Raw genomic sequence first — 60,948 nt, 5'->3', positions numbered from 1 at the left:
ATAACATTTACTCTGTGCTATGTCCTCTCCTCTTCCCCTCTTTCCCTCTCCCCCCTCTCTCTCTCTCTTTCTCTCTCTTGCAAAGTCAGTCTCTCTTTATCTCCCCCTTTCCAATCTCCAAGATTTAACTTCTCTCTCTCTCCCTCTCTGGTCCTACCCTCCATGTAGACTCCATTGGGGGGGTGGGTTCATGGTTGGTGGTGTTTCCAGAGTGATGTTAGGGCAGTAAACCTCCAGGGTCAGAGCCTCTTCCCTCCACCAAAATCTTTCAGGCCCCTTTTGACGCAGATCCGCTTCCTGGACAAGTGAGTTTTTTATTGTTCCTTGGGACCACACTCTAGAATCTCCCTCCCTCAGCCACGTCCTGCTTCCTGTCTGACAGGAAGTAACGCCACTGTGGGGTTTTTTCTGAGCTTCAGCCTGGAATACAAAACTTTTGCTTAAGTCGACCGAGCCTTGATTTCAAAGAAAGAGTGTTTCCTTTAATGATGTGGTGCCCCTTTCGTTTTGACCATGCACACACTACGCATAGCAACACTCCCTGTGTCTCCTGCACACCCTCCCTGTCCCAGGCTCAGCGTTCCTTCACCCCTGACAGTGTGTGCTGGTGTGCGTTGATGTGTGTTGGTGTGTGACCCCTGACTGAACAGTCCCATCGTGCTCAAACACATAGACCGTTTGTTATTGCAGAGAAAACTGTGTGTGTGTGTGTGTGTGAAAGGTCAGACGCCAGGCTTTAATATACTGTAGGATCACAAGGGTCACTGGAAAGACACATGTCATGAGATAAAGCCCCAATTCAGCACAATTCACAGACTCTTTGATATACTGTTTTGGGGACTACTGTGTGTGGGCCTTACTGCTGTTGTGCGTGCGTTCCTGCAAGTCTGGGAGCTCTCCAGCCTGCATGCTCACACACGTGTGTGTGTGTGTGTGGTCCGGTTCTGTTCTTAACAAGACAAATGGGCACCAGGCGTCCCTCTGACTAATCTCAGTAAAGTTCTGCTCTGAGTGAGTGGATGTGCCCCCACCCCCCACCCACATACACATACACACACACTCCAGAACAGCACGTTACACACACTCATCCCAAACATTCTCCATTGTGTCCATCAGACACACATCTATCTTCATGAATCACTCTGAAATGCAGCCAATCCTCTTGAACTTATCATCACCTGGTCATGGTAATCAATTTTAAATCACGAGAAACTGTTCTATCATGTTGACAACTTTAACAAGTTCCATGTCTTTTGGAAACGGAAAACCCACACTCCTTCCACAGAATTCTGGCCATACATAGTAAGGATGCTCTCGGAAATTGTACCAAAAGAATTGTCATTGTTATCCTAACTGGATGTTTATCCTAAATTTGCCCACTTTTCATGAACAATTGTTCTACTTATCAGTCTCTGGTTAATTCGCCATGTAAGTTCACACAAACAAGGATTTTACTGTGGCAAGATGGTGCATACAATAAACATATATGGATGGAAGTGCAATATTCGAACTAATTCAACTAAACAACTACAAAAATATGTACAATATTTCATATAAAAATGTATATAAAATAGGATAACATGCAAGTGAAATATGAAAACAAGATGGCTTGTGCACTGTGCAAATAAGCAGGGCTACTCCACTACATGAAGAGGTCCAAATGAATGAGGGTAAACTGGGTTCCACTGCAGCACCCCCTCAAGGAGAGGAGGGCACATGTGTTATGGCTACCGAGGAGTCAGATGGCAGAGCGGTTAGGGAAGCGGCTAGTAATCTGGAGGTTGCTACATCGATTCCTGGCTGTGCCAAATGACGTTGTGTCCTTGGGCAAGGCACTTCACCCTACTTGCCTCCGGGGGGAATGTCCCTGTACTTACTGTAAGTCCTCTGGATAAGAGCGTCTGCTAAACGACGAAATGTAAATGTACCCCATACTGTAAAGCAGGTGGGCTCAAATGCCCGACTCTAAGCTGTTTTTGTAATCAAAGGTCTTTACTTGCAATGGTTCGGTACACGGCCATCTCCTTAGCTGTCGCTGGGTTAGGTGGCGGGGGGATCTGCTGAAAGTAGATAAGCAGAGGATGCAGGGGTGAAAAAGAAAAAGGGTTATTGTGTGTTATTTCAGACAATCAGTGCTGGGTGTTATTTCAGACAATCAGTGCCGAGGAGCAGGGCCAGAGGAGAGGAAACAGACTGGAGATATTCCTGCCAGTGTCCTTTAGGAGACCTGCTCCCACATGCACCAACACTCAAAGGTCTTGGGTGTGGGGGGGAGAGAAAATGGCCAACTTAGCCAACCTTGATTGCTATCTACTCTCAATTTAGCTTCATGGCAGCCAGGCAGGCAGCCATTTAGATGTAATTTCCCTGATGGTATCAGATGTCCTCTTCAAACATTGGGAGGCCTACATTTTAGTTGAAGGTTAACCCCTATTGAACTCTAAATAGCAGGAGTGTATACTATTTTTTGCGCAATTCAATAGTGTGTTGAAAACGATTTTCAAATTAAAACGCAACCTGTAGAACCAATGCAAAACAAAGTTGACAAATCATTGCCCCCTTCGAGATGTCTTGCATGGTCTATAATGAGGTCAAGATAATGCTTCAAAAAAATGATTCACAAAGCGGTTTGAGCAGGATGAAACGTGTTTGTGCGTTAGAACGGTTTTATCAGCGCGAAACACTCACAGGAATTCCGGTTTGGGATTGTCCATCCAATTCCTGCGTTCCACAGGAAGTTTAGCATAAAAAGCAACTGAAAAACGCCCAAAGGCATTTCATTGCTCGCCAGTCGGTTCTCGTGGAGCACAGAGATTTAACCGTAGAGATTTTATTTCAATAAATAGCGTGGGATGACTTTAAAAGTAATGGTTAGCATGGAAGGGTCCTCTAGACAGTTAACGAAGAGGTCGCGGCTTGATCCCATGGCCTCCATACAGCACGCGCTTGGAGACGCACTGCATGACATCAAATTTAAGGGGTAAGCGTTAACTGAAGTTTTCACATAGTGAAAATGTTCATATTGTTGACAAATCATTTCAAGTTTGACTTTAAAATGTTGCTTTTTTTTGTAAACACATACTGTTTATCCCTTTTATCCTGTTGGCCTATAATATGCCTACTATGAATGCCCATGGATCTGATTAATTTATATCAAAACAATTGAACACATTTCTCAAATGCGTTTGCCATTGCCCAGGTGGAACAATTATGGCGTGTTGTGATTGGATACAATCATTCATAGATCTTTTATAAACGCGATCTATATTCCACAGGGGTACCATTGGCTATAATTGTGAAACAGGCCTTTATGTGGAAATCAATCAATCCACCTCACCAATTATGACGATCAGGCTAGTGATTGAGTATTCATTGGCAGTGATAAATTAATGATGACCAACACAAAACTGTACACTAAACAGTTTTGAATTAAAAAGTGAATTGTTCGCAGTATGGACAATTACGCGAGACCTACGGAGGAAAGACCACCACGGTTCACGTCAAATTCAGACAAAACCACTTTTTCCCCCAATTTTGTTCAATGACGTCAGCCTCAGGGTCCCCCCACTTGCGCTTGCAGGACTTGTAGCTGGCTCGAGCTGGAGGAGGTACTACGGCGGGTACCCCCATGAGCGCACTGACAGTTCGAACTGACCGAGTTTGAACCTGTGAACGGTGGTGGTACTTGGATACACGGAATTTGAATTCACTTTGGACATTCAGTGTTCGCGTGTTATCGAGTGGGATATACAGGGGCTATAACAGTTTGGAGGATTTTTCATAGTGTATTGTCTTCCATACAATTGCGCAAAGCCTATCACTTGGGCCAGTTATAGGATTAAACACATTTACGCTCTGGAGTTACCTACTTGTAAGTTGCAATTTTTATCATTCACAATCTCTGTTGACTTTTACGAGTAATTGTGGAGCGGGCGGATGGCTCATTCATTCTGCATGTGTGTGTGCACGCGTTTGTTTGTTTGTGTGCGTGCGCGTTTGTTTTGTGTGTCAGAGCAAGAGATGGAAAGTAAAAGAGCATCTCTTGTTCATTTTAGTTATGTGTTCTTGTGAAACAGTGCCCTCTATTGGCTACAGTAGAAATGTTTCATGTTTTTAAGCTCCCAGCCTCACTCAACTAGAGGCCGTTGTAATTCTAACTTTGTTTAGTAAATGAAGGCTTAGCTTTTCATGGAAACCTTATTTCTCACGTCGCTGCTTCGATTTTGTTCAACAACCCCACAACTGCACATAGTCAGCTAAACTTTGCTGAGCTGGCTTTGTGTGGTGGTGAGTGGGGAGAGGGGTCCCAAGGGGAAAGAGAGGAGGGGGGCTTGAAATGATGGTTGGTGAGGGGCTGAGCCGTCATTCAGAGAAATCAATGTTGAATTCACCGGGCAGATCTCTGGTTGGCTTGCAGACAGTTTAATGCGGATTCCAATGGTGACACCCCATTCACACATAGAGATCACCAAGTTCACCCTGTCGCTAGTTGTTCTGTGATGTCATACACACCCTCAGGCATCAGAACTCAGATTATTGGCAGCAGTAGCCTGTTTGACAGTCAGCCATGACACGACAATTGAATTACTGGCAACGTGGGCAGCCGCGGGCTACGGTCTTTAAGTCACATCAGTGGCTGTGGCAAGCTGGCCCTGAGGTTCCACACCCAAACGTCGCTTAGCGGCTCACGGAATGAATCGGCTTGTCATGTTGGAGAGGTGAATTCGTGGAGGAGGGGGAAAGGAACACATGGCCAGGACAGGGCCCTGTCTTTCTCTGCTCCCCTGCAGGGTTGAGAGAAGGCTCTCAACGTCGATTTGGCTGTTTGTGAATGGACCCGGACTAAGCCATGCGTGTCTACTCTCTGGGAGCAGGGCCAGCGGGGAGATCAGAGAAACATGCTGACATCCACAGCTTAGCATCATCGCCAGGCTAACTCTGGTATACTAGCCACCTAGCTTAGCTCTACGCTTAGTATTACACCCGGGAAAACAATAGGGTTTTAAAGCCAGCTAGGGTAAATTCTCTCCCATATGAATTCCATAACAGCCCTAGGGAAAATGTTTTAACCAATAGGCACACTTTATCCAGTCTAGCCCGGACCTAGCTTCTCCCATGAGTTATCCCTTGTTTGACAGTCTGTATGGAAGCCATTTACAGGATTCTTACTTCATCTCTCTATCACGGAGCAGACGGAGCCCAGACGTATTAGCTTTGTGGTGGACACAACTTCCAATTCTTCAGGTTGAGCTTGTGGAATAAAGAGGAAGTCATCTGGCTAGCTGACAGTCTATTGGACGTGCTAACTGATGGGCAAACGGACTCGTCTCCACTGACTCTAAGCCTCCTCGCCTCAGTCCCTGGTGCTCTGATGTGGTCTTTACTATCCTGTAGAGTGAGGGAGCAAGGCAGGGGCCCGCCGTGCTCTCTTACATTTACATTACATTTAGTCATTTTAGCAGATGCTCTTATCCAGAGTGACTTACAGTTAGTACAGGGACATTCCCCCCGAGGTGAGTAGGGTGAAATGCCTTGCCCTAAGACACAACGTCATTCGGCACAGCCGGGAATCGAACCAGCCACCTTCTGATTACTAGCCCGATTCCCTAACCGCTCAGCCATCTGACTCCGATCTTAGCGTCTCCTTCCGTCGTGTCAGGTAGTCACTGCAGGATGGGTCAGTGGGAGTTCACTAGCATGTCTAATGAGAGATAGAGACACACACACACAGAGAGAGAGAGAGAGAGAGAGAGAGAGAGAGAGAGAGAGAGAGAGAGAGAGAGAGAAAGAGAGAAAGAGACAGACAGACAGAGAGAGAGAGAGCACATGAGGCTGTTTCAGTGTGTATTCCTGTGCAACTCATCTGCAGGTCAACGTGGATCTGTCTGTCTGTTTGTGTGTGTGTGTGTGTGTGTGTGTGTGTGGTAGTTGCGGGGAGGGGGGGTAAACAGCCGTGTAATACCATGTCATCATTCCACACCGGCAGGGGACCAGGCCAGACGTCGCCATACTCTACGTGATGCTGGCTGGGACAGAACATTAACCTATCAGTGAGCTAGCCAGGTTGCCCTCTGAGTTCCCTTTACAGGCACACACTAACACACAGCTCACCTACACACACACACACACAGCTCACCGACACACGCACACACACACGCTCATGCACACACATTTACACATGCACAGTCATTAACATGAATACACACATAGGCTGCTGACAAATTATCAGTCCGATACAGAGTATAAAGTGTTAACTGTAAGTGTAGCGTATTTACTGCTGGTTGTAAAATGGGGGGTGGGGGGTGGGATGGGGTAAGGTACCTGGTTAAATGGACCCCCTGTTGCTGCGTACCCTCTCTATCCATTCTCTTTTATGGCTGCCATCTTTGAAAGTGCTCACCGGGGAAGCGCTCTGAAATCTATTTGAACCTCCGGACGCTCATTAAATTAGCGTTGTTATAAATGAATAAAAGAGTGGAGAGCTTTAAGCTTTTCAAGATGGCATTGCCCTCGCTCTCCCTAACGGCCGTACAGTCTGGAGTTATGTCAGGAATAGATAGAACAACATGAACTTTTCCAGAAGAAGTACCTTTGTGAATGCACCCAAATGTCGAACGACTCAGTTTGCGGTGACGTGAAATTGATATGAGTGCTTTTGGCATGATAATCATTGCCACATTTTTTAATAATGGCAGGGTGGAACGGCGCAGGAACGTTTATATCTCTCAGACCTCCCACCTTTAACACTGTACATAGATCAACTCCAGACCTTTAAATACCTGACTCTCTAGACTGTTACACTGTTACATCTCTAAATATTACACTGTGACTCAGTTACATATACAAATGTTACACTGTTAAACTGTTATATCTTTAAATGTCACATTTACTGGTACATCTCTAAAGGTTACACTGGTACATCTGCAAATGTTACACTGGAACATCTGTAGAGGTTTACGTTAGACAGATCCCAGTTCTCCACTCAAAAAAAAACATCCAGTTAACGTAACCTCTGTCTAGAGTTTTGTAGCGCCTTTATTTGAGTGCTGTTTAAATCTATTTCTGTCCCTCTCAGAACATCACTTTCGAAATTCTTGGCCGGTTTAAACATAAAACCTGTAGCTCCTCCGCAGGTCCCCCTCCCCTGCCCCAGCGTTAATGGTCCCCCTGTGAGTAGTGGAGATGAGGGGTTGGCGGCTGCGACACTGTTTAATGTTCTCAATCCAGACCTCTCACCACCTCTCTCCACGTAATAGCCGCTAATGCTTCCCCACACTCTCTGAAAGCGCTCTGACTCCATCAGGCGGAGGGAGGGCGTGGGGGGGGGGGGGAGAGGTGACGGGATTGGGGAGGGTGGGATCCTCTTCTAAGGTTCTACTTGACACATCCCAGCTGAGGCTCTGACAGCATTGGCCAGAACACGTCAATCTCCGAGGCGGTTCATGTCCTTGAATGAAATGGCCCCCGACTGTCGTTGACGGCTTTCGGAGCAGAGACTGACGGCTCGTGTGGTCAGGCGGGTGTTTATAGGGGCAGGCTTTCTCCGTTTCCAGGAATCTACAGTTGTGTGAAGAGTGTGTTCACGGTGAGCAATACAAGTAGCAGGAGCAGTGTCAAGACATGATAAAAGGGATTAAAAACCCCTTTTCAGTCTTTTTGCTGTTTATCTAGAGTTCAATATTTGTTCTTGCTGTCTTTTAGCCTTTCACTTCCTGACATGTTCACCTATTCACTCATCCCCCGTTTCTTGTTTTTTTTCTCCACCAGGTAGCTGGAGTCATCCTCGTGGAGGTCTGTACAAACACCCGCTACCCAGTGTGAAGAGGGACTCACAGCCACAGCCTTCATCCCCTCCCCCTTATCCTCCCATCCTCCCTCACCAGACCAAGAAAGAGAGCAATTGAGAGAGAGAGAGAGAGAGAGAGAGAGAGAGAGAGAGAGAGAGAGAGCGAGAGAAGAGAGGGAACGTGGGAAAGAAGGAGACATGTACCAAACGCTCCTCCTCTCCTCCTCTCTCTTCATCCTTCACGTGGCAGGCACTCCCCAGTTCCTCGGTCACCACGGGTAACGGCTCCCTGTTTACCCTTCCTGTGTTTATTATGGTGTGTCAGTCTGTCAGCTTTGGTCCCAGGACGACCTGGCTTCACGGGCCGTCTGCTTCTGTAACACTCCAGCACTTAAGTGGTTAATGAGGGTTATTTGTTGCTGTTTGTTTCACTTGACATTCTCGCCCTGAGTAAATGCAAACCGATTGTCCGGATAACATGTTAAACATTTACCAGTGTGTTGACTTGAGCTCTCAAACACCCGTCCCAGACTGTTAAAGGGAAGTCAAGTTCTCAGTTGACTTCCAGCAGGTTCTTTAGTCCCAGCTGATGTGCTCGCAGACCAAAAATAATCGGTGACACCTTTCAGACGTTAGGGTGGGAACAAGGCCGGCTCAAGCCTTTATGGGGCCTTAAGCAAAACAGATTTGGGGGCTCCTCGGCGTCGCTTACCGTTGCCGAAAAAAAAAAAGAATATATTTATTTTTACATAATACATTCAACTGTAATTTCATTTGCTCTTGGGGGCCCTCTGGTAGCCACGGGGGCCCTAAGCAGCCGCTTAGTTCGCTTATGCCTTGGGCCGGCCCTGGGTGGGAGGAAGGGGGAAGGAGGGGGGGGACAAAAGATCAAAGGTTATACTCGACTTGACACATTCGCAGGGCGATTATATCAGCCAATCCAACCCAATTACACGTCATATTCCAGCGAGACAGAGGTCAAGTCTAGATCCAGTCTCCTGAGAGGACTGTGCATAACTGGTGTGCTGGGAGCGGGAGGTGGGAGTTGATTTAGGATCCCAGCCTGTCCCGGGACACAGTGGGTCCAGCCCTGGCAACGCTTCCGAGCTAATGGAGGACTGAGTGCCTTCATTTTCCGTCTTTAGTCATGAAGATTCCTGTCAGTTTTGCTCTTCAAACCGGAGAGCTTTTAGTGGTTAAACGGTAAAGTTGTTTCGTATTTTCTCTTGGATCAGGTTCAGTTCCATGATGGGGCAGGTCTTAAGACCCACCACACGGATCATGCTACAGGACAGTTCAGATGGAATACATTAGTCACCATGGAGATGTCCTTAGATGGTTTTTTATTTTTGCATCTCAATAACCCAGTTCGTGCGTGGGAGTGTTTGTGTGTGTCTGTGTGTGAGTGTCTGTCTGTAGTGATATAAGTGTAGTAGGTGGTTCTTACTTGTCGGTGCTACCGAGTCTGTCAGGATCTCCGTGGTGATCCATGCGCCGTCTCACCTCTGTACTTCCTACTCGTGTGTGCAGGAGGAGGGTGTGCAGCAGAGATGTCCGTCACAGCCGCGTCGTCACGGCGACCGAATCCTACATCCAGCCCGTCCACAAGCCTTACATCACCCTGTGTCAGGGTCACAGACTGTGCAGTACCTACAAGTAAGGAGCACGTATTTACTAGGAACACTGGCACACAGACTAAACAGCACACAAACACAAACAAAATAATAATTTAGTATGCACAGACCCAGCGAGAGCTGCATCTTCTGCAGCACTCCTTACACAAACACAGCAGAGGCACAAGCCCTGCAGTCCTGCTTCATGCAATACTACCGGAAGACTGCGAGAAGCACGCAGCAACCTGCCCACCAGCCTGTGGACCAGACGTGGGGCTGTGTCCTGTCGCAGCAAACCTGGTTCATTTACAGAGATCGGTTACCTCCTAGATGCCTTTCGAGGTTTCAAAAGATGTTGAGGTGCATTTGCTACGCCTCTCAGTTGGCTATTACAGGATGGATCCCTTGATTTCATTGCAGTGGGTAAAGCGAATCAAGTGTACCCCAAAGTACTGGCAGAATAGCAGACCCAAGTTGGCAGCCCGTAGGCCAAATAGCAGTCTGTGAGACAGACACGAGACTGGTGTTATGATGGACCAATCACAAGAAGTTTGTTTGTGAGATAGACTAGACTGCACTCTCACACAAAATACAGATGCATAATTGGGTCGTGGCGGTACAGTTTTGGGTGGAATCTAAATATCGGTACTTTGTGTAACTACGGGAAATGAACTTCCAGCCCGCAGAGACCGCGACCCTGTTTGTCTTGGACAAGCTCTCCCTTCATGCGGAGGCCTTCTCTCCCTCCCTCCCTCCTTCCGTGTCTCTCTTTCTGTTACTCTCTCACATTCTCTCGTTTTTCCACTCTGTATCTCTCTTGCTCTTTTTTGATCGGTTCCTCCGTTTCTTCCTCCCCCTCTCTTTTTCACTCTATTTTCTCTCTGACTCTCCTTTTCCTCTTTTCCTTCCAGATTTCCCCCTTTCCCTCTCTTTCTCTTGCTGTGCTATGCAACCGGGCACCACAGTCGCACATTATAATCATAGGATTTCCTGTGTGGAACTGTTTGTATTGATTCGGTCGTTTCTCTCATCCGTTCATCTGTTCATCATTGTTTTTCTCCTTTTGTTTCCCAATGCCCCACGTTATCTGTCTCTTCTTTGCTTCCTTTCTCTCTTTCCCTGTCTTTCTCGGTTTCTAGCTCTCTGTCTCTTTCTTTCTGCCTGTTTCCTGAGGACTAACAGGTAACGTCAGAGATCTTGCATGGCCTCATCATCCCCTCATCACTTCATCCATCCCTCCTCCCTTCCCTTCCTCTCTTCCGTCACACGCGCTTGGCTCTCAGTGGGCCATGGCTCAATGAGACATTGCATTCTCTCATCAGCATGTTTGTCTGCTTGCGTGGACAAAACCTCAACTGCTCAACACACACACACACACACTGTGACACTGGCATCAACGACCAACGTTAACAATCCTTTTTGGTGTTTTTTTGCAGGACGGTTTACAGGCTGTCGTACCGGCAGGTGACCAAAGCCACGCCCCTCGCCCACATCTACCCAGAATGCTGTCCCGGCTGGCGACGCCTCCACTCTCACAACTGTAACCAAGGTAACCGGGACTTGCGTCATCCTCCCAATGCTGTGTATTGCACGGGCTTTTGAGCTTGCGTTTCATTTTCTATTCAGAGTCACTACCCCATGTCAGGCTGATGGAAAACCTGCTCCCAGATAGCCCCTGCCTTCATATGAAATAGGTCCTCAGGTGACCTGTGAAAAAAAAAAAGGAAAAACATGGTTTCCTGCCTTGTCATCGTGTATGTGACGCCGTCTCTCTGTCTGTCACTCAGCGGTGTGCGGCGAGGCCTGTGTGAACGGAGGAACCTGCCTGCGACCGAACCACTGTGCCTGTCCTCTGGGATGGACGGGCCGTCTGTGTCAAACAGGTAAACACTAAGGGTGTAACAATACACTCAGCTCACGATACGATACGTATCACGATACTGGGTGTACGATACAATACGTATCACGATACTGGGTGTACGATACGATACGTATCACAATACTGGGTTTACGATACCATACGTATCACGATACTGGGTGTACGATACAATACGTATCACGATATTTTGAAAAAACATTTAAAATGAAACCAAAGTTCAATTAACAGATTTATTTCCAAAACGTGAAACATTTTTAAGAATTCTTTGTTGTACGTGCAATTTTGCGAACTCAGTTCAAGCGATTTCTGTGAATGCATTAAATGCAGGCATGATGCAGGTGCAGGGTAGGTCGCTCGCTGGTAGCTCAACCAATAGGATCAAACGGACGTCATATTGTGAAAACATTGCCAAAACTCTACGATACACATTGCAAATGTCTGTGTATCGCGATATATTGTTCCACGATATATTGTTACGCAACTAGTAAACACACGCGCACGTATACATACAGATATGCACACAGCCGTCCACACACGCACCCTCATGGACACACACACACACACACACACACACACAAGACCCCCCCCAAGATGATCATGTTTCTCCCCCCCTCTCTCCGACCCCCCTGTCAGACGTGGACGAGTGCAGTGAGCAGCACCCGTGCCCCCAGACGTGCGTGAACACGGCCGGCAGCTACCGATGCGCGTGCCGGGAGGGCTCCAGCCTGGCGGCGGACGGACGCTCCTGCCGGAGCCACCCCCCCACCCCTCCTCCTCCTCCTCTTCCCCCTGCCCCAACCACCCAGAGAAGTCAGGCCAAAGCAGAGGATTCCGGAGCTTCTTCCAATGATTCAGGTATGTGTCGTTTGTGTCGGTGTGCGTGTGTGAGTGTTTGTGTGTGGGTTCCAGGGAGAGAATACTGAGGAGCGGACCTTAGCCAGTCTCGCGGTCCATTATTACTTTTGGTACGCGCTATGCCACTCTCAACTCGTACCGTGAGTAATAATGCATCGCGGCTGGTACCCACGACGAACCTGACCGCAACCCGGATATCTGCGGTTCTGTTGTGGTGCTGACTAGATCGATGACTGGTTGATTCTAGCCTGAGTACGTTGCCTAAGCGTGTATCTGTCTTCAGTTAAACAAACACACCACAGTAGCAGATTAGTGAGAACGCCATCCCTCTCTCTCTCTCTCTCTCTCTCTCTCTCTCTCTCTCTCTCTCTCTCTCTCTTCTCTCTCTCTCTTCTCTCTCTCTATCTCTCTCTCTCTCCCCTTCACCTACACACTCAAATCGCTCCTCTAAACCTCTCCTGCCCGTGAGTTGCTCTGGCTGAAAGAAGAGAAAGGGCAATTCGTCCGTTCCCAAAGATATGGCTGTGTTTGGCGTATCCTAGCAACGTGCTAAAATAATCTCCCCGTCTGAGCCGAAGATGTTGGAGGGAGACCAAGAAAATTCCCCTCCCCCTTCTCCTCTCCTCTCCTCTCAGACTGTCAGCCTTACAGTCCTCAGAGGAAAACTCTAGACACATAAAATGATAGAACATCAACCATATTTTCATCAGTGTTATTTCCCCCTTCGTGTCTCTCTGTCTTCCGATGTCCATCCGGAGTGTATTACGATGTATAGATCAGGGCGAATGTACAGCGTAGAAAAAAGCAAAGGTGGAACACAAGTAAGGGAAGAGATTCACCGATGAGTTACCACCCAATCGACAACAAGATGAACCCGCTCGGCGAAAGTGAGACAGGCGTTTCACCTCCCAGAGCATGCGTGTGGACGGATGAAGCTTCCGGAACTATGGAACTGTTGCCTAATCAGCAGCAAGAAAGAAAAACAGAGCCAGGGAAAAGAACGTAGACGTCTGACCGATCTCTACTTTCGGAAAGTGACGAAAGGGGTCAGGGTGGGGGGGAGGGGGGGTGGGGGGGGGGCGTATGCATGTGTGTGTTGTAGAGCAGGGGTATCAGGGTGGCCTGCTGGGAGGGAGGGAGGGGGGCGGGGGGCTTTGTGTAAAACATCAAGGCCAGAAGCTCTGTTTGGTTTCAGGGTGCATACCATTAGCGATTCATATCCATGTGCAAGTCTGATGTTGACAAAGATTTGGAAAGTTAAACCGGGGAAGAAGGGCTGTGCACGGACCAAGCTGTACACAGTCTCTCACTGACCCCCCCCACCCCTTCTGCTCTCGGAGGGGTTTGGCAAGTTTCACTTCTTTAAATCTCCCTTTCCCTTTCTTCTCTCTGTATTTCTCTCTGTTGCGGTCTCTCTCTCTCTATCTCTTTCTCTCTCTCTCTTTTCCTCCCACTCCCTGGCTCTATTCTTGGCCGGGACTTGGGTTCCCATTCCAGCTCCATCAACCCTGTCTGCTGGGGGTCATCCCCCCCCCCCCCCCCCCCCACACACACACACCCCCCCTCCTCCCTCTCCCTTCATCCCTCCCCAATCCTTGTCTCCGTAACGGCCCACATCTGGGAGAGATTGAGCAGCTCTCAGCCTGGCTCTCCTGGGCCAGGATCCTGGGGCTGCTCTCCCCCCCCCCCTCTGGTCCATGCTCTGGGGACAGGCTTAGGGGCAGTGGGGGGGGGGGGGGGTGGAGGGGGACATGGTGACACGTTGGAGCCCGCCCCCTCGTACCTATCACTGATCCAGTACGAGCACATGTTGGAAAGGGGGATGATGGACAGCCGGTGTATTTATAGTGCACTGTTTGGACACGTGCTTTTCCCACGTATTCTCATATTCCCTCTGGGCTCTCACTGCAAGCTGGGTTATGGATGTTGCCCTCCCTCCTTCCGCCTCCCTTCCCTCCCTCCCCCTCCCTCAGGGCTGTGTCCCCTCAGCCTGCCCGTGGATTGGTGGTTCTCTCTTCCTGGTCCTCTCGGCCCTCGCCCTAACGGTGAATGACCTAGAGGGCAGGAGGCATGACGCTCTGTCTCACGAGCCATCAATATCTGATTGAAAATTGAAAACCACATGAACCCCCCTCCCACGCCACCCTCTCTTCCTTGATAGCCCTTTTCTCAAGCTGTTGGTTAAAGACATCTTGGTGTGTGTGTGTCTGTTGTGTAGGGTTTGGCCTAGCAGAGAACGTGACCGAGGAGGTGCAGATCTTGAAGAACCGAGTAGAGCTGCTGGAGCAGGTAGGATAGTCACGCACGCACACACACACACACATGCAGAAAGACACATGATAACATCAGCAGGAACACAAGCACTGATACAGTATGCAAAAAAAAGAAATGACTCAATATCGACACTGAATCACCAACTGCATCACAGGCACAGTGCACTAGTGATTCAAACCTTAGAAGAGAAAACATAATCAATCTCAAACTGAGCACCGTTTCAAAATGCCAGGCTTGTGTAGTGACCTTTTAAAACTCTTTATGAGTTTCATTATAAGCCTATAATACAAGAAACCATCAAAGTGAAGGGTTTTAGGGGTTATGGCTGAGGGTGGGATGTCCTTAGCTACTGTATGTTGGAACATCTTTAAGTAATCAATGGGCTGGCTAGTTCACTCAGAGATATATCTGCAGATAGATGGATGCCTTCTGTATTTGTATACAGAAGGCTGTACTTTTCTTTCTCGTTCTCGTTCTCTTGCTCTCCATCTCTCTCTCCCTATCCATCTTACCGTCTTCATCTCTCCCTCAATACCTCCTTCTCTCCGTTTCCGTCTCTCTCCCCAGAAGCTTCAGTTGGTGCTAGCCCCCTTCAACAGCCTGTTCCCCCTGTCGCTGGACGAGGGCATGTCAGAGAAGACCACCTTCCTGTCTCACTCCTTCCAGCAGCTGGACCGCATCGACTCCCTCAGCGAACAGATTGGCTTCCTGGAGGAACGTCTTGGCACCTGTGAGTTGGCCGGAGCATGGGCGGAGCGAGGTGGGGGGGGGGGGGGGGGGGGGGGGGGGGGGGGGGGGGGGTGGCCTCTGGGGTTTGAGCCCCGAATGTTTTTTCTCAAAAGCCCCGAATCATTTAGGTTCAAATTTGGGTTGTAATTTTGGGCCAATATACATGGCCGCGGGAAGTAGGGGTGCTGAGGGTGCTGCAGCACCCCCTGACAGCACGAGAATTTAAAATGATTTGACTTCACAGGGAGAAAAATAACGATGGAAAACCAGGCTAAGAAACGTAAGGGTGGGGCTGAAAATAAAAGGTTTTACCAATGGAAAAATGCCTATGTTTAATGTACATAAAGCTCAACTATTTTGCGCTCAAATAAAGGCCCAAAAATTGGGCGCTCTCGCATTAAGGATAGAACTCCCAAACTTGCGTCTCATCGAACACAGAATATGCTTGCAGGGCAGCTGTGGTGGCGTATACGGGGGCCGGTTCTGGTGGGCCTATTTTTACTCCCAGTCCGTCCCTGCCGCCCCGCAACATTAAGCCCCCCCCAGCACCCCCCTGATAAAATATGTTACCGCGGCTATGCCAATATAACAATGTGAGTTCAATGTCATGTTTATATTACATAAACTTGTTAGAGCTAGGATTATTTTGTTCAGATGAGCTGATGTATACAGGCTAGATGTTAAGGTGAATGTGATGGCTGTGATGTAAGATCTTAACCACTGTCACATTGTCCCGTGTCCTCTTTAGGTTCCTGCCAGGAGAATTAGCCAGAGAAACAAGACAAGAACACATACAAACACACACAGTAAAGCTACGCCTGGACTTATCAGCAGCTTCAATGGAAACTCATTTTAGGATCTAGGAAGCTTTTTAGGATTTTAATATCCTGGTCAAACCCCTCCAACATAGTGTTTTTGTGTTGAGACACACTTTGTGTACATCTTTGAATATACTACAGACAGCCCCTAACACTACAGTGGCCACATTTATCATGTTTCCAGTAAGTGATCCCATGCACCCCACCTGTGACTGTTTCAACTCACCAGCTGCATCCTCCTGTTAACCGAAACCACATTACTTGAGTCCGACCAGGGTTCCGCCATTTTGGTTCCATGTGTGCCATCTAGTTTCACAGTTTTAGGTTCATATCATTGCAGGTAGGCCATCTGCTGGTGTCTCCCAACTGTCCCTAAAGTGGCTCAATTGGATCTATATTTATCTATTTATGATTTATTTTGTGGGCATGTTTCCGTGATATCATTAACACATTTTGTAGTTTTGTAACTTTTTTTGTAATAAAATTGTTTAATCAAAAAAGTGTTAATGTATTGTAAGCCATGCCTTTTGGAAGATAGCAGACCACAAATCAAAGCACCCCACAACGATGACATAAGAAAAAAAGAATTCAATGTATTTATTCTTTTCCAAGGCATTCGTCAAAACATATATCCATATTGTGTGAAAATGAATGAACACTACATTATTGATATTAACCGTATACTACAACGGGCCGCTCCACGTGTGTGTATGTAAACACACGCTCACACACGGCTCTGCAGGATGCTGACACACAATGCTTCAGCCAGCTCAGTTTTCCACACAGTATTGTATACCTAAAGCTACCATCAGGTTACACTTCAATAGCTTTGGTGAACATAGAGAATATATATATATATATTTATTTTTTCCAAATATACCACCAACATTTTAACATAACAGCTTTATAATTATTTCTTATTTTTTCTTTTTAATCTTTTCCAATATTTTATATATAATTCATCTCAACAACTGCCAATTCAACATTGCATGGCTTAGGTTTGGACAAGCCTGTTCACCTAAGGTCATTTCAAATCCATGAAATGCACTAACATACAGGAATCTTGAGCTGCAAAAGAAAAAGAGCATTCAAATCATAAAACAACATCATTTGCCATCTCTAAATCAATGACAGTTGTACATTTTGGCTGAAACCAATTTGGTAGTGATTGTGTTAGACATTCAAACCTGCATTTGAAAGACAAGCAGAAAGAAACTGCAGATTACAAAAAATAAATCCACCTCGGAGATTAAAGAGGTGTCACTGATTTTGGTGAGCTGGAATTACCGTAGGGGTCATCGTAAGCATATGCAGCGTGACTGACCTTTGACAACAACATAGACAGAGGACACTCGGGCCCTGTAGGTATGCTATAGATCTGCTGCCTGATGCTGAGAACAAAATAATACTGTGGCAGCCACTTGACTACAGAGCTGGACTCACTGGCTCAGGATCAGACACACAATTCATGTTTTCATTCCTGCCGTGTACTAGTTCTTCAAGAAGTTCAGGGAAGCAGAATGTTGCAGCAAATTCTATGTACAATTTGTAGAATTGTTGTCAAATAAATAGGTGTGGTAGTGTCCAAATACACATTTATATAGCAAGCAAAACAACATCTCATTGTAATCATGTTTACTTGAAAATCATGAAATGGTAATGCAAGTATTATAACACAGAGCTTGTATATAATTAAATACACTTTTCAGAATGGTGTTAAATGGGAAGAAAGTTGCAAGCTACTTCATTTTGCAAACTTTTAACAAAACAACTGTCAAGAACCAGAGGCAAATTCAAAAAGGAAAAGCTGTAATACCGTAAACAAACAATCAGTTGTTTAGTCTTCCTCATATTATTTGTCTTTATAAATGACAAAATATAAAACTCGCTATATTACTTACTTCACAATTCAAACTGAAATAATAACCATCTATAATATAAGGCCAAAAACCTACCCACCAAAATCCAGTTGAGTTTTGTCACAATATTGTCAATTAATGTATTTAGCCATCGTCACTGAAATAAACAAACCTTGAATAAGGCTTCTCCAACAACTTCCAAGTCATTGACAGGTTTGAGTTGATAATGATCAAACAGATTTAGAAGGTAACTAAATAATAAGTAGTTACTTTATGGAAAACATTCCCTTCTTGTTCAGGCTTTCCCTGTGAGATCTAATTCACACACTGGAGAGTTTCTTATCGGGGTTCAGGAACATGTAGGTTTGTTAGTAGTTAGTGAATTAGTGTTCAGGTCAGGGTAAACGTCAAAATAACCAGAATTAAATGAGGCGAGATTCGAGATCTTAACCTCCAATGCGACTCATTCACTGTCATGGCAATGGTCTCTATGGAAACATTTACCTCGACCGTAAAACCCATGGATGGCTAATTTATCCCAGATAGTCCAGTATAATCTATTACTATAACGGTCTAACACTTCCCTCATCGGAACACTCACACATGGCACAACAGGAAGCTCGCACTTTGGAACTGTAATGCTTAAACAGTTTGGTTGGACATTGCACTTTTTTCCCCACCTTTGACATCAGACAAACCTTCACGTCGGGAGAAAGACCCTTCGGAAGGAAGAAGAAACGCTGAGAAACCAAAAGAAGTCAAAAAATAAATAAAGAGCGCCAGAACAAAGAAAACGAAGAAGCACAGCCAAAAAGACACCCGTTACACATGCAGATTAAAGTCTTGACTGTCGGAAGATAAAACGACAAACCAAAGAGGGAAGAGAGTGGCGGAACACCAGCAATGCACAACATTGAAATCGATGAGGTCCCACTTTTCAGCCGATGAAGTCGGTCCAGATGCGTCGGCTGCAGCCGTGACGCTGCCGTTGATAAGGTGTGTCTGCTATTCTATTGATCCTTTCCGTCGGTGTGGTCCCGGGGCACCGCGGAGCAATCTTTGATCAGCGCATTGGTCAGGTGGCTGTGGAGCCAATTATGGATCTCAAAAAGTTGATGCCACCGAGTCCTGGGTCAACTCCAGTGTCTCGCCTCCTGAACCCTGACCCCCTGCCCTTAGGATAACCTGGTCCTCCTCTTGTGAGGAAGCAGAACACTGGAATGCAGAAAGGGGGGGAGATACACTTGAAGGGGAACAGCGGGGGAGGGGTTGTAGTGAGTGTGCGTTTGTTTACAGCAGGCAGAGTGGTTGGTGTTTAATTGGACCAGTCACTAGATCAGTCACTAGATCAGTCACTAGATCAGTCACTAGATCAGTTACTAAAACAGTCACTAGACCAGTTAAGGCAGAATGAGAGGAACACAGAAATGTCCACCAACATATAAGACCCCCCCCCCCCCCCCCCTCAAGAAAAAAATACGTATTGATTAAACATGAACATGCCACAGCCAAAAAAAAAAAAAAAAAAAAAACAACTCGGAGATGACTGAGGCAGAGATGAAAACAGCTAGTGGACCGTGGCGGGCTGAGCTATCTGAAAGGCATGCGGGATGAACACACTTCCGGAACGGTTCTGTGACCAGCCTCGTCTTCACCCTGCCTCGCCGCCGTCTCATCGCAGGGGGGGGCGTCTGCGGTTGTTCCGATATGGTGGAGGGGGGGGGCTCAGGGGGGCGAGGACTGGGACCAGGGTTGACTTGGACCACAACTCGGGGCCAGAAGCAGAAACGAGCGAGCACGTTTTACGACGGACAACTGTTGTACTTATGGGGTACCTGGGCAGGTAACCGTGGCAATGCAGAGGGGGTACGGGGGGGGGCTGGCCAGGGTGTTTGTCTGGAAGAAGGTCAGAGATGAAGCAGGTTTCAATGTTTTTCAATGTTCAGTGGCGTGTGGGCCCGTTGCTCTGGGTTACGGGGGCGGAAATGTCCAGGAAGGCGGAGCGCATCAGGTCGTAGGACTTGTCGCAGAGGGGCGACACGTCGTCCGACGTCATCCCCTTGGTCTCGATCTTGGGGAGGATCTTCAGGGTGATGGTGCCTGGGAGGAACAACGGGGTCGTCATGGTCGCCGGCACACTGGCACACAGACAACAGTTTACTGAACGCAAATGAACTTCGACAAGACGGGTTCACTACAAGGGCGCCGGCCCGTACCTGATTTGAACTGCTTCTCTTTCCGTAGGTAGAAGTTGCTGTACGACGAGAAGACTATCGGGATTACGGGAACCTGAGAGAGACAGAAAGGGAGAGAGAGATATTCAGTTCAAAGTGTCTATCATCCCCCCCCCCCCCCCCCCCCCCCCCCCCCCCCCCCCCCAATCCCTCAGCGACACCACGACAAAAACAGACACGCCAAGAGAAACGCCCGACTGACGTGGCCCCAGACAGACTTCACTTTAGCAGTGCACCGGCCCTCTCTCCAGGCGGCCCAGAGAGGCCCTTCGACGGGGGCCAAAGTGCCCCCCCCCCCCAGGGGCCTGGCCCGCTTCTGCTCAGCCGGCTTGCTTGCTAACTGGCTGGCTGCTCGGCTGGCTGGCTAGCATTCGGAGCATATGGTGTGGGTGTGGGGGTGTCCTACATGAAGCAGCGCAGGAAAATTGAAACAGCGTTGATGTTGACCAGGTGTTAACTCTTTTTTTTTTTTTCTTCCCTTTTCTCAATGCGCGTCTTAAAGACATGTGTGTGTGCGTGCGTGCGTGCGTGCACACTCGTCAATAGGGAGCAGCAGCTCTTCATGAAGCTGCCCCCCCCTTCATTCTCTCTGATGCTCTTCAGAGCTCGTCTGATATCCAACTAGACCAGCCAAGCAGTAGAGGGGGCACACACGCACACATTTATACACACACATATACACACACATACACACAAACGGGTGACCCAAATCAAAAGGATTACTGCTATGTCTCTTGTGACACCAGTGACCTACTGCACTTTGAACAGAACACACCACCATAGCCCCTACCGCCACACCGAGGCCTGAAGTGAACCTGCACAGTGTGTGTGTGTGTCTTCCATCTTCTGTTGAGCTTTAATGAGTTCCACCTGTGCTCTGTAGCACATAACTGGTGTTGGGAGACATGAGAGCCAAGCCAGACCTGAGCCTAAACAGGCTGGCAGACGAGACAGACGAGACAGACGAGCCCTGCAGAGCTTCCTGTGTAACGTGGCCCTCGGCTTCGCTTCCCTCCATCCGAGATTGCACTCCGGACCCCATCTCCCTCCTGCCTCCCTCCCTCCCTCGCTCTCTTCTCCCATCTCTCCTGGCCCTCCTCTATCTCTTGGCTGCATCCACGGGCTTTTCATCTGCGACAGATCCCAATAAGCCCGAGTCCGTGTGGGCTGTTCCCATAAATACACACTCAAATGTCAGCAGGGAACACGTTATTGCTGGGTCAGACCTCAGCCTATCCGTGCCCAGTCAGAATGCTAGCTCCCCCATGTGTCCTGAATAGGCACCGTTGACAACTACATTTCCCATGAGGGCAGTGCTCGACGCACAGAATGGAGACACTGGGAGACAAAAGCGGCACAGCAGACACACACTCAGGCACGCATGTACATTTAGTCATTTAGCAGACGCTCTTATCCAGAGCGACTTACAGTAAGTACAGGGACATTCCCCCCCCAGGCAAGTAGGGTGAAGTGCCTTGCCCAAGGACACAACGTCATTTGGCACGGTCGGGAATCAAACTGGCAACCTTCTGATTAATAGCCCGACTCCCTAACCGCTCAGCCACCTGACCCCCCTGTACACAGATATGCATATTTGTACACAGGCACACACGGGCAAATGCACACAGCTGGCCTGGTGACAAACCTGTGCCTGTATGGCCAGATGGAAAGCTCCCTTCTTGAATGGCAGGAGGTCTCCTCTCTGGTTTCTTGTGCCTTCGGGGAACACCCACAAGCGGATCTGCGGGGGTCAGAGGTCAGGGGTCAGAACACGCGCTGAATGACGAGGCGTGGGCGCATCGACCGACAGAAACGGATGTCCCGGTCTTATCTTTCGAACCTAAATCTGCCCGTCGCTGTTTATGTGCTGTGATGATGTGTTGCAAGCAGCAGCCTTTAAAACACACTTTCAACTCTATAAACTGGAATTTATGGTGCAGCTCCGTACCACCATCGTGACTCGAGGTCATAGTCCAGGTCATGAGCTGACGATCACCCAGACCAGAGGGCTAGTCCTGGAACTGGTGCTAGTGTGAGTTCTACCTAGACCAGAAGACTTGTCCTGGAACTGGTGCTAGTGTGAGTCCTACCTAGACCAGAAGGCTAGTCCTGGAACTGGTGCTAGTGTGAGTTCTACCTAGACCAGAGGGCTAGTCCTAGAACTGGTGCTAGTGTGAGTTCTACCTAGACCAGAGGGCTAGTCCTGGAACTGGTGCTAGTGTGAGTCCTACCTAAGCCAGAGGGCTAGTCCTGGTGCGAGCATGTGTCCCACCTAGACCTCGTGGGGGAATAGTGGGTTCCGACATACCTGGTCATCGAGCATGGTCTTGGCCGCGCCCGCCATGACAGTCTTGGCGTCGTGGGTTTTCTGCCGGTTGATGAAGACGATGCCGCCCAGCCAGCAGATGATCCCCACGGTGCCTGCATAGACCAGCTCCTTCTTGGCCACCATGGTGCAGCGGTCAGGGAGGATCTCCATCAGGCCTACCGGGGGGCGGAGCGGAGGATGACAGGGAACACGGGTGGGGGGGAGGAGATGGAGAGGTGGGAAAGAGGACGACAGGAAGGGGACAAGAGAAGGGGGAGGGAGGGAGGGAGGAAAAGAGGAGTGGAGGGGGGGACCCACACAAAAGGAACGGAGGGTGAGATATTCGGGATGGAGAGAAGCAGGGAAAGGAACAGAAAGAAAACAACAAAAAAGGCAGATAAAGAAGAGAGGGGAGGAAGGGGGGGAGAAGGTTTATTAACAACACAAATAAGGTACAGTATGTGCAAACATTGCAGTCTCTGGCGAGTTATCTTCCTCAAAGATCGCGATACGGGGAGAACTTTGACCCAGAGCTCTTCAGGAGGTCCTTTTCTCCAAACGGCCTTGTTAATAACATCCTCATAAAAAAAGAAAAAAACGACGACCAACGTTTGCTGTGGATGTGAGTTGAACCCCAACCCCAACACATCCAGGGTGACGGCCTGCAGGAACACACCACACCTGGGAGTCTGGGAGACACAGACGGAGCACCAGCAGGAGAGAGACCGGGAGAAAGAGGGAAGCCGCTGGGCTCAGGGGGGAAGAGATCGCGAGGGGTTCCCCTGTGAATCACGGGTCTGGGTTCAGCTGTTGCTCTCCGGAGTCTGGTGGAGGTTGGCATGGTAACTCGGACCCGGGACCAGCCTCATGCTGAGCTTGCTTTGGCTCTATTGAAACACCTGGCTCTGGCCCTGCTGTCACCATGCTGGCCCCTGGCCTGCCAGTGTCACTCAGCACTGTGCGTGCACACACACACACACACACAGCCTCAAGATAGGTTTAGGACCGTGGAGAGGGGTCAACACTTTGAAAGAGAGACACGCACAAACACACACTTTCATCTCCTCAGGCTCAAAGTCAAAGACCCACACGCAGAGAATAACCAGGAGGTAGAGTTCGACACACGAGTGAAGACAGCCCATTCTCCAGCCCATACAGTAGGATCACTGTGCTCACTCCAGCCAACGCGCCATAACACTGGGTTTATACAGAGGCTACAGGCTGGTCACCAGCAAAATCTCCCCCCCTCCCCCCCCTAGAGACTTGCATTTAATTCCACGTGACGCAACTCATAATATATTCTCCAGTCTCTCGACGGGTTTGCGTTCAATAATTCAACGTCTTCGTCACCCCGCTCTGTTGGGCGCGAGTCAACTGTTCTCCTGGGACTTGGCTAAGCAGTATCCCTATTGATCCTGGCCTTCCTCTTCCTCTCCTGTTGAACGCGGCTTGTCGACGCATCGCGCCGGAAAAATCCGTTTGACGAAATAGGCCCGTTTGGTTGGGCTCGACCTCGTGTGTTGCTCTGGCTTCATCTGGGCCAATCGTCATGGCAGCCGTGATGGGGAGCAGGGCCGTCCGCGACCTCGGCCCCAGTGACAGCGAGGCCGGGCCGGACACAAATGTCACGCCAATCAGTGTTCTATAGGTCAGAGTGGAGGGGTTGGAGGAGAGCTGGCAGAGGGCGTGGCCGTCCCCGTCTTTGTTAAGGTCTGTAGGCTTGCTGGGCAGAGGACACCCAGTATTGACATAGTTGGATATTTGCCTACAGAGATAATGGTCAGGGTGCCATGGATCTTATTCAAGGTATTACAACGAATATGTGTGTAAATGTGTCACTGATGTTTATCAGCGAGTCTGTTTGACTGTGTGTGTGTGTGTGTGTGTGTGTGTGTGTGCGTGTGTGTGTGTCCTACCCAGCACATCCAGGGAGCTCTGGTGGTTGGAGATGATGACATAGGGCCCCGCTGTCTGCAGGTGCTCCAAGCCGCTCACTTCAAACCTCAGACCCAGGAAGTACTTCACGTGGCGAACCAGGAAGCGGATCACCCTGGACAGGAAACGGGTAAACCGACCAGAACATGTTTAGGAAATGATTATTATTGCACACTGACGACAGTAGATTTGACAAGTTCTATGTATACTGTATATCATCAATATTATTATATTACCAGTCAAGCCTTTTCTGTTACAGTTGCTTACGATGGAAATGTAACTACATATTCCTCATTAGTTAAGTTTGTTTCTAAGGTGGCGGATAATCTGCCCTGAATGAGTTAAACGCTCCAATAAGCTTTGAGGAATTGCAATCCAACCATCTGTCTGTCAATGTTTCCTTGAGGCATTTGGGGCTCCTTCTGGCATCACACGTGTCATTTCCTGCGATAACAGGAAGATGACAGCGCTCCCTGCTTTCTGCGAGAGTCAGCCACGGGGGGCTGATACACCAGGGAAAATGGTTCCCATCAATGGGGTCATGTTTAAAATGACACAGAAACAAAGCCAAGCGTGTGATCCGTACACCCTAGAAGGCTTCTGATGTAATCGCTGCACATGTGTGGTCCTCCACACACATGCATACAGGCTAGGTTATGTGCAAAAGCCCTATGTCTGCATGCAGGTCCGTAAAGTAGGCGTGTATTATGGCCCTGTCTTCAAATAGGCTAGCTCAGTGGGAATGTGCAATAGCTCATGTCTTAATACCGGCTACGGCTAGCACAGTTGGCATGTGTTACCCCATGTCTCCATACAGGCTAGTCCAGGCCTAATTACGGACCTAAAAGGACTATCATCTGTGTACCAGGACGCTTCAGAGCTCTCGCGGTTTACTCATGTAAAAACGCTGGGGTTGTCTTGGATAACGTTGATCCCATGAAAGTCATTATCAATGTTCCTAATGGGCGAGAGAAGGTTGCAGCTGCTTCGGACCGCCACGCCGGAACAATGCTCACTTTGTGGGGCCTGGTCTTTCTAAGGCACACTGGCCTCCATGGGTGTGGCTGACCCATCCTGGCAAGGCTAGCCGAATGGGTGCGGCTTGTGACTCTGATCAAAATAATAATCACTGTAATCTGTAATCACTGAGGTGTGTGCATCGTGCCAGTTCAACACAGTGGCGTGATGTCAGATAACCTTTGAACAGGAACAACGTTCTATTCAAAGTTGGGCTTGCGTAGCTGCATGGTGAAGATAAAGCCGCGGTAAAGTTGTGCGGTAGACTTGTGCAAAAGGCTTTGGCCGTGATGCAAGACCTCTGTCGGCGTGACGATTGCAGCTCGGAATCCATTGCACACACACTTTAGGTCGATAACCTTGTCATTATCTCTGTCAAGGTTTCACATAACTTACTTCGCACAGTCCTAAACGTACCTAAGAAACATGATAAAAACCAAACTTATGGTCAAGGGAACAACACACACATTTGTGTTTAACAAACACAAATGGAATGACTTTCACCGAAAGGGAACATTTCTCTTTTAGTTCTTTCTGACCTTTTGTCCCCCCAGAATAACCAGAATCCTTCTTTTCTATCAACCTTCTTGGGTCACCATGGCCTGTTGCAATGGCAGGGACAAACAAACGGTTAGCCAACTGGACTTTACTGCAGCCATTGGGGGGAGGAGGGGGGAGGGTGAAAGATGGTTCCCAATCAGTGACCCTCATCTTTGTCAAACTTGTCATGATAACTCATCTAGACAGACTTACGTTGAGGCCAATTTATGCTGATGTTTACATGTTCTTCTATGTCATTGTTAACATGAATGTAGCCGAGAGAAGATAGACTGACTTTTAGAACTATTGTGTGGGAGGACCAGAGTCGAGCCCTCTCTTGTACGGACGATGACTGAAGGACAGTGCTGCCCAATCAGTCTGTCCCTCATTGGGGCTCCGTCCACATCAATGACTGTCTGTTTGTCCTTTTTCTCTACCACTCTATGCCACCCACGTACACAGCACAAGTTGTTAGTCACAGTGAATAGGTTCAGATCTTAATAACCTTTGGTTTAACGAGAGGGTGGTTCACTAGTTTGCAACATAATATATAATATATATACATATCTGAAATACTAAAAAAAACAAGCTTTGTTTGAGCTAAATCAACCTATTAAAACGACCTACTTGGTCCATAATTTGCTGGGGCACTAGGCATTTACATCTAGTCATTTTTAGGCATTACCTTTCTAGGTAAAGAATACCATGGCAGGGGAACCAACCCAATAACCAGTAACACAACCTGGGATGGACATCGAATCCAACCTCCTTATCTGAAACCCGGATACAATCACTTGGGGCGTCACTGACCCCAGTAATACTCTACAATCCTAGACTAATAACAGTGTTGTGAAGTGAACTGCAAGGGGGAAGTTCCCTTTAAATGTACATTGTGTGGACTGCAATACTAATACAATGGGGTTCATTATTACAACCAACGTTACTTTCTTCTAGTTAGACTAGAACACATCTGATTTGGCTAGATTACTGCTGTTTGGTACTATACACATCATGTGTTCCATGTTGGGTCCAAGATAGATCTTCTCACTTGTTGTGCAACAGAGCTATGTCTGAGGAATTACATATGTTTATCGTTTGCACAAATACTTGCTTTTTACAATAGTAATCAATGTTCACAAACTATTTTACAATACCAATGTTAGAAGAAAAAAATTGGGCCCCGAGGCTATCTCTGCATGCAAAGTGAGGTAATGTTAGCTAGCCGAAACATCTGGCAATTCATTGAGCCTTGCTGGCTGGCTATTTAGCTAGCAAACGTTTCAACCAACCAGCAGGCTTTAAATGTATGGAGTGTAATAAACACGGGATATCAACATATGACGTTATCCAAGTACCTTAAATTCAAATCTAATGATCTAGTCATCTCAGCGTTCTGCTGTTTAGCAAGTACCAAGCAGTCAGTCAGCTAACTGGCTACATCCATCAATTTGTTTTCAGAAGCGCAGTCACGCCGCGTTAAATGGAGCTACAACTGGATGTTGTCAAACCTGCTGGTGGGGTCGATTATTTAAAAGTGACAAGTCTGAACAAGACATATCAATGACGAACATGAAGTTAAATACTTGTAAAGTTAAAGACGGTCCGGTTTCAATATTATATACAGCTGTCACCAATATGTTTACAATACTCCGGCTGAAGGGGTTAGCCTACCAACATAATGTCACCTAGCCTACCCGGTGCAGTGAATCTAACGTCCCCAATAGTCCTTGCTATCTGTCTTTTTGCTTTGGTTAGACAAGGTACGGCTCGAGCTTCTTATGCAGACAACTCACCTCATATTCTCAATGTCTCTCCCGCCGCTTTTGAGAATGCTGAGTGGAATCCCGATCAGCCCCAAGCACATCATCCAGGCCACGTAGAAACACTTTTTGAAATAAAATACAAATGTGCTGCTGGTCCACAACAGAAGCGGGACCAGCAGCAGCGGCATCATCCACAGCACATCCATGCTGATCCCTTGAACTGAGATTCCTCCAGAAACTGCCAGCAAACAGCACGGTTCGATGATGGCTGGCTTACTAACTAGCTCTTAGCTATGCAAACAGGAGCGTGAACAGAGGCACTGTGGCCCCGACTGGCATTCCAGCCTCCAACGTCAACAGCTTGGGTCAACTTCAGCGGCGTACAACTTGTTCTCAAGCTAAAATAACGTGCTTCTTCCAAACGTCCAAACGTGTACGCTGAACATAACACTAACTAGGCAACACTTCCTATGTGATGGTACGGAAAGGCAGCCTCGTGAGACGGAGCCGAGGAACTCTGATATTTTGCTCTACATGTCAGTTTCCGGTTGTAAGCACCCTATTTCGTGGTTCACGCGATGAAATCTCAGATAATATTAAGGCCGCCTGATGTGCACATTAAACAAACAAACAAACATTACAACTCATGATAAATGTCAAGATTAGAGCTTTAAAATATGGTTCCTTTGTCTGTTTCTTTATTTCTATTTAATCTAGAAATACACAACTATTATTGCAATCAAAATATATAGGTCCAATTGTTTAGTTCATGTTCAAAACCAATATAAACCAGTAAATCGCATTGGCGGCATAGCCTGGAGATTATAGACATAGTTAATGGGATTAGATGTGATAATCCAGGAATTTAACACTAGAGCCAACCGATCTTCGTTAACTGCACATGTGCTCAGTGAAGACATTAATCCAATGAAATCAATGAAATCATGCAGAAAAGTTGTAATTGGTGCTATAGCTATAGGCCTATTAAGTAGAATGACAAAGAACACACACATACGGCTATATATAGCTATATTTATAGTTTGATTTTGTTTTCGTTTGAATAATTTAGCTAATTATAATTTGACAGAAGGCAGGAGAGTGTAAAATGTATCTTCTTACTACTTACTCCACCATCACATTACTCACCAGCACCATCTATGGGTTACAGCCTCCACACACACACACACACGCACACATACACACAAACACACACAAACACACACACACCACAAATCAAAACAAGAGGGACTTGTAGGAGAATTGCTGCACTCTTCAATCAGTTTGAGAAGGTGTGAAATTATGAATGTACTGCAATATGAAAGTAACAAATAAACAGATTTAAGTTATTATTAGATATTACGTTTATATCTGCAGAGGAAAGAGTCGAGATGCATTTACTGTAGGCTAATCTCTTCGCTAATGAGAGAGGCTATTGCTTTACTCCTACAGTTCATAAACAGTGATGCAAGTGGCAACAGGGCAATCACCCACCCCAGAAAGTCTTTCTTTTCAAAGCTTGGGAGTTTAGGTTTGTTAAATCTCAAATTCATCCCAGATCCAAGTGAGTTGGAGACATAAAGAACCATTGAAATGAAGATGGGCAAACCTGCTCGTGTCTTACAGACAGCAAGGGTCATCCTTAGCCTAGCCCATTACATTTAGTCATTTACATTTAGTCTTTACTCATTTGTAGTTATTAATGACTCCGTGCTGTCTAATATTACAAGATTTACACCAGATTCTTCGCCCTGATTAATAATAACAATAGCATGTAGCCTACTGAAATGTAGTAGGCCTAGAACCACCCAGGATTGTTAACCTTAAGGGTGTGAGGAAACATTAGGCCTATGTTAAATGGTCTAACTATACACCAGTATTTTAGAAGTGGGGAAAACTCATTTTTTCTATTGTACTGTCAATACACCTTAAGAGCAGGCCATCATTTAATACATTAATAACAGCAATGTTGTTATTTATTGATTATTGATGATGCTTATTTGATATTGGCGAGAAATAGCTTCCATTGTCCATGTTGTGCAAATTACTTTTATATTTTTGCATTTCTATTTTTCAGAACCGCATAATCAAATTGGGCCAAGTGGAAGACGAAAACACATTTGATCTGAATATTCAAAAATTGGCACAGGACAATAATTTCCAATTTATGTCGGTCTAAACGCATACGGATGAGACCTGCTTCCCCTTTAAAGAACCGTTCTGACGAATCACTGCAAAGAAGATTGTCTATTTACTGTATCGAAAATTCACTCAGGAGCCAGAGGGGAATCATTTATTCCACAAGGCTATAACGGTTGGGTAAATATTCTTTGTAACACATTATAATTTTTTTGACTAATGGACTTTTGAAGTCGGTAACACCGCGCAGTCACTTAGCCTACATAGGCTAGCCTACCTGCTCCATTTTTTTCTGGACAATCTGAACGATATCGGCGCAATACAATTATATGTTTATTTTTCCCCAAGGACGCGTACGGTTTGTTGCTGATCTTACCGAATGGCGAACTGTGAAATTAGATTGTGAAACATTTGCTCAGTCTTTTCAGCCGGACTGATGAGCTGTTGGCCGTATTTATCTTGACGTCGCGTAAAATGCGCTTTAATTTTCATATAGCCTACATTTTCAAGATGTGAAGGCTACAACATGCTTTATGTCAATATAGAGATTGCCTACAAACGTATTTGGTTCATTGAATGAAAGGATGAGGTTATACCGTTTATTTGTGCTCAAGCGATGGATTGTCCGAGAGATGCTATTCAATGGGAATACGGTTCGCTAATTTGACAGTCTAGCCCGACCGCGTCCTAACGGATCCGCTCATGATGCCCAGAGCTTTACGGAGATTCGTGCATTTAATGCTTTTCTGTCCTTTGTCGAAAGGACTTCAGGTATGCAAAGTAGGCAAAAATGCTCAACTCCCAGAGACTGCAGTATACATAATTGGGGCAAGGGATATACCTAATTTATTAAAGGCTGTGCACTGAATTCTTGCTCACCCACCCCCCACCCCTGTTCGCTCTGTCCTTTGTAGAGTCGCCTCCCAGCCATCAAGGTAAAGTACCTTCTGCTAGCATGGCTGGGCATCTTGGTAGCCAGCTGGGTGGTCTACATGCAGTACTCCTCCTACTCTGAGCTCTGCAGAGGGCATGTCTGCCACATGGTCATAGTAAGTGTTTACTCTTTCTCACATGTAACTGGCATGTGTGGTAGCCTGGCTGCTACTGCTTGGCCTAGTAGTTCTCCAACAAACTTGTTGGGACTCAATGATAAACACACATTGTACCAGACTGTCGTGATGTAGTGTTGTTTGCATCCACTTCATTTGTCACGTGCACATGCTCCAGTGCATGACTGTGCATGGTGCCACCGCTGCATGCTTCTCAATGTCCGTGCTACCCGAAGACAGCAAGTCAAATGTGGCTGCAGTCAAGCGGCGAAGGACATTCTCCGATTTCCCGTAATATCACAGTGAGTCAGATGAACGATGGTGCTGCCATAGAGATAGACACGGGTGGGGGTTGAGCAGGTAGGGGAAGAGAGAGGAGAGAGACGAAACAACTGGCAGCTCAATATATGTAACCAGCCACAAGTAAGAAAAGAGTACCAGAAAATGCAATGGGTAGACTAAAGGGATATAGGTAAACACAGGGCTGAGAGCCAATAAGAACCTCAGGTGGAAAGGTGGTAGGCAAGGTGTGAACCTGTGTTCTGTGCTGGTGGCTATTCAGAGCATGATGACTGTATCTCATAATAGGACCCAGGGTATTTACCAGAGTGGTTGATTACAGTAATTAACGCCTGACAAAGGATCAATAATGTAACGATCTCCTCTGGCTGCTGTGTCGGTGGGGCTTACAGTATTCTCGGAAACCAGAAATGGAATATAATTCTATCAGTACAAAGTCTGATTTGTGTGACTTGGGTTATAGGCAGCAACAGTGGAGGCTAGCCTAGAAAGGCTTCAATGTGGCCTTCGCTGTTGGGGCAGACTGTCGTGATGAACTGTTGTGGCCGCGGTCAAGCTGTGCAGTCGATTCTCAGATTACAATATCACACGTGGGAGGGTCCTCCGTACTGTTTTAAGGTCTTTCTCAGATCCTCATTCTCGTGAAATTGGAGCGCAGCTGGTGTTAAGACGCAAATAGTTGGATGGAGGAAGTTCGATCAGACTGAAGTCTTAACCCAAAGTGGTTACATGTTTAAGATGGCCTCGTATTCTGTAGTAACTTCTCCTCCTAGTGTCATCCAAAGGGCATATTCTGTCTCAGGGAGGAGACAAGAAAACATCGGGTTAGTTGATTTGTGGTTGCCCTCAGGCCAGTACGATCACTAAAGATACATTAAGGTCAAGAGTGTGGAAAACAAGAGGACCAGGCACTCTGACGAGACAGAGGAAGCCAAGTCTAGCAAAAGGATCAGCCAGGGGCCTTCTTTACAGTCAGAAACCAGCCCACGCCTGCACACGCATACAGACCAAGAAAGGCCATTTTTTCGACATTGCATTATCAGAGTGTAGAGGAACGCAGTCTGTATTGGCCGTAGCTGCCTGTCATGCAGCTTGGATGTTTCATTGGATGCCCGTGCAACGCACACGTGTTCGTTCGTACACCAGCAGATCCACTGCTTCTCCTGAGCACAGCCTTGGTGGGTGGAGAGTCCAGTTCCTTTTTCGTGAGGGCCATAGCTCAGTATAACCCAATTGATTGTATATTCACTGGAGGTTGATCATTTCATTTCTGCACACGTAACATATCTTCAGGCTGTGTATCATCCCAGAGAAAAGGTTGGGTTACGAATAGCAGCATTTAGGATTGGTGCCCCCCTTCAGGTTTATGGACAGAGTAGCCTGAGGATCTTGTGTCACTTCCTGTTGACGAGATTCATTTCCTGTTTCCCATGGCAGTGCGACCACTACAGGAGAGGCATCATCTCAGGGTCATCCTGCAAGGCACTGTGTGACCACCGGACCCTGACACTGCAGCGCTGCATGTCCAGCTCCTCCACTCACCAGGTAACGCACATGCATAGAAATAACGCAATTGTATTTGTCGCAAACCCCCTTTTTCTTGTTGCGTGTAATATGTGTTTTCACAGGTGCACGGCGGACCATATAGACCCAAATTGCGGATGCATATTTGCGACGTCTAGTCGTGATAGGATTTTGTTAACATGGCGAGTGTGTGTTTCGGTTGCAGGTGTACGGCGGGCTGTGGAAGGAGAAGCCTGTGGTGATCAAGTGTGGCATCGAGGAGCCCCTGAAGAGCGACGGAGGACCCGAGTCTGTGCTCCGTCAGGAGATGAGCCTGTTCGACAAGCCCTCCCGTGGGACCTCCATGGACGAGTTCCGAGAGATGCTGCACGGCTTCCTCAAGGTCCTCCTTTGTCGTCCGTCCGTCTCCCCCCCCCGTCCCCCCCATCTAGGGAGAGACCACAAGGATACTGCAGATCCCCGGAGAATTTCGAGACGCGTTCCTTTTGAATCGCGAGGCCAATCAGCTCATTCAAATCGAGACGGGAGGAGACAGAGGGGTGTCAGTGCTTGGTAGGAGCCGTGGAGGAGGGGGGGGGGGGGTTGAGAAAGAGAACAGGAAACTAGGGACAGAAGCTCCATACCAAATATAGACCAGCAGGACAAGGAATTTACCCCGAGGCCACTGTCAGCTCGGTGGCTGTGAGTGCCATTTGGAGCGAAAGTCCGATTGGGCGGGCTCCTGGCCAATCGTCTAATAGAGGTTTCACAGTGGCTCCATTGCATATTCCACACTGCCCTGCATTGAAATAGAATGGACTAGACAGGGCAGGACAGGGTGGGATGACTGTCATTTAGATTTGTCAATGGAGTCTCGTTATGTTTGACAATGTGGGATGTTTGGTCTCTATGGTAACACTAAACGTATAGGCCCAGTTTCCCAGACATGGATTATGCCTAGTCCTAAAGAGAAAAATGCAGTGAAGATCCTAATGGACACCCTGCAGCCAATCAGAATTGAGTATGTACCCAGACCATTGTATAACAGGAAATGATGGACTGCAGATGCAACCATCAGACACTCCTCGTCCCCCATTATCTCCTAATAATGGACATCTCGATGGGCATTATCCCTTACATAGTGCACATGGTGCATGTAACCCTCCATCTTGAGGCCTAATGTGTTGAATTTGTTTTGGTAGAAATACTAAATTGATCGGAGACAAGCACATGATACAGAAATGTGCTTTGTGCTTGTATGATTCACCTGATAGCAAGTTCTACATTGCCCTTTTTGATAGCATTTTCTCGCCCTTTCTTGTGCTGCTTCAATCTCTCTTTTCCCCTCATCCAGTCTAACTTGGGGGAGCAGCCCTCATTGGCCACCCTCGTGGGCCGTGTCATCACCCTGGCGGATGTCAACCAGGACGGGAAGGTATCCCTTGCAGAGGCCAAGTCTGTCTGGGCGCTTCTTCAGATCAACGAGTTCCTCCTCATGGTGGCCCTGCAGGAGAAGGAGCACACCCCCAAGCTGCTGGGCTTCTGCGGGGACCTGTACGTGACGGAGCGCGTGGCCCAGAGCTCCCTCTACCAGCTGGAGGTCCCCAGCTACTTGCAGGCACTGGTCCCCGAAGCCCTCAGCTCCAGCGTGAACCGCTGGCTGGCCCCAGCCTGGCCACGGCGAGCCCGCATCACCATAGGCCTGCTGGAGTTTGTGGAGGAGGTCTTCCACGGCTCCTACGGCAGCTTCCTGATGTGCGACGCCAGCCCGCGCCACGTGGGCTACAACGCCAAGTACGACTGCAAGATGGCCGACCTGCGCAGCGTGGCGTCCGAGGTGGCCGTGCGGGGCTTCCTGAGGGGGAGGCGGTGCGAGACCAACGCCGACTGCACGTACGGGAGAGACTGCACGGCTACCTGCGACCGCTTGGTCAAGCAGTGCAACACGGAGGTGGTGCAGCCTAACCTGGCCAAGGTGTGCGTGCTGCTCCAGGACTTCCTGCTGTTCGGGGCGCCGTCGGACCTGCGCGGCGACCTGGAGAAGCAGCTGCGCACCTGTGTGACGCTCAGCGGGCTGGCCAGCCAGATGGAGGTGCACCACTCGCTGGTCCTCAACAACCTCAAGACCCTGCTGTGGAAGAAGATCTCGAATACACAGTACTCCTGAGGTCCACCAGGAGGCAGCTGTCCTAGTTTGGGGTTGAGCACTGAGTAGGGACAAGTTTGACTAGTCATGATAGATAACCGCAAGGTTTGGATTAGAGAAAATTGCACCTTTAAAAGACAATCGTATTAGGGCCTACACCCTCCAGCCATTACCTAGCCACACACACCAGATTAGTGGTTTGTCCAAGGAAAGATTGAATACAGTGCTGTTGCAACAGCTAAAAATACAGTATTCTACTCACTTTGGCTAAAAGCTAGGCTCTCATCCTCCCCTGGTCAAAAGGAACTAGTGATGCAACTAAAAGTGGTCTTGTAAAAAGGCACTTGGAAACGAACACTGAAATTGAGCCTGAATGACTGCAGATTGGTTCTAACAGCCTACTCATTTCACTGAATCAGGATATCCCAATATACATTGTTCTCAGGGCCTGCCTGTTTTACTGTTTACTTAGATTCTCTGGATATGGTTCAGAGAAGTTTGATACGAAGGGACAGGTTTGTGTACACAAAGTACATGCAATCTCAGAAATTAAAAGTCTGGAAGTAATGAATTCTCAATAAAAAGGACTTCAACTGAACGCATTGTATTATTTTGATTTCCTGACTCGATCTATATAACCTTCCTTAGTGTACCGCATGCCTCACCTTAATCTGGGTTTTCATGCCAATTAAGTTATGCAATTAAAAAATACTGCTCGATGCTCTTAGCCTTTGTCATCCGAGACTTGTTCAGCAAACATTTGATGGAAAGAGAAATAGAACACATTTCCAATTGATGTACACATTTCCAATTGATGTACAATTCTGACCAAGAAGAACAGAAACATGCAGAGAAGGGTAACTCAAGTCTTTATTTCACAGGTTTACATCCACACAAGGTCTCATGATTGAGGCTCGGCACAAGGAGGGTCCATCATGAGCACGACAATAAATGAAACAATCTGTAATACTTACAGATCAGTGAGTCTAAAACTCAGACAAGGATTATGTTAAGAGCTCTGAATATAATACTCCTATACTTACCAAGTTGGGCTGCTGCTGCTTGACATCCCACCTGTCAAGACCTGGACAAAAAGATGACTACTGTCAGTTCAAATTACAAGCAAACCAGTTCCAACAACCTATGCAGACAGAATTTCTAAAAAGGCCTCCACTTGACCAGTTGTCGGAGCCATCAATCACTCCGAGAACCCACTGTTCTAAGTCCTCAGCGTAGACATGGCCCTGTTGATCTACGCCCCTTATGACACAGGCTCGACACTCGACAGTCGGACTGCAACGCCTCAAGGGGCAGATAGACATGAGTAAACGGGTGCATGCAACAGTTACGGCCATCTTTATATATAGGTCTATCTGGCTTGGTTGAACAGGGCAGTCATCTTGAGACAGTTTCTGTTTGCCCTCTCCACAACAGTGAGGCTTACTTTTGTTAAGGAGCATCAAGTTCGCTAACTGGAAGTGGGATCATGGTGGCTTCCGCCATTTCTTGGCACTCGGGGAAATCCGAGAAACACCTGGGAACCATTAATTGAAGTAATGAATGAACACGCAATATCTCCTTACAGCGTAACAAGAACCGCGAATGAAACAATGTAGCGACACATATCTCAGAATGCCCGATTGAATGCAAGGGCACTAGGAGACAAATGACACATCCATCTCCGCCATCTAATGACACAGACACGATACAAACAACCGCGCTGCAACGCCTCTAGTGGCAGTCATTATCCAACATAGTTGACTTATTTTACTTAACTAAACTTCGCTAAACTTCGCTGAGGAACTGAAGCAACACAATATCTCCAGCAGGCCTAACGTCACTGTGTCCAATCCCGACCGGTTATTAGCCAACATTCTGAGAAAATGCCACTTCAAATATTGATAAAAATGATTGTATCACGTTCAGCTGATTTACTGATTTCACGTTAAGCTTTAACTTCCTACCTTTCGAGCTAAATATTGTAAAAAAAAAAAAAAAAAAAGTTAGCTTATCCTTTACTAGAGCCGGTAGAAAGACGCTGGCGCTGGTAAATTAGCCGTGCGCTACCCTTGTCCAAACCCGACCACACTTATACTTGTAGTAAACACTCGCTGCTGCTGTTTTTACGGGGATATTAACTTGATCCAGGGTCACCAAACTGACCATAATGCTGTCAATATATCCGGGGACAATAAGATATCACGCTTCAACATCTCAAAACTATGCGATTAAATCTCAATTGGACTGTTTACCACCACCTGCTGGATGTTTTGTTTAACTCTTCTCATGTCAGAGTAGAGAACGTCGCCTGAGTGGTCTTTCGGCTTTCTCTCATCAATGTAACTTTCCTAAATTATTTAGATATGTAAACGTCCATATATGTTTATGAAATTTGACACGTAGATGTTTGGTATGCCTAAAATAATATTACTTACACTTTGTTAGCGATTGCAAAGGAAAATGGTGGCAAAAAGACAGGAAACTATGTCCAAACCCCGTTCGGGTTTGGACAATAGTAGTTTACAGCGGTCGGGATTGGACACAGTGACGCTAAGTAAATTAGCATCCATGTTACCCACGTGGCCACAAATGCTACCATAATTGTGTCGTATTGTGGCTAAATACACTAGCGGTAGTACATATCAGTAATAAGCAATATTGTTAACCAATGAATACGGTTGTAACAACTTGCCCAAAACATTGCTACATTTGAACACCGAGACACATCTCAAAATAGAAGCATTTGAAACAAAGCATGCATAAGACTTAGACGTTAAACCAACGTAATCTTTGATTCCAAACGTTAACTTCAATTACAACAAAACATTAATCACAATTTAGTCTTTTACTGGGACAAATTCAAGCATTGTACAACACTCACCATTAGCACAGAAATGAAGGACAGAAGAGGTGGTGTATCGAGAATTTATAGTAAGACCTACGGCAAACATTGAGGGACAATTTTAAAGACGCGCTCAGCAAGTTGTCGAACTAGCTCCCAGCACCAGTTGTCCAAGGCTCAGTTCAATATCATTAGATCCTTAAATCTGCTGTGCCCCAGTAAAATCTAAAGTTTAAGTTTTAACAATTTACTTTATTAGTCAGTGCATTCATTTAGATACGCAGTATCCCAGATACGCAGTATCCCAATCAACGCTTGAAAAATCAAAGCAGTTTAACCGAAAACACAAACCGATACCCGCAGAAGTCAATTTCAGGGCGCAGATGAGGAGTGTTCCCTGCACTACACTGGCGGGTCTCCCGCAGCCAGTGGCCCGGCGCTAAACCCCGGTGGTCGTTTGGCTTCTTAAGTTCTTTTAAATTCAACATTGAAGGCATACACGTTATGGTAGTGTTTGTCGGGGTTGTAGTTTTCGTTACAATCCTGGTCTGTGGGTTTAATGGTTGTTAGAGGTAGTAATGGAAGAGAGATGAATGTACTGTTGACATTAAAATCAATGGTCTTGTCTTCTATTATACGTATGAAGTTAAGGTCAATAATATTGTAGGTTAAGAACATCTCCAGTCAGTGATTTGTGTGGGTCAATGTTACAAGTCCCTCCAATCTTCTATAGATAGGGAAATGGAGAAGAGAAGGGAGGAGAGAAATTAGGGAGGAGAGAGAAGCGGGAGGGGGGGGGGGAGAGGAGAGAGGAGGAGACGTAAGAGGAGAAAAGACAGAGAAGACATAAGAAGAGAGGAGATATGTCAGGAGAGGAGAGAGGAGAAAAGGAAAGGAGGAAACTGAGAGGAGGTACCTCTGGTGGAGCTCTTGTTGTCCCCGAGGTAGTCAAAGGAGATGCCCAGCTCTCTGGCGTACTCCTCTCCGTACCAGACCAGCAGCTCCTCCCCCGGCGCCAGCGGCCAGCAGCAGCGGTACAGGATGGCTACTCGCTGCTGAAACGCCACCAAGTTCTGTTCCTCCTCATTACGGGCAAAGTTCACATACCTGGGGGGAGAAGGAGGAGGAGGGGATGGGAGGATGGGAAGAGGAGGGAGGGGTGGAGGGAGGGAGATGAGGAGGTAGAGGGGGATCAGAACATGAAAAGTTTAAACAAAGTTAAGAGTCAAGAGAAGTTGAAGGAGTTAGGAGAGTGAGAACAGTCAAACTGATTCAATTCAAACTCTCTATCTTACAAACATACTCTCTCTCTCTCTCTCTCTCTCTCTCTCTCTCTCTCTCTCTGTCTCTCTCTCTCTCTCTCTCTCTCTCTCTCTCTCTCTCTCTCTCTCTCTCTCTCTTACTCTCTCTCTCTGGAGAGTGAGAGTCCACAAACACTTGCAGCCCCTCATTGCTCTGAAACAGACACACTCATGGTCTGGCCTGATCCAGTGATGTCTTGGATATGGATGTTTGATGGCATGAACAGACTTACGAATGAGAGAGGGATACCGGGAGGACCCTGGAGAGGGTCGCACGTAACTTATACACACACCTAAAGTAAGGGATTTCCTCAAATCAACACAACAAAAGTACATGGACAGAACAACAAAGACAGTAGAGGACCTACTGGGGGTCCTGGAGGTCCGCGAGGTCCAGCAAGACCCTGTGGGACAAAACAAATATCTCTATCATGTTATCTTCCAGCTACACTATGATTGAACACCTGTTTTCAGAACAAAGGGAGCATCTTGACATTGTTAAATTGAACAATACATCAGACCGCACACATACCCTGGGGCCTTGTATCCCCTGTTCAGAGAAGACATAGAAATTCATGTCAGGTTCATCGTATGGAGATGGTAGATGCTTCTTCCATAGCTCATGTGAGGCTGGTTCTACAGGTCTGAAACACTCACCATCTCTCCACGGCTGCCCTTTAAGTCCCTGAGGAAAGGCACATTTACTGCTAGACAAGACAGGATTCAGGAATGAAGATGGGCTGAGAGGAGGAAACAGTAGGTCAAATACTCACTGTGCTGCCATCAGGTCCTATAATGCCCATGGGACCAGTCACTCCACTTCTGCCCTGTAGAAGAGAACAGGAGAATGTATTCACCCTCACATGGGTACATCCATCCACAGAGGGAGGGATAGACAGAGGGGATGGGGAGAGGAAGATAGGGAGAGAAAAGTCAAGAGGGGGTGATTGTGGGAAGGTGAGATATATTAGTAGTCGTCATATTTGAGTGATCTGTGCCCTAATTCTTCTTACTATGGTCCCCTGTGGCCCTTTGGGTCCCTGTTTGCTCTTGGGCCCAAAGTCCCCTGGAGACCCTTGTCAACATCATGTACGTCTTTTTCTCTTTCACACCCAACATGCTTCCTTCACACTTCAGACAGCGTCGCGTGTTGAAACTGCAACTCCATTTATTCTACATCATACACAGCACCCACCCCCACCCCCTACAGTTAACCCTCTAGGGGGCACATGTGGAAGTCCAAGCTTTGCAGGGGAAAACAAGGCTTTTGGCCGAAGCTTTCGCCCCTCTGAACTTTGGGGACAAGTCCCCGTCTGGTGTTGTGGCAGCGCCTCCAGGCATACGACCTTCGACCCACCTCATCACTGGATCCCTATCAGGCGTATCGATAGGGACAGGTCTAACACTTTATCTTAGCCAAAAGGCAGAGAAGCGATATACAAATAATGGACAAGCCGCAGCCATACGAAGGTAAGTTTTCTACCTAGTTGAGTGCGGCCTCAAATTATACATGGTTAAATGCCATCTACCAGCCAGAATCACTAGCAGCCGCTGGTGTTTTTTCCTTTGGATAAAACTTGAGCCCTTCAAGTACACTCGACCAGAGACGTAGAGAATGCTGTGCCAGAGCCATGTCTTTGTTTTACTGTTGAGTGTAACTATAGTACCCGTAATTCCTTGTCATATCTTTGTGCTTTATTGTTAGTTGTGACATTTTAAATGCCATGTTTCTAGACCAAGGCATGGTAAATGGTTTAGAAAATAATTTGACAAGGCCACACAAACAATAAATGTTAACAAAGTTTACTTGACATTTGTGAATGCACTGAAAAAAAAGATACTCTGCTTTGAACAAGATGCAAAAAGGGTATATTTATGAATGATCAATATAACAATGATGGACAAAACGTAAAATGACAAACATCTCAAGCAATCTGTACAGTTACACCAAGGTTGTTGCTGAAGGTCGTAACAGTTCTGTATCTATATTTTCTCTTGGATTTCCTTCCCTCTCATTCATGTCCTGAGAGACAACACGTGGAGTGACCACCTTTCACAAAAGCAGTTATATGAACGGAGGCCAATATAAGAGCATCTTTCAACCGAAAAGATAGAAATTCATTTTTTTATAATTATGACCAAGTCCTGTTTCTCTCTCCCTCTTACTCTCACGACTCTGGTGTCGGAGGTGCTTCAGACAGGCCCTGCAGCAGGTCCACCTGCTTCCTCCTGTCCTTGGCTCTGTTGATGGTAGTCTTGAACAGGCGGCAGTAGAGTTCCACGGCGGCCGGCGTGTCGTCATTCCCAGGTACCGGATAGGTCACCAGACAGGGGTTGCAGTTGGAGTCCACCACCCCCACCGTGGGGATGTTCATCTTGGCCGCGTCGCGGACGGCCACGTGCTGCTGAAAGACGTTGTTGAGGGTGGAGAGGAAGATGACGAGATCTGGCAGGCGGACCCCAGGCCCATACTGGATAGGAGCATTGGTGAGGAGCCCTCCCTGCCAGTAGCGTGTGTGGGCATACTCTCCGCAGTCCCGTGCCGTACTCTCCACCAGGTGGCCAAACTGCCGGCGCCGGCTGACAAAGAGAATGACGCCGCCACGGTAGGCTATATGGGCGGTGAAGTTCAGAGCCGCCTGAAGGTGCTCCACAGTCTTGTCCAGGTCGATAATGTCCTGTTCCAGACGTGAGCCGAACAGGTAGGGCTCCATGAGTCTAAGGAGAGAGATGAAGGACAGACAGAGAAAAGATCATTCAGAAAGTTGAGAGATGATCAGTCAACACCGCTGAAATACACTCAAAGCATGCCGACCCTCCCATCAAATGACGCATTGATTCAACGTGCTGAGAAATACATGGCTACCATACAAGGGTGTAATCACGCATTCTTTGGGGGGGTCGTGTCCCCCCTAATATTGAGAAAATACCCATCTGGCCCCCTCAATATACAGCAGAAAATATGTAAAATATACATTCTCCTTTTATGAACCCTGTCAATGGTTCAGTTTCTTGTTATTTCTTACTTATTTTCAATTAATTTAAGTGTGTGAATCCCAACAAAAAATTATAAGGAAGGGTTTTCATTTGGACCGCCTGAATACCCTTCCCCATAATTATTTTTGTTTTTGTCAAGTGGTCGTCTGGTGGTCCCACCTCTCAAGAGCGCCCGGTCCCAACACAAGCTCTTCTCCTGTCTGGCCCCCCAATGGTGGGATCAGCTCCCCACCTCCATCAGGGACACTGACTGTCTCCCCACCTTCAAGAAAAGGCTCAAGACGCACTTGTTCCGGGAGTACAACGGCACTTAGGAATGCTTGGCTGGACCTGATGTTAGTTTCCTCCAGGTTCACAATTACTCTTATTGAGAGACTTGTTGCTCTTGTTGGTTAGTTATAACGGATTTAAACTTTTATACTCACTGTGAAATATTTTTTACTGTTGATTGTTCTTCTACAGGTACACTCTTGCACTTTTTGAGTTTCATGTTGTTTAATTGTAACTTGTTTAACTGCCTGCTCTTATGGTTCTTCCCTTTGGCACTTATTTGGTTTTTCACAATGTATGCTTCATGTTTTGGCTGCCCGCAATGTTTGGGGCTACCTCGTTGTTATTATCAGTGACGTATGCTCTGTCTTCGAAGTCGCTTTGGATAAAAGCGTCTGCTAAATGTACATGTTAAGTGCATTGCCTACAATTCTATATGTATTCATGAAAATTCGCACATTTAGAACTTAGCTTCGAGGACTACATTGACCATTTGAATTCACATCTAAAGGAATAGTCTAATTTCTCAGAGACAGTGACTGCCTGCTTTGTGACCACATGTAATTTTATCAGAAAAACTGCGACTCATGCTTTTATGAGGCTACTCGTTTTATTTGCTTACACATTTAGCTTGGTATCAAGTTACTTCCTGTCTGGAAAAAAACAAAGTATGCTTGGCTGCTGGTGCAGTTCTCTCTGCTTTTTAGGTAACCTCAAATCCTCCATTACTCTACCTCCTCTCCAACAAGTTAGCTAATGTTTCTTTGCGCTCAACTGACTGACGAAAAAGTGGTAAGTAACCATGACAATGCAGAACGACGCAAGGTGGATTCAAACGAAATTACACAAGTGTACAATCTGGAGGGGGGATTCACACACTTATGTTTTCCTTTACAAACGGACATAATTTGAAAATAAATAAGAAATAACAAGAGACCGATCCATTGGCAGGGTTTATAAAAAGAGAACATATATTTTACATATTTTCTGCTGTATATTGGGGGGGACAGATTGGTATTTTCTCAATATTGGGGGGGACACGACCCCCCCAAAGAATGCATGTTTACGCCCTTTCCCACAATGTCTAAACCATGGTTATATGCCCTTGCTACCATACCTGTGTCTGCAGCCTTTCTTGTGGCCAAGATGCACTCTGGCATCAAAGAGTTCTTTTAAGGAGAACAGTTCCGACAGGCGGAAGTAGTCAGAGGATTCCAAGGTCTGGTTCAGGTGCTTTTCTGTGTAGTCACAAATACACGTTACTATACAAATTGTTTGACAGTCGTCCCAAAGAGAAAACTTGCAACCAAAAACACGTCTTGAATTTAGTTTTCATTATAGTTTATCTTATTGCTGATAATTATTGACAGGATGACCAACCCATCTTGTCTGTTTGCACCAGAGGTGATTTGACAGCCGCAGCCGTCGCGTAATACTGTCCATTGAAGGATCGTACTGCTGCCAAAACCCGTGGGTTGCGGAGTCCGCACATCCCTGAAATGTATACAAACACATGAAATTCGTCTTAGAAATTGTTATGAAAAAGCGATGGCAACCTAACTAGTGATACATAACAGTATTAGCTAAGATACTGCAAGCTAGCTAAGATAGCGAGCTATGCCATTACTATAATATTTGTACAACTATTCATTATTTATAATACGCACATAGTGGGTTGTGTTGATAAAAATAATTCACATACGTAGTTTCAACTTAAAGTTAGTCAAATTTTAGTATCAAATACCTTTAGCAAGAGTCCCAGCTGCCATGCTTGCTTAGTCCCTGACTGTCCCCTCCCACTGAAGGTCAATGAGCTGAATAGGGAGTTGAAGTCCCTGGGATTGTACTTGCGCATTGCTTTATTATGTGAATGTTATAGTCTGAACTACAACTCCCAAGCTAAAATCTAGAAATGGAGGACAGGAACTATTTTTAGAATGTTCGTACAAGGTCCGTTGTCCCTTGTTTCCTTTCCCCTCATGGAAAATTTGAATTCAGTTTCACATTTCGTTTTATTTCTGTATTTATTTACAGACGTTATAAAAGTTACAAACCATGCTCCTTGCCTAAGCGTAAAAACATTTGGATTTTGCCCCACAAAACGGTATAACAAGGGTAGGCCTATGTTCCCAAACTCATTTTTAATTTAAATTCAAGGTTGTAAAAATGAAAAACATAACTGGAATTATTTTTGCAAAAATAAAACTGCAAAACTGCACAAACGATGAATGGTCAACAGTAGGCTACAAATCAAATCAGACCCCATTCTTTAATCTACTGCCCAATAGTTTCTCTTGAGGAAGGGAGAAACTTGAGCTGTCTTTTTGTAGGTTTCCTGTTTCTCTTCATGAAAATAACTTCATAGGACTCCATTTCCTAAAAATAAACATTCATTAATATTACTGGGTTATTTGGGTAATATACTTAAGAACATGTTGATTAAGTGCTTGACAGTAAAATTATATTTAACACAATCTACACTTGTGTTTACATTCTATTACATTCTAGACCAGAAGACTGGGTGGATTCAGATCAAATCCAAACTAGATAAACCTTTTATTTAACTTTCCCTAGTGGTGTACCTGTGGTCCCTTTAGAGCCATGCACCTCCTGTGAAAGGCCTGGCACCTCTCCTCTGTGTTGAGAGCGATGTATGGGCTGGGTAGGCCCCCAGGATCAATGGCTTTGGACAGAGACCTGGGGCAAGGGAAAAGCATTGGAGGCAGTCAGACTACAGCCTCTTACACAATTTACCAAGCATTACATCCTCCATTTCTTTAATGTTATTGTACGGAGGACAAGTAGGACAACCACGGCATATTGTCAACAATGGCAAGTTTTTGTTTTTTCATGGTTGTTCTATTATGTCCTCTGTACAATACAGGAAAACGAAATGGAGGATGTAATGTTTGGTAAATGATGAAGGGGTGGGAGTTGTTCTGATCAACAAGCTAAAAAAATAACCTTTATAAACCTGTTACTCCATGTTATAAATGACCCATATAGAGCTTTACGATTAAGAGGGGAACACGCTTGGAATTCACTCTTTATTACACATTTTTATAACACAGTCTTTAAAGATACAGTCAAAGTTGATCCTCTGACAAGGTAAAGTGGGTGTCGGACTGGAGGGGTAAAGTTTCAATTTCTGCAAAATATTTATGAAAACTGGCGATGCACAGCATGTTCAGTAAGTGTCTTTTTTCCTCATTTTTTCATAAACAAAAATAAATAACATTCTTTTCACATAAGAAATTCAAGGAAAACGACTCAACCATATACCAGTCAACATAAAAAGCAATAACTTAAAACGCCAGTTGGCATTTCGAAGTTACAAGGAGCGCTGTAAGGATGTGAGGACTGTGGAATTCTAATGAGGGACAGAACTATTGAGATGGGCAGTGCGGCAACTTGTAAACTGTAAATTTGAAACGAACATAAGCTCAGCCACATGTAGAAGGAAACGGAGGGAACATACCTGACACTACATACAACTGTATTTTACTCGACACATCTAGTTGAATACAAACTCAACCGTTTGAATGGACATGGGTGCTAAACTTTGACTGCTTCAGCTAAACATAGTTGATGATTATTCCTACATGAGTGTGGAGTCAGAGCTAGACAATCACAATAAACGTGTCTACTTGGCAAAATTAAAACAAACAAAAAACACACATTTAATTGTAATGCCAATCAAACTGTAGTCATTCGCACATGATACAGGTCTAGTTTGAGTTTCTGTTAAAAGTTACTGGGTTCCAGAATTGTACTACAGCCAGTAACCATTTTATTGTGGAACTTTACTCGTCCGCCTAGCACCAGATGTCGGTTCATTTGAGTTTCTGGTAAATAACCACCCCATAGAGTTTGATTGTTGAGAATTCATACCAACATGTATTTTTTCTTCTTCTACCGATGTCAATTAATTGACATTAATGTGCCGATAACAATTTGTCTCAGTTCAGAGATTAATGAAAAGTGTACGGCCACACACAGATATGCATGGATTTGCCCATTCTAATGATTCGTGCAAACCTCATGTCAGTTGATGGTTTGTATTGCTTTCAGGCGTTTCAGTGATTTCAATATGGAATAACTAATCTCAGGGCATAACTGCACAAAGTAAAGTCTTGACATCTTGACGTTGTTTAAGATTTAAATAGCTGTATAAATGTACAAACATATAAAATGAAAGCTTTATGCAATATGTATACTGTATCAACATTCCCTTGGTACCTACAAACAAAATAGGCTACACTTACATTTCTACTACAAGGGCAAACTCAATGGTATCTCAAATCAAACTTGGCCTGCGATGCTATGTGGCTTCACAAACAAGAGGAAATACATGTACTTACAAAGTGGAAAACCCCTGCTTCTTCACTGGGCTTCTGCTTTCATCTGACTCGCATTCTGTCTCGTCTACACACTCGCCTTCCCCCGCTATCTTTTCCTGGCCCTCTATGTTCTTGCTCTCCCTTCCAATCTCTCTCTCGCCCCATACTGGGGAGTTCCTGTCCTTCCCTCTGCTTGCCTCCCTCCTGACCTGGATGTGGTTGGTCTTACTAGCTGATAGTGGAACAAACGTGGTCTGGTTTTTGGACACGTGCGCCACGCTGCTCTGGGACCGGCCCGGGGTTGGGACTTGACCCCAGTGACCTCCAGGTACTAGGCTCTGCATGAAATACCTCCCTGCAGGCTGCCTGGTGGAAATGGGACTGAGGGTGGCGCCAAGGAAAGGGGGGCGGGAGACAGCAGACACAGGCATTTCTGGGGAGCAGTGGAAAGGAACTATCGGTTGGTTGCTCCTCGCAGATGGACAGACGGTGACGGGTGCATCTCGGGCAGAGTCAGTGTTTCTTCGCCGATGAGAGATGCCATCGCCACATGGGTATGGATACAGGGTTGTCGCTGCAGTCTCACCCATTCTGGGTAAGGTTGAATGGAATGGGTTAGGGCTCTGGATTGTGTTTCTTGTTTCAGCAGTAGGGGGGATCGCCTGGCTCTCGTGCAAAATGTCTGAGTCAGTGCTGGGTAGAGCGCCATGTCCTGGGACAGGCCCGCATCTCGTCACCTCTGATGGGATATTCTGGGAATCGTTGCGGCTTGAACTGAAACTGAACTTTCTTAGTTTCTGAGTTCTAGCGGGTCCGGCTCCATCTGCAGGCTCCAAAGGACTGGACCTGTGGGTAAAGGCTGGGGTGAAACGCAGATTCCTGGGCAGGTTGGTGGCAGAGCTAGAGTAGGCTGGAGAGGCAGTGGAGGTATTGAGAGAGATACCTCCATCCTGGCTATCTTTCTGCACAGAGGCACGCGGAGAACAATGGGATTCAAGGAACTGGCTATGGTCCCCTTTTGGAATTTCAGCCAGCTGATTTTCCAATTTAATGTCCTTCTCCGGGAGTGGATGAGTGCCTGCAATTATGTCATATTTCCCCATCTCGTCTGTGCCCACAGTTCCCATTGGGGTGCAAACCTTGGCTTTCTCAGCCAGGAACTTCCTGATCTCCAGCTCGATGCTGTCATCACTGTCTACCGAGCTACTGTCTTCCTTGATCTGTACAATCACCTGATTACTGTCAGCCGATTGGCTCTCTGGGACTCCATTCCCTTTAGATCTACCCGTTTCACTTGCTTGATCTAAGGAGTCTTTTCTTTTATTGCTCAGTTGTTTGTGCTGTGGAGTGCTTTTACTCAACCTAGGTGTCTCTTTGCTATCATGCCTACCCTTGGCATTAGCAGTCATACTCTTAAGCACAGCAGGCTTGGATAAGACTTCAGCTGGGAGCCTCTTAGATGGCAAGGTGTCCACTTCTTTGAGGCCTTTCCTTGACTTCATTTTCAGATCCCTCGTTTTCTTCTTGATCTTCTTTTTAGTCTTGAGCAGGTCCTTTATTGCAGTGTCCAGATCCTCATCGCTGTCCAGAGAGCTGCTCTTGTCTCCGTCACTCTGCTCCCTCCTCTCGGACTGAGCCATGAGCTGTTGGGTGTCTCTCTGGTGAGACACAGACGGGCTTGAGCTTCTGACAGGCTCTGTTGAGGACTTTGGAAGGCTCTCATCTTGAATTCTCTGATCAGTCACCCTTTCTTCCTTTGAAACCAACTTGCCGCTGCTGCTGCAGTCCCTTTTCGGCTTTTTGTTCTGCGTCACGGACCTCCCGGCTTTCTTCGGACCCTGTTTCAGCACCTCCAGACTGAGCTTTTTGACCCCCTCCGGACCACGTGCATCACAGGCCAAGTCGAGGCCTTTTGAGGCGCACGTGGTGTCATCGGGACCTTGTTTGTGCATTTGAGCCTTCTGTTCCAGAAACTTCCTGATTTCCTGCTCTATCCCGTCCTCGCTGTCGACAGAGCTGTCGTCACTTTCGTTGCCTTGGTACTCGGAGGAGATAATGACGGAAGGTTGGGGAGACTTGCTGCCAGGTAGGCTCACGTTGGGATTGAAGACCTCTGGCATGACTGCCTTTGAAATGTCCAGTATAGCCTCGGCACACATTAGTTCAGCAGTTGTAGTCGTGGCAACCTTCAGGGTCGCTGACGTGGGCTGCTCTAGTAAGGGTTCCATCCTGGATCCTCGATTTCGTTTGACTTTATGGCTGACCATCAATGTATTCTTAATAAGGGTGGATGGAGACCGCATCTGCAGCAGAGATTTAACATCCTTCTCTGGCTTTTTCTTTCTGGACAATCTGTTTCTTTTAATTTCCTGGGCACTATTCGAGATCACGGAGGGGTATGATAATGGTTCTTTGCTCACAAGCTTATGTTTAAGTAAAGACGGCTTGAGCACAGGCTTCTTCTCATTCTGCTTCTCCAGCTGGTAGCTGCGGATGGCTTCCTCAATACCGTCATCACTGCTGGAGTCAGTGTCTTCCTCTTTGACAGCCAGAGGCTTACAGGCTTCCCTCTCACCTGGCTCTTGTCTATCGTCCTTCTTCTCCAGCTGGTATAGCTGAATGGCTTCCTCGATGCCGTCATCACTGCTGGAGTCCGGAGAGTCCTCCCCCCCCTCCACGGCTGCAGGGTTGGTCCCTTTGTCAGACACAGGGTTTGTAATGGCGAGTCCGGGATACATCTTTTGGGCTTCGGTGACTTTGCATGTGTCCACTCTCTTGAAAGGATTCTCTTTGAGAGGCACCTTGGTCTTGGTGAGTTTTTTCAAAGATGGGACAAGTGGGACAGCTTGGGCCTCTGCTTTCAGGATTTTTGGAGCCTGGTTGCTGGCAGTCAAGACCTTATTGCTCTCAGAAAATTGTTTGGGATTGTCTTGATAGGTTTGATCTGTCCTTGGGATCTTGGATGGTTGGAGAACATTGGTGGCTAGCTCGGCCTTGCGTTTGCAGCCATCTTTTTCCTTCAGGTACTCCTGTATGGCCTCCTCAATCCCCCTGTCTACCGAGTCATCACTGTCAGACTCCTGGCTTCCGGAGCCGACAGGTGAGGATATTTCTGGCAGGAAGGGATCAGTTGAACCCCTGCATTTAGGTTTGGGTCCAGCCATTGGATCTCCTCCCTGTCTTCGGGCCTTACAGCCTTGGGGTCGAGCCTCCTGTGCCGATAACACATTTCCCTCGATCTCGTCGCCCATCTCGAGTGAGGACTGGGTGCTTCTCAGGCTCTCTATGATCATCTGGACCTTCTCAGGGATTGGTGTGCCAGTGGAGGACAGGTCGCTGTCAGAGTCATTGAAGCAAAGCGGTAGGCTAAAGCCTCTGGGTGGGCCGCAGGTTCTCCATTCTGTGTGAATAGGCGCAACTGGAGGTACGTTCATCAAGTACATTCTAATGTGCAGCTGGGAGGTCTGTGGACCATAAGAGTGCAGCCTCTGCCTTTGACCACACTCACATTCTAAAACCTTAGGGAGACAAAAAGAAAAAAACGTTAAGCTATCGATCAATGACTTTACATTGCAATTCAATTACAAATGTTCCATTCAGCAGCCTTATACTTCATTAAATAGGGATTTTATATGATATTGGTCATCGTATTATTCACCATCATAGATTATGATTGAGATCAATTACATCACGTGACAATTTGATTTCTTCAGTTTGATTTGAAACTTGAATTTACTAATTTCACAAAAAACAACTTCATTTAGTATCACAATTCGTGAAAGAAGGCCAAAGTAGCATGCCAAAAAGTTTGAATAAATTTAATTATTCATGATCAACTTTGTGCATGACTCAACCTATTAGATTCCCTATGCACGTCATGCGCGGATGCACATTATCAAACTAGCAGGTGTAGCGGGGTAGTCATGTGTAGCGCGCAGCTTAAACTCAGCATTCTATTGCAGTGCTACATCTGAAGAGTCTGAATATGGCCTAATGTTGCAACCGAGGTTCTAACCAGATTACATTACCTCAGGTGCAGCGGCGTAACAAGGACTTGGCGGGCCCGAGTGCAGATCTCACCAACGGGCCCCTTACCGACCTATCGTCAGGCGAAATTATTGAGTTTTCAGTTTAGCGATGCGCAAGGAAATTTAGGCTACTCATGATGTACAATTAAGGGTAACGACTGCTCCTTCTATGTGAAGATAGATTACGGTTTTTTAAAAGTGAACGGCTCTGACTCGCGAGTCTTTGGCTCTAGATTATGCTTGCTACAACACGGAATGAGCATAATGGAACAGTCAGTCATGAGCCGACGTATCTGCGACGTTTGAAATAGAGCACAGAGATGAGAAGAAAATCTGATCATTTACCGAGGCTTATCCGACGTTATGAATGACGTTTCGATCTGTCATGTGTGCTATCTGGGTACTAGTAAAAAAAAACAGTCACTTCGATGGTGAATATTTAATTTTATGTTCGTTAGATATGCTAGTTTACATTTAGTCTATCTAGCTTTAGCTATTTTCCGACTACATCCTGCACAGTTTACTATATCTAACCTGGCCGCTGCCTGGTAGCCTAGGCCTATATATGCATTTTTATGACTTTTAATAGCCATGTCAACTGCATATACCAGACAGTAAACGTTATGTAATTATTAGCCTACCCTGGTGGCTGAGTTTCACACTCATTGCTGTTGCCGGGCTGGGGGTCAGACGTAGCGTCCTCTTCAACACGCTTCGCCACAATCCAAATGAGGATAGTTTTGACAGCTTTGCCATCCTTACATCTTGCTCTTTTCGTTCCTGCCGCTTTCTGGAGCCACTTTTATGTTAAAGGGCATGGCATGGGGTAGCCTAATTCGCTTCAAAACGCTAATGCAACACAACTGTAGTATCCCAACAACAACTGTCTGTGGTATTCCAACAACTGGATGGGAACAATCCTGTGTGGGTGGGCGGGAATCTTTGACAACAATATTACCCAGACATCCTTGCTATTTTTCGAGGGCAATATTACTTAATAAAAACGACATTTGTTTTATTCAGCAAAAGGCAAATGAGGAAAAATTAATTATTTGCTGTTGTTAACACTGACTGTTTTTAAAATGTTTATTGGGCAGGTGATAGCTCATAATTCTGAATAACTGACACCATAATTGAGAAATGTTTGCGAATTGATAAGACTAGATCATATGTGATCTTCAATTGGCGGTATTACAGCGGTGAAAGGGGCCAGGTCAGATTGCCTTAAGGGGCCCGGTCAAGTTGTCTCACTTTTACGGTGAGATCGAGGACGGGCCCCCTTTCGCCACGGGCCCTAGTGCAGCTGCACTCCTTGCACTCCCTATAGTTACGCCACTGCTCAGGTGAATAAACGATGGAGGGCCGAGCGAACGAAGAAATGACATGCCTCAATTTCATTGGGCCTCTAAGCAAGGTATTAGGCTACTACTCTTCAATAACACTACTGTTTCGGCTGCTTTCCAATAGTGTTATAGGCTATAGGCTGTATGCAACCATCAAATGGCCACATAGCCGACAGCCATAGTCCGAAAACCTGCCAACAGCCACTAGCATAAAAAAGGTTTTCTTTAAAGACAGTAGCCGCTTTCATCGACTCAAAAATGTACAGTAACTTTAGCTAAAAGTGCCAATTTGTGTAGAGCTGCACCTGAATAAAATAATCATCTTTTCTATTCTACAGCCCGTCTCATAGCAGCCTTTGCATGTTTCGTTTCGGAAAATTGCTTGGCTCCTCCATTTCGGCTGCGGCAACGCCACCCTGGCTGTCCCCGTATCCCTCTAGCGGCTCGGACTGCATTGATGCCCGGTGTGTATCGCTAGGAGACACCGAAGAGTGAACAATGTTCCCCCGCTACCCGGCCACGTAACGTGAACCATATCTACATTGACAACATCGTTCGAAGCAATTACAATCGGTGTTTTTTTTCCTCGCCAACCTTTCAAACGTTTATCTATTTCTTAAAGCTGATATATATTGAGATCCCCATTGCACCGTAGAACTACCTATTCGGCGACTTGTAAGACACAACTGGCGGGCCCTTCACATAATAACCCCGGCATTTTTTTCCTGGGAAGAAAACCTTTGTGTTCTGCACCAACGCAGCATATAAACATTTCTTTTGAGTGTTTAGCAAATTAAGATTGAGGACACTAACTTGTCTCAACTTACCTTATGATAGTAAATCAGTCACTGAAATTATCATTCATCCCTGTATCGCTTCTATCCTTTCTATTCTTCAGACATTTCAGTATCCACACAACACGGACACGCGCACAGTGCACGAGGTTAAGCGAGGGTTGCCAGGTTCTGTTCACCATCCCTCTGTCAGGGTATCTAAAGCTTTCAAAATAAAAACTTTGGGGCTAAATCGTTATATGTTGACAGTAAATTGATACGTTTAAATTAAAAAGTTTAAACTTACTATAAACCCCACCAATCCTTTATAGAAATAAACATATATATCCTATAGTATACATGCAAATATACATGCAGTACTGTAAATGTAACTAAAAAATGTTTAAATGTAGTACTGTGCAACATTTTTGTGAGCTTTCACTGTGGTGTCCGTGTACGAGAATAGTTCAACATCAACCAGCATCTTTTACTGTAAATGTTTGCCTTCCACCATATAGCCCTTTACTCAACCAATTGAAGAATTTTTCTCTGCATGGCGGTAGAAGGTCCATGACTGAAACCAATATACCAGGGTAAATTTCCTACAGGCAATGGAATTGGCCTGTGGTAACATAGGTGTGGAGGGTTTTCAAGGCTGTATCCATCACACCAGAGTGTTTTTTCTTTGTTCTTTGTTGAGAGTACTAAGTTGTGATAGTTACTGTAATATTTTCAAATCAAATCAAATTTACAGTATTTGTATAGCCCTTTTTACAAACAATGTCACAGAGGGCTTCACATACACCCATAGAACTATCCCTCAGCCAACCTCAAGCTTCAAGGAAGACAAGGAAAAACTCCTAGAAAAACTCACTTGAGTAGAAAACATTTACAGAAACATTGGGATGAGCAATTCAGTGAGGGATCCCCTCCTCCAGTGACGGTTGACAAAAGAGAGGTGCAGAACACAGGCTAAACATAGTCAAACATCAGGAAAGGGTCAATGGGTGTTGAAACACCAAAATCCAGTGTTTCAAAATCCAAAATCAATTTTTTATTGCTACAGTAAATGAATTTACTGGGTAAACATAAACAAATTCTTCTTTACATGTAACTACATGCCCTGGATGCCGTGTTCTCCATTTCTTTTGTGTTGTGTCTAATGATTGCTCCATAGTGTTTATATATTGATTGGTTGTATTTATGATCTGAAAGCATAGTTTGATTTTGAGCACAGGTTACATGGTTTAGGAGCGAGTGTTTGATTTTGCCAGAAGAGTCAGAGGTTTTGGAGATTGAGTTTAAATATTTGGTTTTGTGTCTACAGTTTTGAGAAAATAATTGACTGTTTCAAGAAATGTGTTTTAGCAATCGTGAAAAATTGTAAAACCTTTGCACAGTACTGTTTATCAGTACATTCGCAGCAGGGTTCAAATGTCAGAGACCACTAGTCAAGATACTTCAATGTTAAACTTGTTTAGAATGCAATGCTCATCATTTCATTACTAATTATAATGGCCGGGTTTCCCAGATTCGTTAAGAAGCTCTTAACGAATCTGGGAAACCCGGCCAATATCAACTTTACAATTTGAGTGAAAAGTTGAATCTTTGAATCGTAGGAGCTACTTGTGATGAATCAAAAGAATCAGAATGCTTGGCCTTCTCAGCCTTGTGTGTGCCCCAAACATTTTTCAAGGGGGTTGTGGTGAGGTGACTGTGGAGAAAAGATAATGGCCGGGTTTCCCAGATTCGTTAAGAAGATCTTAACGCTAAGAGCTTCTTAGGAGCGTTCTAAGAGCGTTCTTAAGAAGCTCTTAGCGTTAAGAGCTTCTTAACGAATCTGTGAAACCCGGCCAATGACAGTCAGGACCTCTTGGTCTTCGTTCATCTTCAAGTCGTTCTCTTGCAAAATTGTAGGTGTGTTTGGTGTCATTATGCTGCTGAGGTAGGAATCCTTCTCCTAAAATATACAAGCTTGTCTCTGAAGAATGGCGTGATATTTCACCTTGGTCAGGGTACAGTCAAGTCAGTCTAGCTTCTGATGAGTATATGAAATCCACCTCAGTGTGGCATGTTTCAATGGAAAGGATACAACTCAAGAACATCTAACCATTTGTTCAAAGGAATTAAGTTGAGCAATACACACTGGTGCCCCAGCCTGCTGCTGAAGGAGCTGCTCAGTGCTCCCACAGTGTCATGGGAGGGGTGAGAGATGTTTTCCATGATGGACGTCAGCTTCGCCAGCATCCTCCTCTCACCCACCTCCTCAGTGAGGTCCAGAGGGACAGGACAGAACTGGCTCTCATACCCCCTGCAGACCACACCCCCAGCAGACCACACCGCCAGTAGACAACACCCGTAGCAGACCACACCCCCATCAGACCACAACCCCCATCAGACCACAACCCCCAGCAGACCACACCCCCAGCAAACCACACCCCCAGCAGACCACATCCCCATCAGACCACACCCCCATCAGACCACACCCCCATCAGACCACAACCCCAGCAGACCACACCCCCATCAGACCACACCCCCATCAGACCACAACCCCCATCAGACCACAACCCCCAGCAGACCACACCCCCAGCAAACCACACCCCCATCAGACCACACCCCCATCAGACCACACCCCCAGCAGACCACACCCCCATCAGACCACACCCCCATCAGACCACACCCCCATCAGACCACACCCCCATCAGACCACACCCCCATCAGACCACAACCCCAGCTGACCACACCGCCAGTATACAACACCCGAAGCAGACCACACCCCCAACAGACCTCAGCGTAAAACACTGCGGATGCCACTACAGTGTCATACAAAAGTCCTGCACTCTCCGAAGGACCTCAGCCTCCTCAATAAGTACAGGCGACTTTGGTGGTTGAGTCAACAAAGTCAGTAATGAGCTCCCTGTATTCCTTCTCATTCCCTTCAGATACACATCCCACAATGGCTATGTCATCAGAGTACTTCTGGATGTGACAGTTGTCTGTGTTGTTTCTGAAGTTTACTGTGTCCAGAGTGAAGAGGAAAGGGGAAAGAACAGTTCCCTGAGGGGCCCTTGTGTTGCAGACTTCTACATCAGACACACAGTGACAAAGCCTCACGTGCTGTGGGGTCTGATGGTCAGGTAGTCAATGGTCCATGCAGCCAGGACCAGGACCTGAGCCAATGAAGAAGAGCCATGGAACATTTGCATGCCTTTGTCTTAACCAATGACTGTAAAGAGTGGGGCTGCTTAAATAGCTAGCTAGCACAACATGCTAGCAGACAAACTTGTAGCACAATGGCGTGTGATGTTTTTGTCTCTTAGTGGGCCGGCCGCAAGCAATAAACTTTCTTAAACTTGTTCACCGACTGACTGTGCAATGCTTAATAGATTAATATTTCCAACGAAGCCCTGGAGGAATCGTAAAAGAAGCCCCTCACAGTGCTCCCAGGGTTGTCCAGGTGAGAGAGGGATCTGTGCAGCAAAAGTACATGATTGCATCGTCCACCCCGATGCCTGGACGGGACGCCAACTGCAGGGGGTCCAGTTCTGAGCTCGTCAGGGTCCGTCCGTGGTTTAGACAATCCTCTCCAGGGGGTCATAACTTTGGGATTAGGTCCAGGTTAATGTCAAAATATACATTGACCCACGGGTAATTGGGGGGAAGATTAGGATGATTCTAAGGGCCCTGGTCAGACAGGGGGCCCAGCAGAACCCCAGATAATTGGGGGGTGGGGGCTTGGGGCCCAGAGTACAAATTAGCCAGGGGGCCCAGAATTTTTTGGGGAAAGATTAAGAGGACACAGATGGAGTAAAATTTAATAGATAATCGGGCTAACTTGTTTTTCCAACGCTCTTCTGTTTCCCCTCTCATTAATATTTACTTTGCCATAGTCGTTATCCGATAAAATCGTTAACTACCCATGACTGATCCCCTGGGGCAAAAAACTATAAACACTATCTCCAGTGATGTTAGATCAAGCCACCAGCAGATGTCAGCAGAATCCTATTCTTGTGTAGACTGCTCATCCCATTTTGAAAAAAATACCACCTAAAACTAGGTTGTATTTTAAACAAATTTCTCTCGTTTTCACCAGGTGGCGTCATTTCCAAACATTCTCAGTTATTGGAGTTGTTCTGGCAGCAAGAATGTGCAGTTTCCTTCACTGAGCTAAACCAGGATAACGAAATATTGTGTTTTATGTTTTCTGGAAACATCTCTACACAGTTGTTACTTAATTTGTAATTGTATGAATAATAAATTGATCGATTGGTTTTCCCCCGATCATCATACCCTTCATAATTGTCTCAATTGCAATCACTGTCTGTTTGTCCATCCATCTTCCTACCCATCTGTTTGTTCATCTGTACTTCGGTCTGTCTGTCTGCTCATTCGTCTGTTCTCACAACCGTCCTTGATCTGGCTGCCTGCCTAACGTTCTGTCTGTTGCTCTACATGCCCCCTCTCTCCCTCTCTATCGATGATTCACTGTGACAGGCTCCGTCTGTAAGTGATCATCGGTGGAGTCAGTGAGACAGCATCACTTTCCATTTCCGCCGTGATAAATCCTTGTCAAGCAACACCACAGCTGCTTTAAAATACATTCATGACGACAAAACCACCCAGACTTAATAACGTGCGGAAATTCTAATTTCTTTTTCAGACACTGATTGAATCAATCGATCAAAAAAAGAAAAGAATGAGTAACGAGGCATTGATGAAGGGCTTTTTAATGGAATCTGCATCCTATCTTTAGACTGTGGGGTAATTCAGATTGAGCTATACTTGGGGTTCATGTGGCTGGATGTGTTGGAAAAACTGCACACTGTAAGAATATAATCACCTACCACCTTTAGGAAGTGAAGTGGATAGGACACAAATGCTGGACTTCCTGTCTATGTCTGACCTCCCCTGTTGAAGTTCTGTTTATCAGTTTCTCACTTGTGAATCCAATCTAAATCTCATCCTCTTTGCTATTGTCCTTTGCTCTGCCTGTCCTTTCGAATCAGGTGCGGGCGCCACACCATTCAATTCCAAGAGAACGCTTTGAACGCATCATCCAAAATTGTAATTGTAATTGATTTGGAGGTCACGGCTCCAAAACGTAAACGTGTAAGGACTGTCATTGTAGGACCTGTCAATTTCACAGTCTGTAGCCAGAAGCTCAGTCAGACCCAACGATTCCAATAATGTGTCTCACTTTGGATTATAAATTAAATCATATCTGATACTGTGCAAAATAAAAGGAGCAGACTGCGCCTCAGGCCCAATAATGATTTCCGTTAAATTAGCATTTCTCCTGCTTCGGCTGTGAAAATGAGCTTGTAAGAAGCCAGAAGGTGCGTACGGCTCGGTCTGCTTTTTTTTCTCTTTCTTGTCCTCCATTGTATCTTGGTGGGAAATGAGTGTTGAGGCTCTGGTTGCTGGCTGTGATAGCAGGGGCCGAGACACGGCTCTCCTGAATGATGAGACAAGCAGGTAATGAGGACACCAGGGAGAGGGGGGAGGTGGGGGGAGAGAGGGAGTCGAAATGCCGGGGACGGAGAGATAGGGGTGAGAGGGAGACTGAGACACAGGTGAACTGAGAAACAGAGAGAGAAACAGAGAGAGAAACAGAGAGAGAAACAGAGAGAGAGAAACAGAGAGAGAGAAACAGAGAGAGAGAAACAGAGAGAGAGAGAGAGGTCAGACATGGTGTGAGAGGAAAGAGAGATTGGAGAGAGAAGCAGGGTCGGCTGGAGCAAAGCGGCAGAAGCGAGCTGGAAGCACAGCAGGGGGCAGGTACCTTGAGCCACGTCGGGGCAGGTACCTGGAGCCACATCAGGGCAGAAGTTCAAGGTCGCGGTACGAAACTCAAGATGTGGCCTCGCGGTTCTTGTGTGCATCTCCTCCCTCCCCACACACCTAACACCAGATCACTCGACAGTCATTACGGCACCAAGACTGTAATCACATGGCATATTATGTTACATTCAGACCTGTAGATGAGGACCAGATAGAGGGAAACTGGAGTAGAGCTACTTTGAAGGCCCCAAGACTGACAGGGCCTCTCTCTCAAAACCTTTCATGATATATGGATGCTAGTAATGCTGTAATGCTTGAAGAAGCATTACGCTATTGAAAGCTCAAGCAATTAGGTGTGTTCTCCAGTACAGGATGGATATAAACTGCGACATCTTAAAGATGTATGTGTTTGTTTAGTTAAGGTTTTGATTGATAGCCGATGCAAATATTACTGAAAAAAATGCCTATCCCTCTGGAAGTGTTATTTTTCAGTGTTGACAAGGACGTCCTTGAGTAGCAACGTCCGTTGGTGAATTAATTAACTACCGACAGTAATTTCTGTTCGCTCTCTGTAGGTCATTCCAAGACAGATGTGAGAAGGGCTGATTTAGCGTTCTGGTGTGTTTGGCCAAAGTTTGCAGGGAACAGGCCCCGGTGAGTCAGCGACCTCCCCTGGCCCGGCAAGCTTTGAGGATGATGTCATGTCATCATGTATCCTTCCCTCACCCCCACTGCCCTCTATTCTCCTCACAGTTTGATATTGATTGAAGGAAAAAAATGTGTTTAATTTCTCTTTCAGCAGGTTGCTGGTGGGTCCAACTGTCCTTGAGGCAATTTTTGTCTGGTAATGAACTATTCCAGAGAGAGAAAAAGAGAGAGGGAAAGAGAAATGGCCTTCATATTAGTTTCAAGTTCATTATCAATTTTTAATTGATGTGTTTTCGACAGAGGTCACATGGTGATGATCTTCCTTTGGAGTTTCTCCAGGACTCTGCCGTTTGGATGCGAAATAACTTGTTTGAGTTATTTGCATTATTTCCCATTAACAGAGAATGTCAAAAGCACTTAGCTTTGCGATCGATGACGCACTCAAGAGCACTCATCGCAAACTGAACGCAGAGTTTGTGCGCACATTTTCATGATGCCGTGTAAAGAGTGCTAGTCAATAGCAAAGACGTCTGCTATGGCTATGCGCGATGACATCATCTCCTGTCAAGAAACCAATCAAAAGGTGTTTGATGGAGGGTTAGGAGAAAAACTGGTCTTCCACTCCTGAGGGTCTTATTGAAGCCAGCCTCCAGGGGCATGGGGAGTGTTTGTCAGTTTCAGAATCTGGAAAACGGAATTCCCCAAAGCCCCATGTCCCCTATATGTCCCATGTGTTTCCCTAGCAACCCCTGTCCCCTGGGGCCACCCCCAGGAACACAGCAGCTTGTTAGAGGATGGAGGCGGGATGATGTCATGGATGATCCACGTGTCTGCCCGTGGGACCCAGGAAAACAGAGCAGGAGACCTGAAACGCTCTGGAGAGTCAGTCTGTGCCGCCCGTTTTACCCCTCACAGCTGAGGATAAGGGGAGGGGGGGGCAAAGCTTACTATTCACCATTCCCATTCTTATTAGGTGTCTTTCTGGTACATTTTCTGGAGGGGTTCCAGCGTCATAGATGCATCAGACAGTCCATTTCAACCTCATGAACCTTTTCACGTTCTTTCTGTTCATTCAGCTTAGAAAAAAAAACACGCAGACGAAAACAAAGGGGAAGGTACGATAGGAGAAGGAAGCACGAAAGAGTGGAAGAGTGATTCTCTCAAATGAAAGAGACAATAAGAAACCAAAAAGCGAGAGGTGAAATGAAGGAGAGGAGTCGGATGGAGGGAGAGAAGGGAGGGATGTCAAATGATGGAAAGGTTGACGTTAAAGACGGAAAGTTATTCCAGCGGTTGTTACATTTGTAGAAAAATAAATATAGACTTTGCAGCAGAACAATGCTGCCATTGAAGCTTCTTGTCCTTGACTTTGTGATTTCATTTCCCGACCACAAGAGACTGGGCTCCTCTCTCTGAAACAACCCGGGAGAGTCCTGGTTGATAGAAAATTCTCCAAATTAGCTCCTTGATCTCCTCCGAGGCAAAAACTAAATGGTAATCGACTTGTTATTTTCGCTTTATTCCACTGCATACCCATCATTCGGCAATTCTTTGTTGCTATTCTTGATTGGGGTCTTTGGGTCAATACCTAAAATCAGATTTTCTGTTGTGGTATTTACTTTATCTTTAGGTGACATTTTACTTGTATAACCGGCCGTATACGTCTGTAAGATAGTGTAAATGCTAACATTAACATAGATGAAAGCTTAATCTGTATCCTGTTGAGTTCTTGGCAGCTGGGAGGAAAATGTTTGCCTCGTCGATCTGACTTTTACCCAGAATGCACCCTTGGGGTTCCAGGCTGGAATTGGAATGAAAGGTTGTCTATAAAATATGCATGTCACAGGAGGAGCTGAGCTGGATTGATAGAGAGAGAGAGAG

General features: G+C 46.3%; 6 protein-coding genes, 1 long non-coding RNA gene and 2 other non-coding genes across 10 annotated transcripts in view; 3 read left to right on the top strand and 6 right to left on the bottom strand.

The window, feature by feature from the left end:
* The first annotated feature begins 2,758 nt into the window (after positions 1-2,758).
* egfl7 (EGF-like-domain, multiple 7) lies at positions 2,759-17,492 on the top strand. 2 transcript variants are annotated; one of them, XM_047044742.1, is made up of 9 exons: positions 2,759-2,980; positions 7,768-8,064; positions 9,317-9,442; positions 10,836-10,948; positions 11,187-11,282; positions 11,912-12,133; positions 14,352-14,422; positions 14,975-15,137; positions 15,885-17,492. In XM_047044742.1, exons 2-9 carry the CDS (start codon positions 7,985-7,987, stop codon positions 15,902-15,904), a joined length of 891 nt encoding a protein of 296 aa, XP_046900698.1. In that variant the 5' UTR covers positions 2,759-2,980; positions 7,768-7,984; the 3' UTR covers positions 15,905-17,492. The 2 variants fall into 2 exon arrangements, with proteins under 2 accessions (XP_046900698.1, XP_046900699.1); XM_047044743.1 differs by lacking the exon at positions 2,759-2,980 and adding an exon at positions 3,303-3,871.
* Positions 17,493-19,309: 1,817 nt separating this feature from the next.
* On the bottom strand, positions 19,310-28,171 carry agpat2 (1-acylglycerol-3-phosphate O-acyltransferase 2 (lysophosphatidic acid acyltransferase, beta)). Its single transcript, XM_047044744.1, has 6 exons — positions 27,641-28,171; positions 24,272-24,405; positions 22,356-22,531; positions 21,693-21,788; positions 20,030-20,102; positions 19,310-19,913 (listed from the first exon to the last, which is right to left on the bottom strand). The coding sequence occupies exons 1-6, from the start codon at positions 27,814-27,816 to the stop codon at positions 19,756-19,758; spliced, it is 813 nt and encodes a 270-aa protein (XP_046900700.1). The 5' UTR covers positions 27,817-28,171; the 3' UTR covers positions 19,310-19,755.
* Positions 28,172-28,899: 728 nt separating this feature from the next.
* Positions 28,900-35,334, top strand: dipk1b (divergent protein kinase domain 1B). Its single transcript, XM_047044738.1, has 5 exons — positions 28,900-30,517; positions 30,661-30,795; positions 32,533-32,640; positions 32,825-33,001; positions 33,953-35,334. The coding sequence occupies exons 1-5, from the start codon at positions 30,449-30,451 to the stop codon at positions 34,763-34,765; spliced, it is 1,302 nt and encodes a 433-aa protein (XP_046900694.1). The 5' UTR covers positions 28,900-30,448; the 3' UTR covers positions 34,766-35,334.
* A 262-nt stretch (positions 35,335-35,596) lies between these two features.
* LOC124484261 lies at positions 35,597-37,671 on the bottom strand. Its single transcript, XR_006957951.1, has 3 exons — positions 37,626-37,671; positions 36,189-36,278; positions 35,597-35,828 (listed from the first exon to the last, which is right to left on the bottom strand). It is a non-coding gene; the product is annotated as an uncharacterized LOC124484261 (long non-coding RNA).
* Positions 35,926-36,059, bottom strand: LOC124484850. Its single transcript, XR_006958012.1, has one exon. It is a non-coding gene; the product is annotated as a small nucleolar RNA SNORA17 (small nucleolar RNA).
* LOC124484851 lies at positions 36,354-36,486 on the bottom strand. The gene has a single exon (XR_006958013.1). It is a non-coding gene; the product is annotated as a small nucleolar RNA SNORA17 (small nucleolar RNA).
* Positions 37,672-40,674: 3,003 nt separating the features above from the next.
* mrps2 (mitochondrial ribosomal protein S2) lies at positions 40,675-43,966 on the bottom strand. Its single transcript, XM_047045095.1, has 4 exons — positions 43,899-43,966; positions 43,535-43,648; positions 43,272-43,392; positions 40,675-41,605 (listed from the first exon to the last, which is right to left on the bottom strand). The coding sequence occupies exons 1-4, from the start codon at positions 43,921-43,923 to the stop codon at positions 41,056-41,058; spliced, it is 810 nt and encodes a 269-aa protein (XP_046901051.1). The 5' UTR covers positions 43,924-43,966; the 3' UTR covers positions 40,675-41,055.
* A 181-nt stretch (positions 43,967-44,147) lies between these two features.
* On the bottom strand, positions 44,148-52,799 carry ppp1r26 (protein phosphatase 1, regulatory subunit 26). The gene is made up of 4 exons (XM_047045441.1): positions 52,693-52,799; positions 46,516-50,012; positions 44,737-44,851; positions 44,148-44,530 (listed from the first exon to the last, which is right to left on the bottom strand). Exons 2-4 carry the CDS (start codon positions 49,935-49,937, stop codon positions 44,429-44,431), a joined length of 3,639 nt encoding a protein of 1,212 aa, XP_046901397.1. The 5' UTR covers positions 49,938-50,012; positions 52,693-52,799; the 3' UTR covers positions 44,148-44,428.
* A 2,063-nt stretch (positions 52,800-54,862) lies between these two features.
* rapgef1b (Rap guanine nucleotide exchange factor (GEF) 1b) overlaps positions 54,863-60,948 on the top strand; it is a 34,826-nt gene continuing 28,740 nt past the window's right edge. Inside the window, exons 1-3 of the mRNA XM_047045226.1 lie at positions 54,863-54,983; positions 55,118-55,387; positions 59,811-59,949. Of these exons, the coding sequence (XP_046901182.1) occupies positions 54,863-54,983; positions 55,118-55,387; positions 59,811-59,949 (530 nt within the window). The remainder of the gene's footprint in view (positions 54,984-55,117; positions 55,388-59,810; positions 59,950-60,948) is intronic.

Source organism: Hypomesus transpacificus, chromosome 22 (assembly GCF_021917145.1).
Source record: "Hypomesus transpacificus isolate Combined female chromosome 22, fHypTra1, whole genome shotgun sequence".
NCBI lineage: Eukaryota > Metazoa > Chordata > Actinopteri > Osmeriformes > Osmeridae > Hypomesus > Hypomesus transpacificus.
This window is presented reverse-complemented; position numbering and strand designations above follow the sequence as displayed.

Bases quoted from the DNA above. Each gene is read 5' to 3' on its own strand.
- agpat2 (XM_047044744.1), bottom strand. From the start codon at position 27,816: ATGGATGTGCTGTGGATGATGCCGCTGCTGCTGGTCCCGCTTCTGTTG. The intron at 21,789-22,355 runs GTATGTCGGAAC...TGACCCCCGCAG, and splicing joins AGACCATGCTCGATGACCAG to ATCCGCTTGTGGGTGTTCCC. The intron at 19,914-20,029 runs GTACGGGCCGGC...TGTTCCTCCCAG, and splicing joins AGAGAAGCAGTTCAAATCAG to GCACCATCACCCTGAAGATC.
- dipk1b (XM_047044738.1), top strand. From the start codon at position 30,449: ATGATGCCCAGAGCTTTACGGAGATTCGTGCATTTAATGCTTTTCTGT. The intron at 30,796-32,532 runs GTAAGTGTTTAC...TTCCCATGGCAG, and splicing joins ATGTCTGCCACATGGTCATA to TGCGACCACTACAGGAGAGG. The intron at 32,641-32,824 runs GTAACGCACATG...TTTCGGTTGCAG, and splicing joins CCAGCTCCTCCACTCACCAG to GTGTACGGCGGGCTGTGGAA.
- ppp1r26 (XM_047045441.1), bottom strand. From the start codon at position 49,937: ATGTACTTGATGAACGTACCTCCAGTTGCGCCTATTCACACAGAATGG. The intron at 44,852-46,515 runs GTAAGTACATGT...CCCTTGCCCCAG, and splicing joins AAGCAGGGGTTTTCCACTTT to GTCTCTGTCCAAAGCCATTG. The intron at 44,531-44,736 runs GTACACCACTAG...GTTTATTTTTAG, and splicing joins TGGCTCTAAAGGGACCACAG to GAAATGGAGTCCTATGAAGT.
- egfl7 (XM_047044742.1), top strand. From the start codon at position 7,985: ATGTACCAAACGCTCCTCCTCTCCTCCTCTCTCTTCATCCTTCACGTG. The intron at 8,065-9,316 runs GTAACGGCTCCC...TCGTGTGTGCAG, and splicing joins CAGTTCCTCGGTCACCACGG to GAGGAGGGTGTGCAGCAGAG. The intron at 9,443-10,835 runs GTAAGGAGCACG...GTTTTTTTGCAG, and splicing joins AGACTGTGCAGTACCTACAA to GACGGTTTACAGGCTGTCGT.
- mrps2 (XM_047045095.1), bottom strand. From the start codon at position 43,923: ATGGCAGCTGGGACTCTTGCTAAAG. The intron at 43,649-43,898 runs GTATTTGATACT...TATACATTTCAG, and splicing joins AGCTGGGACTCTTGCTAAAG to GGATGTGCGGACTCCGCAAC. The intron at 41,606-43,271 runs GTATGGTAGCAA...CTCTCTCCTTAG, and splicing joins AAGAAAGGCTGCAGACACAG to ACTCATGGAGCCCTACCTGT.